At 42.8% G+C, this 72,089-nt stretch overlaps 1 protein-coding gene across 1 annotated transcript; it reads right to left on the bottom strand.

Annotated features, from left to right (window-relative positions):
• Positions 1-21,688: 21,688 nt before the first annotated feature.
• On the bottom strand, positions 21,689-59,356 carry C14H11orf44 (chromosome 14 C11orf44 homolog). Its single transcript, XM_025355553.1, is given in 5 exon segments — positions 21,689-21,740; positions 22,580-22,628; positions 22,631-22,682; positions 44,436-44,438; positions 59,147-59,356. Coding segments are annotated over 5 exon segments (366 nt in total).
• Between the last annotated feature and the right edge of the window lie 12,733 nt (positions 59,357-72,089).

Below are 72,089 nucleotides of genomic sequence, written 5' to 3'. Positions count from 1 at the left end.
TGGGATTACAGGCTTGAGCCACCGCGCCCGGCTGTCATTTGTTTTTTAATAAAGCTGAAAAAGAGAGGGAAAAAAGTGATCAGCCAAGAAAGCCTCTGAGTTTCTCCAAGTCTGTGAAAACTCCTGCACCATCCACCTTCTGGAGCAGCCCCAGCACAAGCCTGTTCCCCTCTTCACATGTGCTGGGATAGTGATCCCGTCTCCTCTTCATCTCTTACCCAGGATAAATACAGCTAGTTTCTATGATTATTCTTCCAAGGATGAGCTTCCACATTTTTTCACACATCTCGATTAAAAGAGGCACTCAGAACCGTTTGCATCTCAAGACTGGGACTGACCACAGAGACTTCAGTGGAAAGCACCCCTTTCTCAGATCTGGGTGCTCCACGAGGGGGCTTTGTAGCAACAATAACTCATCCTATTTGCTCTTCTAGAATCTTGCCATGTTCCTATTAACTGATGGAGTCTAACTCTTCTTCCTTTGAATCTGGATGGGCTTGTGCCTTACTTATAACCAACAGAATGCTCAGGAAGTGACACTGCATGGCTTCAGAGGCTAAGCCCTAGAGGACGATACAGCTTCTACCTTGAGTGCTGGGACACTGTGCTGGAGTGCTGAGCCACCACGCAGGTGGGCTGACTGCTCTGAGCCACCATGCAGTGAGGAAGCACAACCAGCCCTGCAGAAAGACCCCATGAAGAGGCCCAGATTCTGTATAGCCAGAGGGGAAGAGATGCCCGGCCAGTTCCTGCGGCTCCAGCCACTTCGCTGCTCTGCTCCAGTTTCACCTTCCATCTATTACCACCATGTGAGAATCCTCAAGCCAAAATCACATAGGCAAGTCCTGCTCAAAGTCCTGACCCACAAAAACCGTGACAGATAATAAAATGACTGCCGTTGGTTTCAGCCACTAAATTTCGGAACGATTTGTTATGTCGTACTAGATAATCATAATAAGGCCTTAGCATAAATCCAGGGAACAAAATAGGAAGGAAGTCAACTCCTCAGGAACAACGGCTTACCTCCTCTGACTTGGAGAGGTGGCCTCCCATGCCACCTGGTGACCTAGAGGGAGACTTGACAAGAAGTCGTAGAAAAACGCTTGAGACTGAAAACAAAATCAACTTGATGATTTATACTCAAAAAGATGTGCTTTAGTATTGTTCAACTATTATCCCAACAATACATTTTTATTGGAGATGCATACTGCTGTGGATTAAAACATGTTTCCCCCAAATTATACCTTGGAGCCCTAACTCCCAATGTGACTATCTTTGGAGAAAGAGTCTTTAGGAGGTGATTCAGGCTAAATGAAGTCCTAAACATGGAACCCTAATCCAATAGGACTATGGCCTTGTAAGATATGTCTATCTCTCCCCAACCCTCCCCACTCTGTCTCTTCAACTCTTTCTCTCCTTTGATTATGTCCTCATATAACACCTCATTGACACAGTGAGAAGGTGGCCACCTGTAAGCGAGGAACAGAATCCTCACCAGAGCTCATGCATGCTGGCACCCTGATCTTGGACTCCTAGCCTCCAGAACTGTGAGAAATAAATTTCTATTGTTTAAACCACCCAGTTTATGGTATTTTGCTATGGCAGCCCAAGCAAATATATCACCTATATATATTTTAGATATATACATACACACACATATATACCTAAACAGTAAAAATAATTTGCATCTTGAAACAATTAACTGTAAGCATGCCCACTTTAGCCTTCAAAATATTCTGAAAACCAAAAGATTATACCAATGTCTACCATATGAACTAATTCAGGTGTTTTCTGCATATTTTTGTAATATTTTACGGAAAACAATTGCTGTGTTATTAAAACAATCATAGTATAACTAGCTGTGTCATAATTAAAATTTGGTTGCAAATATAATCATAGAAGGTTGGCTGGGACCTTAAAGTTCACCCAAGCTAAGCCTACTGATCAGGGCCTGTTTCAGAACATTCTGCAAAGTTGGCGTGGTAATATCCAGCCTGGATCTGCATGCCCTACTCAAACTTGACATGTTCAATATATTACCGTCACTCTGTGCCAGTAAGGCTGCAGTGAAATGGACACTCAGAGACTTTTTAAAATAGGTTTGTAAACTGATACAATCTTTTAGGAAGGGGATTTTATGCTGTTGCTCAAGGGTATTAAAAAGGTTTATACCCCTCGATCTGTGCTTAAGTAATAACCCAACATACAGAGAAGGCTTTCCATGCCTTGTTAGTTATTGTGGCAATACCTGTCATATGAAGAAATTGGAAACATCGTAAATGTGAAATAGCAGGGAAATGGTATTATTCACAAATTATTATTCTACAAAGTCAACTCTGTCAATGTGTGAAAAAGAGATCAGAAGTAAACATATAAATATACACATTTGTTGAATGAGCTAAATAATACATTCTTGAATATTCTTTATCTCTGGGTATCATATTTTTATTTGGCAAAAGAAAATGACCCAAACTCACCTTGGAAAATCTGGTCACTAGAAAGTCATGTGGTCATGAAGTCAAGAAATATGGAACCTTCTAGCAATAAGCCATTTAATTATTACACAGCTCTAATGGTTAAAGAAATCTGCATCATCCATTCTTACAGGTCTGGTGAGTGAGATATTAGTGGTTGAATCTAAGTAGCAAAGCACAAAAGCTTCATCAGCTATGACATATGGGCAAGGTATCAGAATCTTAGCAGCTCTCAAATAATAAAAGACAAACCTATGTCCCAATTACTGCCATGGTTAATATCTCAAATATATGAAATTGTTTTTAAAAATGTTTTCTAGTTTGGCCCATCAGGTGAGAGATTTGTATTTGCTCTTCTCCAAACCTGCCTTCTTCATCTGGAACATGGTTTTGTGGTTGAGAACTGAAACACTGTCCAATATTTCTCACCACTTGAGCCTAAAATATGCTTCCCCATAACTGAAGGCAAATGATTGCTTTCTCCTTTTTCTTGGTGAATATTTTCCTGGATTTTGTTTTCCAGCGTTGCCTGATATTTTTCCTTGACTTATGGCAGGTGGAAGCCAAATGCATATATTGCCAAGTGAGGTGTGGTCAGAATCAGCCAGGGCAGGAGGTTGGAAAGACTTGTTCTTTGGGATGACAACTGTGTCATGGGATTATTATCAGAATGATTCACACGTACTTTGTGTGGGAGCTGGAGCTGCAGGGAATCAGAAGCGATGGATGTGAGGCTGCTTGTACGTCCCCTTGTTTCCTGGGGACTGAGGGTTTGGTCTGTGTTTAATGTCTGTGATGTTTTCTTGGCATGACTCAACATGGGTGTACACTTTGGGTACTGAAGCTTTCAGCCTATTATGGTGCATCTACTTTCAAATTTATGTATTAGCAAATTTCTGATCATTCATCCTGGTGAGTGCAAAACTGAACAATTATAAAGACATGCATTTAGGGTAGAATGATCATTTGGTCAAGTATAATGAAGGAGGCCTTGTTTAGTAACAGTCCCAAAAAGCTGAAAATTTTAGTTGGCCAAGCTTTAAAGGAAATTTCTGGAGTAATGGTATTCTGTATCTTGATAGGGGCTGGATTACACAGGTGTATGGATTTGTCAAAACTCAGTGAATGCACAATGAAGACTAAGGTTTCGTTTCACATCAAAACAAACAGTAAAACATTAATTACTAAAAAACAAGTTAGTGAAAAACAAATAGTGAACTCTAGTTAATGTTTAAGAAGAAAGAATTCTGCCTATATCTGCAATTTACATTGAAATACATTAAAAAAATAAGACGGATTGACAGTGGATAGAGGGCAAGACACACACATGACTCAACAAGCACCCTAAGATGTTGGTGATGGATTCTAAGTGATGGTTCCATGCAGTGGTGGGCCTGAGCTGGCTTACATAGGCTCCCCAGAGTTGATACTGCACAAATCTCCCCCCAGTCACATTGGTAACTTGAAATTAGCAATGACAAAAACATTCCCACCACAGAAATCAGCCAACAATACAGATCAGATTTTTTGTTTTCCCTCCAGAGAGCCAGTTTACAGACACACTGCTATGTATGTGAGTTGTTGATTGTAAACTTCTTTCAACTTTGCTGTATGTTTGAAAATTTTCATAATAAAATATTGGCAAAAAGTATGACTTGGTGTGCTCTCACTGATGAAAAAATAAATTAACCGTCAGTTTTTCAACTTTCGCCTTTGAGTAAGATTTAGCAAGGCATTCCTCTGACTGCAACAGCTAGGGGGAAAAATGATATATCACAAAAATCATGTTTTTATAAACAGTATGGAGAATCATAGAGGCAAAGGAGACTAAAATAATGAAAATTCCAGAGGGGAATAGCTCCTGCAGAGTGAAATGAGTGTGCTGGTAGTTTTCTTTCCAAGGGGCATTTGCTGAGGCCGTCTGAAGAGTGGGTTTATTGTGAGCAGAAGAGAAGAGAGAGGAGACCCAGGCCCTGCAGGCTGGCATAAGAATGGAACATCCAGAAGTCCCTAAAGCATGGCTGACCTTCCCTGCAAGGCAGTTATTGCATCTGGGGTGGGACAGAACACTGAGGGGCTGAGCCAACCAGGAAGAGTGAAATCTCCCATAGCCTCAGAGTGCCTAGGAGTCAAAGTCACAGTAGAGGAAGAGGCTGGCAACCACACCCAATGGGACCCCAATGAGAACACTTGGCAGATTTTGAATCCATGTGATGCAGAGGTTAAAGAGCTCAGCTTTCAGGGAAGAGGTGACAGAGACACAACAGGAACTCAATCCAAAGCCTAGGAGAACTTGACTCAGCTTTATTGAGGGTTTGGGATGGTGGGTGGTTTATACAGGAAGGGGGCTGGACTGGGAGAGATGAGTCAAATCCCCCTCAGTATCATGTTCCTTAACAGTCAAAGTCCCCTGAGAGGAGGAGTGTCCAATCTTTTGGCTTTTCCGGGCCACTATAGAAGAAGAAGAATTGTCTTGGGCCACACATAAAATACACTAACACTAACAGTAGCTGATGAGCTAAAAAAAGAAATTTGCAAAAAAATCTCATAATGTTTTAAGAAAGGTTATGAATTTGTGTTGGGCTGCATTCAAAGCTGTCCCATGCTTCGCGCAGCCTGTGGGCCACAAGCTGGACCAGCCTGCACTAGAGAAAGAGGCCCATGCTACCTGTGCCCCATGTGTCCCCCAGGAGATGGTCAAAACCAGAGTGCGTTACACCCAGCTGCAGTCCCAACCGTGACCTAGTTCACTTCCTCACAGCATCCAGTGATACCCCTGTACTGTCTGCCTAGCTAAGGAAAGGGCAACCTTTTTATGGGGGAGAAGAACATCAACTTCAGTAGCCTCTTATACATAACAACAACAACATCTGACAAACAACCCTAAGTAATGAGATGCAAGAAGTAGGAAAATGTGACCCATGATAAATGGGAAGACATATGAGAAAGCAGATGCACAAAGCAGCCAACGGTTAGAGTTAGCAGAGAAGGATTTGAAGGCAATTATTATAAATATATTTTTAAAAATAGAGAAAAGGTTGAAAAAACAGATGGAAAGATAAGTAATTTTGACAGAGGAATGGAATTTATAAAAAAAGAAGAAGAAGAAGAAGAAGCAAATGGACATTCTAGAACTGCAATCTCTGAAAATAAGAACTCCCTAGATGAGTTTAACAGTGGATAGAACATAGCAGAAGTCAAGTCCCTGAACTTCAAGACATGCCAATAGAAAAAATATATATATTGAAAGGCATATGGAGGAAAGAAATGGGCAGATTATAAGAGATGTTCAAAACACAGAGAGAAGGTCCAACAAACATGCAATTGGTATCCCAGAAGGCAAGGAATAGAGAATGAGAAAGAAAAAGAAGGCAAAGCTCTTGCAAAGAAAGATGTATTACACTCAGAGTGGAAGGTCCAACGCTGGTCATTTCCCCTACTCACTGATTAGCATTGGGCAAATCCCTTATCTCCTCTGATCTTCCTTTTTCTCATCTGTAAACTTGAATTAGTAATATTTATTTCTCAGAACTTTTAATGACATCATCTACAGATAACAAAGCTACAAGGTGAATTTTTAAAAATTTATAGTCATTATTTTCATCATTATTATGTTTTCACTCAGTTACTCTAGTGAACCAGCATGCCATCATTATCCCTAGGACACTCCAGGATAAAATTACCTATGAGCCAAAATGAAAATTAAACTCTGCTTAGGTTGTGTCTCCTCTTCATTCTAAAGTTTTTTTTTATTTTTACTGCACATGTCCTCATATTTTTCCCATTTCTGTAACAGGCAAGTTCTATTCCAGAAATCACTGAATACTAAAGTTAGAAGGATGGCAAAGGATTTCCTTCCGGAGACCATTTCTTGGGACTTGAAAGTCCTGAGTGGAGGGCACAAGAGACAGAGTGGAAAATATGCCCCCAGCTTGAGTTAGGGAGTGCTGAATTCATTCACATTTCTTAATCATTTAGTTTCCAGTCACATTAGAACTGAGTGAAAGCCCAGAATTGTATCAGGAAGGGTGCACCCATCAGACTGACAAAAATTTCATGCAATTGTGAGCATATATGTATGTTTATATGCACAGAAAAAGTCCTAATGGAACTCATGCCTGGGAAACAAGATTTTAGCTGGAAGATTTGTAACTACAGAAACCCACGCGTCCAGTTTGCTGATTTTTATCTATCTAGTAGAATTCTAAACCACTGTCTCCAAATCAGTTTATACTCTTGTTGTTGTTGTTTTTACAAAGAAATAAATAATAAAAGATAGAGATTGAGCAGGTGGGAATAAAACAATAGGAAAAAGGATGGAGAAGAAAATGAAAGCAGGATGTCTGCTGGGGTTGCCAAAACAAAATCACTGGCCATGTAGCTAAAACAACAAAAAATTTTTCTGTCACAGTTCTGGAGTCTGGAAGTCTGCCAGCAGGCTTGGTTTCTTGGGGGCCTCCCTCTCTGGCTTGCAGATGGCTGCCCTCTGCCTGGGCTTCTTGTCCACTGGCATTACTGGTGTCTCTTTTTCTAGTAAGGACGGCAGTCATATTGCATTAGGGCCACACCCATGGGCCCTAATTGACCCTTCATTCCCTCTTTAAGGTTCTAATTGAAACTTCATTGTCTCTTCAAGGGTCATATTGGGAGTTAGGGCTTCAACATACACATTTTGAGGGACACAGTTCTGACCATAACAAGCAGAGTGAAATAAGGGTGAAGTGTGAGTGAATGGCCTCATAGCTGAAATGCTTGGCTGCATCCACACCAGCACCACATTGACCAACCCAGTAGATGAGAAAGCTGCAGACCTTGGCTGCTTCTCTTTCTTGAGGGTTTGGGATTTAGGTTAGTGACAGTCCGTTGGTTTTGCCAGCTGAGGTGCACGGGTTTGGGGTCCTGAGTCTTTTCTCTTCTCCCATTTATGATGCTCCACTCTCTGTTTTTTCCCCAAATCTTACCTTCTGAGAAATTGAGAATTCCGGCCATTCTAAGTATGCCTCCAAAATCAAGCTACCAAACTCTGCGTGAGCCATGTGTAGGACAGGGAGCCACAGGACACCTGCTGTAGGCATTGAATTCCTGAATGGTGGGACACTGTGTGTCTCTGGCCCTATTCCCTCTCCAGGACAAACCTCACCCTTTCCTGCAAATGTACTTGAAATAGTACATTTACCCAGGTCAATTCAGCAAAGGCTGCAGATCCTGGGACTACAGCAACTCAGACACTCTTCTTAGCAAGCTCATGGTCCAGTGGAGAGCACAGACAAACAGCAAGGCAGGAGAAAGCACGTCTGAAGAGCCCAAGGAGCAGCATGGGTGAAAACGCAGGGTGAGAGCAGGGCCTTAGGACTGGGGGAATCAGGGTACGCTTCAAGCAAAGAAGTTTCAGGTATGAGGCCATTCACTAACCCTCGGGGAGGATGTGGGATGATGAACAGGAATTTGGGGAATGGGTGGAGTGTGAGATGGAGGGGACTGAGTGCAAAAGAGGTAAGGGTGACCTATTCCACTCGGATGGAAAGTGTGAGTGAAGTCACAGAAGTAGGGCTGGCTGCAGCAGAGAAATGTCTTCTGAATCAGCTCATGAGCTACTCATGACCATCAGCCTTGCTGCTTTATCAACATGTTTTTGAACAAAACTGCAAATCTGAAATTGACACTTCACCCCCTTCACCAAGTTTGGCTCTGAGTTACCTTCAGATTCCTATGGAATTCCAAGCTACCCTCAAAGGACTAAGACTTGCCATGATTGAGGATATATATAAAAATATTATTTATGTGCCTGGAGCTCAGAAAGCAATTTCCAAAGAGAATTTCTAAAGCTGTTCTGAGCATTATATAGCCTCTGGAGATGATGGATTTTTTCCAAACATATAACAGAACTCTACACATCCTAATGAAAGTTCACAGCAGTAACATCACTCTTTTGTCTGCCTCTTACCTCCGAGCACTTCTGGAGTCTGCAGGGCACATGAAGGAGTATAAGGCCTGAGTTTTGCTCTCGTTAAGCTCACAGTCTCGCTGCAGAATCAATCCTGACAGAGGGAGAGCTTGGTAGTCCATCCATCCCATTATTAAAGTCTTTCCACAGCTGGTTCCCAATCTTACCTGGAGGGGTGGGTATAACAGAGTAGTAAGGTACATGGGAGCCAAATAGACCAAGGTCTGAGTCCCATCTCTGTTTCTTGCAGGCTGTGTGATCTTGGGCCAATTGTTTGACCTCTCTGAGGCTCAGTGTTCTTTTCTGTGATGATAATAGATGTAACAACTACTTTATAAGGTCCTGTGAAGATTAAATCAGCTGTGCACATGAAACATGCAGCACTTTACCTGGAACAAAGGTCGGGCTTCGTGACTATCCCAGCAGGACCAATTAAGGCCAATGCAAGATGCACAGAAGGGAGGCAGACACCGCCCACCCAGGTTAGGCCCCACCTGCTCCCTGCCACCAACCAAAAGAAGAGCGGGCCCCTGCACTTTCCAAACTGCCCTCTGCTCTGCACAGGACTCCTGCAGCAGCAGGATGCCTCCCAGGTTCCCAGCAGTCTGCTACATCACCGATACTGCTTGTGCTTGCCGTTGTACAAGGCAGTTGTGCAGCTGCAGGCTGCCCCAGGCCAGTCAATTGCTAGTGTAGAACTCGACTCTTGCTACTTTCCTGACAAGCACAGATTTTTGCTGCTTTACCTCAATCTGACCATCCCCTCAGACCTTTGCACACCCAGGAGTGTCAGGATCTAAGGTCAGCTCCTGGGGCTTCAAGAGCCACCTTTGTTTTCCTTCTACTTCCCCAGCAACTCTACAAGGGCTGAATGCATCATGTTTCAGGAAACCCTGGAGGAGGGAGACCCCGGGTGCCTATGGATACATTAAAAGGAAAGAAAGAAAGTGCAGAGCTGGTTGGGTCACTGCCGCCCAGACAGGGGCAGAAAGCAGTCACGCGGAGCTGTACAAGTGTTTCCATTCAGGATGAGTCACAAACCCTGGACCCTGAAACAACTTGGCAAATGGAAAGCCAAAGGGATTGTTCATGATGTCTGTGTGGGTCCCCACTGCCACGTTTCAAATACCATCTCCCTCCACGCCCCCCTTTTATGCTCAGGGAAGGACAGGCACATGCACTGACCTGATCCCACTTGCCCAGGAAGCTGACTGCAGGGCAGGGTGGGGGCCTCTCTGGGGTATCTGTAAAGGGTGAGCTTCTTTATAGAGCTGGGTCAGGCTGGCTGCAGCCCATGCACCAGTCCTCTGAGATGTCCTGAGCTTGGGGAAGGGGTGCCTGGGTGAGGGTAGGAAACTGCAGTTTCAGAGGAAGAGGTGACTTGCCAACAGTATGCAACGCTGCATTCAGTAGGCACGGCACCTGCCTTTCCGAAGCCTATGCTGAAGTGACCAGAAAATAACAGTCTTCCAGTATGTATGTCATACTCTCGCCAGGGTTTTCACGTAAGAAGACCTTTGTCCTCAAACCCTTTCTGCTGTTTCTCCTTAACATGTTCTGCTCTCACCTGCCCTCTGTACATCCTCTCCTACCCTCAGGCTCCAGCCCTTGCCAGCTCTGCCTGCAGGTGCAAGAGTCTCCTAAATACTGTTTCTGCTCCTGTCCTTACCTCACCCTATCTATTCTCTTCAAAACAGCCAAAAGGAACTTTTAGAAATGTCAATCGGATGAGGTCCCCTCATAGTTTAAAACCCCTTCCACAACCTGGTCAGGGCCTTCTCCACCCTCACTGCTCCACTCTGAGTTTCTGGAACAGAACCAAGTTTGCTCAGGGCCTTGCAGTTGCTGTACCCCGCACCTCTTCTCTCAACAGCTCCCTTTGTCACTCGAATCTCACTTCACCTGTGACCCTTTCAGAAAAGGCTTCCTCACCACCCCCACCCCAACTCCCAAAGCACCAACATTTTCTCTACAGGCAGAAACTATACAACTAAAAACACATAAACAGAATTTAATAAGTTTAGAATAAGATAGTAAGCTCTGCAAGAGTAGCTCCCATCTCTCCTGTTAATCTCACACAATTGGCACTCAGTATTTACAGAATACATCCTACCCCATGCAAATTAGGGTGCCTACATTTCTTGGTGAAAGAGCCAGGAAGTTTCCTGCCCAGGCAGAGGGGGCCAGGCAAGCTGGCCATAGGCACAAGAAGCCCAGCGAGGACGTGGAGCTGCACAGTCCCTGCCTAGAGTGCAGCCCCCACCTTGGAGGGATTCTCAGGGAACTAGAGGCCACTGATGCCCAGTCATTAGCTGAATCTGGTGAAAATGATTTTGTTCATAGTTGCTTGTTCTTCTCCCAAGTTCCTCTCTCCACGAAGCTCCTTGAATGTACATTCAGGAATTTATCATCATGGCACTTTTTCTTGTCTGTTTCTAACCTATAATTCCATATATATATACACATAAAAAACAAGGGCTCTGGAATGGATCTCTAAATTCCCTTCAGAGTCAGCATTTGATGGTTTACGTGAAAATATGTTCCACCTGGAATCAGGGTGCATTTGGGTCAAGCCTTTAAAAAAACAATTCAGGCTTAGCTGGGCCATTCAGAAGAGATTATAGACGCTCCTGCACAGCGGGTATCCCAGGTAATGGGGCTCTCACTCACCTGACCCGAGTGCAGTGTGAAACAGCATGAGATGATGATGAGGCCCGGATCCTGACCCCTCCAGGGCTCAGTATTTAGCTTCCCTGTGCTTAGTTTTCTCTTCCTGGAATGTCTCTACTCTAAGCGGAGACACCATTAAAAAGGGTTTTAAATTGAGCAATGAGAAACATTCTCCGCATGAGATTATGAAGTCCACACAGGAGACTGGCGGTTCTTCAGCTCAGAGGCACCTGGGGTGCTTGTTAAAAGTGCAGTCTCCGGCTCACTTCCAGAGTGCTGACTCGGTGCACTGGTGGCACCTAAGAATCTCTATTCATGAAGCTTCCAGTGATTCTGGTGCAGAGTTTGTAGTGGAAAACTACCCACACTCGGTGTGACAGAACCTGTGCCCTGCAGAGACACGGGTCAGACAGGCTCTAGGGCCCTTGCCTTGCCCGTCTCTTGTGTCTATAGGAGACACAGGAGGTTCTGAGCAGGCTCTTCGTGTGTGCCTCTAGCCACCGAGTTCCAGAACCCTCAGTCACCTGAAGGGCCTATCTACATGATGCCAGGTAGCTGGGCAGTTAGAGAAGACAAGGCCATTCGTTTCCAGAGCTACAGGATTAGTAAACCCAACTTCTAGTCCATGAAAATTCTTCATCTTTAGATCAGGGAACGCACCTTCAGGCTATCAACCCTCCAGAAAACAGGTGTGACTTCTGACCGTCCCCTCCTCTCCTGCTGAGCCAGCTGAAAGAATTTAAAGAACAGCAAGCTTGACTCTGCCCAAAGGGGTATTTTCCTCGTGTCTTCGGAGAATTTGGTTGCTCTACTCCCACTGTTTAGAGGTTATGGCAGGAATTTCAAAGCTCTTTTAACAAGTCTCTTATCCACCCTCATACATAAATCTACAAAACCAAATTCATGGTGCACCTGTCTCCAAGGTTAGAGAATTCGACACGTAGGTAAAGAGTCATTAGAGCACATTTCCCAAGAGCAGCCCCACTGTTTCTCACTGTCCACATAACCAAGAGCCTGCAAGAATACTGAAAACCTCCACCCCAAGGGTGGGGACAGGGATACGCCAGAACCCACGCAGCGTTATTCATTATGCACCCGAGAAACTGACCCACCCGCAGGAACAGCCGCACGGGCTCTTTCGGGCCTGACCCCTGAGAACCCTCTCCACAAGCAGACCCAGTACCTCCCCAGGGCTCACCCACCTTAAGGGATCCATCTGGGGCAGATGGGGAGCAGGCAGCCCTCAGAGAACTTCTACGAGTCTGTGGGTCCACAAAACAGACCTAGAGGAAGAAAATCCAAGGCTCAGGACTTCTTTTGTCTTCATGGTGAGACTTCTCCTCCTCTCTGCTCTTGCAGTTCCACATCCAGCCTATAAAAAATAAAAAGCTGAGAGAATGAGAGCAATCAAGGAGCGTTCTTCCCATCGTGGCCCTTCCCACACAGGCACCAGGAGTACCTCTGGGCCACAGCCAGTAGAATATGTCTAGCATTGCCATTGACGCAAGGAGCGAACTTCTTGGGCGCTAGGCCCAGGCAGCTCTGAAGACTCCAAAGAGCAAGAGTCCAGTGAAAGGGTAATGATGTTCATAAATCATCCAGATGTCAGCACCAGGACAGGAGGTGCACCTACCCAAACTGCAAGGCCAAGGTCATGAGCATCCTACACTTCAGGGAGAGAACAAAGAAGACACGCTGCTGATGCCTCCCATGGGCAGCAATGGGCGAGGGGCACTTTCTAGAACCAGCAGGTTCTGGTCCCCAGAGGTACCGCTGAGAGCAATAAATGCACCGGCTCTGTTGGATCTCAGAGAAGGACTACCAGATTTCTTTCATTTAAGCAGTAGAAGCATTGTTGGCAAGATAATCCTTGCATTTTCTTATTGAGTTCCAGAAGCCGTTACTACACACCAGTGAGCCAAAATAGCTAGAATTCTGGAGTCATACGGGACCCTATAGATGTGGGACCCAAGGACATACGTCCACAGGGAGAAGGTAACACAAAGGGAGGACTGGGCGATGGTGAACTGGAGGTGCAGATGCCATGGAAAGTTGCCAGCCCTGCTCAGCCCCTGTGCTAACTCACTGTTACCACGTAAGAAATTGGTGCCAGGTTTGTCAGAGCTAATGATTTTTCAATATAAGCCCCAAATTCAGATTTTTATGTGAAATTTCCCAATTTTAAAATGTTGGCAACCAACTCAATGTTATTTAAAACACCGTGCAGGCCAAATTAAACCCATCTGGGGAATGGCAGATGTGGCCTCTGGACCTGCAGCTCATGACTTCTGATACGCATCAATTATTTCATAACCAGTCATGATAATAGCTGACGTTAACTGAGTGCTTCACACATATTATTCCATTTAGTCTGTACAGTTGAGGAAATTAAGTTGATAGGATAACAGGTAACTTCTCCAAGTTTGCATGGCCGTATAAGTGGGAGAGCCAGGACAAATCCAGGTCTGACTAACGTCAAGTGCTCTTAGCCATTGGTGATATTGCAGTTTCAGGAACAAACGGTAGTTGCCCTTAAACCCATTCATTCCAGGGGATGGCACGCTGAAATTGACAATGGATATTTGAACTGCTTAGTGTTTCTGGGAGGGCAAGACCCGGAAAGACAGGCTAACAAAAAAGAAGCTACCGACTTGCCTGTGAGCAATGACAGGAAAGTTGTATTGAGAGTATCACCCACTCTCCACAGTGCAAAATTTCCCCCTGGCCCACTGGGTGAGTGTTCTAGCTCCGTGCTTTTTGGAGTGGCTAGTGGATCAGCTGTATTGACTTTACTCAGAGCTCATGAGAAAGGCAGAATCCCAGCCACACCACATTTCCCGAACAGGTCCGGGAAGCGTGGGAAGCCTGCGACTCACCCCTTTCTGACTTGTCCTCCAGTCTGAATTTGCCTTTCAGCTCCTACCATCTTCCCCATAAGATAGCCAACTCCCTAAAGACAGAGTCTTCATCATCCATTTCTTTTTTGCCTCTTCCTGGGTGTAGCCTACAGTCAATCGGGTCCCATCAACCCAGTGGCAAATAAGGAGCTCAAACTAGAAGAAGTGACGTGTTCCTAAACCCGCAGCCACACAGGTTAGCTCTGGCCAGCAGGTGCATGGAAGGCCCTTGGAAATACAAGAAAAACCACAACGATATTTTAAGTTCCCCAAATCTTCTTGTGCTGTAGGGATAAAAGTGGCACTTGTCAGCCGGCAGCTCACACCTGTAATCCCAGCACCTGGAGAGGCTGAGGTGGGAGTCTCGCCTAAGGCCAGGAGTTCAAGACCAGCCTGGGCAACATAGTGAGACTCTGTCTCTACAAAAAATAAAAAATAAATTAGTCAGGTGTGGTGGTGCATGCCTGTAGTCCTGCCTCCTTGGGATGCTGAGGCAGGAGGATTGCTTGAGTCCAAGAAGTCAAGGCTGCAGTGAACTATGATCCCACCACTGCACTCCTGCACTCCAGCCTGGGTGACAGAGTGAGACCTTTTTTCTAAAAAACGAAACAAACAAAAAAACTAAGGTGGCACCTGCACCCAAAAAGTGTATCTACTCCATAGGCAGAAAATGATGGCTGCTGTAGGCTCATTGATTCTAAAAATTGTTTGTCTGCTCTGAAGGGAAGACTTGGATTCTTGGCAGGGCAGAAGTTCTTGGCAGAAACCCTTGCAAAATGCTAAGGACATAGCTGTGAACCCGGAACTGGGTGCTGGGGTGAATCCCGCCTGCCTGGACTGCAGCTGGAGGATCAGACAGCCGCACACCCGGATTTCTCATCTCCTGCTCGTAGACCTTCCCGCAGAATCTCTTTGTACCATGGCACATGGTTGGTTTTTGTTACTGTTGTTCCAGAAAATGGGGCAAACTCCTGTCCTTGACTCTTCTGCCATCGCTGCTAAACTTCCAACCATCTCTATGTGTTGGGATACCGCGGCAGAGAAACATCATAGCTGTGCAAAGGATGGACAGGTCAGCGGGCTCACATCCCCGCCAAGTCTCCCAGGTCTCCTCAGCCATCATGGTTTGCAGGAAAATTCTCCCTGCCCCTCAGGCAGCCTGAATTCCTTAAGCACATATGTCACCTCCAGCTCCTGCCACAGCCCTCACCTGCCTGGGAGACTGTAATCGCTCAAGGAAAAATCAAGTCAAAGTTCCCAGCGCCCCTCTCCCCACAGACCCTCGTTGTGCACACATGCAGCTGGAAAGCCTCTCCTGGCTCCGAATCACCGTGGCTTTCCATTCCAGTGAGACTGTGATGTTGCTGTGGAAACAGCCAGTGAGGTGTTGCTCTGGCCACATCCCAGGCAGAGGGCCCGCAGCCCACACCACAGTCACGCTGGGCACTGGTAGCCAGGAACCCCTCGCCGCCCTCACCACCCAGGGCAGTCCCGAGCCCCAGCGGGGCTGTTAGTAGCCCAGTGTGTGCCTGTGCATCATAGCTCGGGGTGTGTGTGTGTGTGTGTGTGTGTATCATAGTCCAGTGTGTGTGTGCATCATAGTCTGGTGTGTGTGTGTGCATCATATTCCAGTGTGTGTGTGTGTGCATCATAGTCCGCTGTGTGTGTGTGCATCGTACTGTGGGGGGGTGTGTGTGTGTGTGCATCAGTCTGGTGTGTGCGTGTGTGCATTAGTCTGGTGTGTGTGTGTGCATCACAGTCTGGTGTGTGTGTGTGCGCGCATCAGTCTGGTGTGTGTGTGTGTGTGTGTGCATCATAGTCTGGTGTGTGTGTGTGCATCATAGTCTGGTGTGTGTGTGTGTGTGTGTGCATCACAGTCTGGTGTGTGTGTGTGCATCACAGTCTGGTGTGTGTGTGTGTGTGTGTGCATCATAGTCTGGTGTGTGTGTGCATCACAGTCTGGTGTGTGTGTGTGTGTGTGCATCAGTCTGGTGTGTGTGTGTGCATCAGTCTGGTGTGTGTGTGTGCATCACAGTCTGGTGTGTGTGTGTGTGCGCATCAGTCTGGTGTGTGTGTGTGCATCATAGTCTGGTGTGTGTGTGTGCATCATAGTCTGGTGTGTGTGTGTGTGTGTATCATAGTCTGGTGTGTGTGTGTGTGTGTATCATAGTCTGGTGTGTGTGTGTGTGCATCGCTGCACATGATTGTTTTCTTTTCGCCTTAGCCCAGCCCCTCCAAGCACACAAAAGGCACATTCTTGGGAGAAAAAATGTATTTTTTTCTGCATTCCAGCTGCCTGAGCTAAGCGTAGGAATGAATGGTTTGGGAAAAATCTCACACAGGAATAAATTTACAAGGGACAGCTGAGCGGATAAATTCAGTCCCTAAAGAGGGGCATTACGAGGGCTTTTGGCAGGAGACTTGCCCCTTGTGCAAAGCTGCCTAAAAAGAAAAACAGAGCAAGAGAGGGGAGCTTTCAAACCCACCCTAAAACAAACCTTTCAGAAATCCCTTTGACTCACTCTAGCTGCTAGCATTTAAAGACGGAGAAGGCCCATTACCAAAAGCAAATAAATCCTTTCTCGTGGACCTCATGTGCCCCGAGCTTCCCTGGAATGCCGGCTCTTGTCCTTCTCTGGCTAAGGAGGATCGTTCAAAGTTGCCCGGGTTTTCTGACTTGACCTGTTGTCTGCAGACTTCATGACAAAAGTGGCGTCTGACCTACAGGGTATTTGGCAAAAAGTGTTGATTCATTAGAAGTTCCCCTTTGTTAAAGAGTGAACCCAGGCCAGGCATGGTGGCTCACACCTGTAATCCCAGCACTTTGGGAGGCCGAGGTGGGCAGATCACCTGAGGTCAGGAGTTTGAGACCAGCCTGACCAACATGGAGAAACCCCGTCTCTGCTAAAAATATAAAAATTAGCTGGGTGTGGTGGCGGGTGCCTGTAATCCCAGCTACTAACAAGGCCGAGGCAGGAGAATCACTTGAACCCTTGAGGTGGAGGTTGCAGGGAGCCGAGATCGCGCCATTGCACTCCAGCCTGGGTGACAGAGCGAGACTCCATCTCAAAAAAAAAAAAAAAGAGTGAACCCAAGTGAACCCAATAGAAGACAGGCCAAGAGCAAACTGGGAGCTGGAGCTGGACTGAAGTTAGGCGAGCCCTGTAAAGACAGGAGACAGTTGTGCCAGGGAGGAAGCTGCCACCGATGCTGGAGGATGTCAGGTCCAAACATGCAGTGTTTGTTCCTTTGAGTCCCCATAGCTGTTTTCTACAATGATTGGGGCGGAGATTAGACTGGAATCATCTTTGGACACTCCCTCCCTAAAGGGACATCGAATGCTTTCTGCGTCTCTCCTGTGTCCCTGCCGCCTCCTTGACTCACTGCAATCCGTGGCTGGTTGCTGGAATTAAGAAAACCTTGTGGTTACTCTGAGATCTCAAAACTCAGCGAACCCAGATCCTCTCTCTTTTCTCTGGAAACCAAATCTTAGAATTTTTACAGCTGGAAATGACCCTTCTGCTCCTCGTCGCAGGTTTTCCCAGGCTCTTCCACTCCCTGGAGAGCCTTAGACTCTCAGCCCGGCCAGCTGGGTTCCCATGGGACTGCTGAGCTGCCAGTCATCACCAAACATGTTCACGTCGCATGCTGTGAGCTGTGCTGTGCTAGTACTGTCAACCCTTCTCCACGGATGCTATCACTTCTGAAGTCATCGTGGCCAGTGAGTATGAAGCATTGACAGCTCTGTCCTGCACTGTCCTCTTAGAGACATGGAAAGATGTATACAAAATGGTCAGTCCCTGCCCGCAGTGAGCTGAAATTCTGTTGATAAGATAATAATTACAAGTTATTGAGTGCTTGCTATATTTCAGTCCCCTAGTTTTTCACCTGGCGATTCACTGTGGTAAGAACTTTATTTGCATTTAGTGTAGTAATTAAATGCATGGGCGGAATCTGACTAATTTGCCAGGACACAAATCCTGGGTCTACCAAGAACCAGCTATGCATCCTTGAGCATTAACCTCTGAGAGCCTCAGTTTCCTCATTTGTAAAATAGAGAGTAATATCTGCCTTTCAAGAATGCTGTGAGAAATCAGTGAAACAGTGTTTGCAAAGCTCTTAACTCAAGTGACCAATCATATTGAGCTAGGGACTGTCCTGTTGAAGGGGGCATCTCTCTCTCCAACCCCTTCTAGCCAGCAAACTTCAAACCCCAGCTCAGAAAGAAGCCTGGAGAACGCAAGAGCCTGCAGAACCTTCCTACAGCAACCATTCAGCTGTGGTTCTAAAGTGTTTCCTAACATTCATATGGCCCAGATCTGTCCTCTTCTTGCTTCTACTTAGTTAGCTTCCTTCAGAGGCAAAAATATTATACCAGAATCAGGAATATGCATAGCGTCCCAAGTTTGCCTCTTTTAAAAGTTGCCTCCTATAAGCTTGTATCCTTGGAGAGGCCACTGTCTGAACCTCAATTTACCCATCTGTAAAACTGGTATATGATAGTCTCAGTAATACTTGATGTAAAATTTTGAGATTATGTACAAAAAATACTTAGTATATATATTCAATACATGGTTAGTATTATTCTTGCTATTTTTACTGACATATGAAAATGTTTTGTGAACCGCAAAACTCTGAACAAATGTCAAATATCATTAGCTATTCTTCAATTTTATCAGAAATCACACACAACACTCCTGGTGCCATGTGAAAAAAACACTCAGGGCATGGCCCTGCCTCCGTCTGGCAGCACATGCAGCCCATGGGCAGGATCCACAGCCTGCAGAAGACATGGGTCCAGCAGATACGTTCAAGTGGGTTCAAGCGGGTTCAAGCGATTACACGCCTTGCATCTTAGGGTCAAGTTCATTACTGGGATGGAGTTGGAAGAAGCAGTCTAGACAGGCTCCTTTCCTGCAATGATAACAGTTCCTGCAGTCCTCTTGGAGAAGCACGGACTTTGGCTGTTAGGTAGCCGGTGTAGGATAAGGTAAAGGGGAGGTTGGAGCTGTTCTTGGGGCTATGCCTGTACCGCAGGCCCCAGGCATGGTTTTCATAAGCAGTTATCAGTAAGTGGACAATAACCACTTACTAAGGTTAAATGACATGCATGCTTGACAGAACGAAGCAACATGGAAAAGGGAATTTACTGATACTTTCTGGTTGTAAGTTATTTCTTTAGAAACATGAGGGCTCTGTTCTGCCCTGACAGAATGGAGGTTTTGGCTTTTAGGGGAATTCAAAATTCAAGAAAGAGATTAATCTAGGAGAAAATGATGACTTTTCTGAAGGGTGTGGGTAATAGTCAAAAGAATGATGATACTAGAAATCGCGAGGAAAAGAGCATCCTCAGGGAGGCTATGCATCCAAAACAAATAGAGTTATCCTCAATATTTACTGCCGGCCCATGACCCCATACAAAAAGGGCACAAAGTACTCTACACACATCACTCATTTCGTTCTGTTTACAATTCTTGGAAGTCATTGTTATTGCTATTATTTACAGAAGAGAAAACTGAGGTTCAGGGAGATTAACCAATGTGCCCAGCATTGCCTAGCTAGCATCTGGTCAGAATAAGATTCCAATTGGCTCTTGCCACCTGGCTCTAGAGATTACACCCAAGGCTGACTGTGGCTATTCTTATGACATCAATCTGTAATGTCCACTCTTGTTTCCAAGGGTGGCAGAGACTGCTACTTGTCTTCTGATGCCTGTTCTTACCTTTTTTAAAAATAATAGAACCTTATAAAAATTAGCCGACTACACAGCCACTTGGAATAAAGACATATTTTCCAGTGTCTCTACAGCTAGATGTAGCCATGTGACTAAGTACTGGCCAGTGGGATATAAGTTAAAGCAATGTGTTCAATATCTGGGAAGTGTCCTTAAAGAGAAGGCATGTGCCCTTCCCTTCCCCTTTTCTTTCTTTTTCCAGCTGGCTAGAATGCAGATGTAATGACAAAAATTAGAGCCACTGTCTTGGACCACAAAATAGAAATATTGAAGATGGCAGAGGAGTAGTATAGAACAAGGGCGGTCACTGATGACTGCAGAGTCACAATTACGAGTCTCGTCTGCCTCCCTACAACTTAATGTGAGATACCAATAAATCTTAACTTTGATTAAACTACTATAATTTAGGGTTTTCTGTCACCCAGTTGGATAGAGGCCTATCTATTGCACAAGACACCTCTGTTCTTTGCCCATACTACTTAATGTCATTGTTCCTTTCTACATTCTCTTCTTTTCCTCCTCTACAATTTCATCCACATGGATTCAAATTACACATGTATCAGATTAATGACAGATCACCAAAGGGGCAGAAAGACAGCCTGCGACCTCAGGGGAAGGCAAGTATGGGTTGGGGCCAGGGTCCATACTCTCGGAGGCAACGTTCTTGGGCCTGACCAGCAGGGAGAGAGTGGCCCAAGAGCAGCTCTTCCTAGTCCATCAGTCTCCGGTCCATTTATGAGGCCAGGGATGAGTCTTGCCAACAAAATAGTCTTTCCAAGAAAATAAATTCAAGTCACCCTGCTCTTCTGGTTTCCCTCCTGCCATCATTCCCAGAAAGTCTGAAGTACACGATGTTGGCTGTCATGGAACATCTGTCTCCTGTCCCACCCAAAAGTACCAGATGCCAGGAGGGTCTGAGCCAGACTGAACTGGACTTTCCTCTCGTACATGTGTCATCTTTGTTTATCTTCCAGGACAATCCATTTGAGCATGGCTGCAAAGAGAAGTGATTCTTTCCTTTCCCATGGAAATGCTTCAAACACTTCCAGCATGGGGGAGATCTAAAAGTCCCCTGATCATTGAATCCTAGAGCTAGAGAGACTGCAGAGGTCATCTTGTCCCCCAAAAGATGGTAATCTTATAGCTAAAGGAAGCAGCCTAGTCAAATCATTTGTTATTGGAGAGCTGGGACCACTAGTAATATTAACAGCGACAACAACGGCAACAATTAGGGAGCTCTTTCTATGTATCAAACACTGAGCTGAGCGTTTAACACGGACTATTTAATCCTCACAGCAGCCTATAAAATAGGCTCAGGGAGGTTAAATAATTAGCCTGATTTTACAAGCTATTAGCTTGTTGAGTCAGGATTCAAATGAGGTTTATTTGTTGCTTGAGCCTAAACTAATCTCTTTTCACAGCATTATACTATGACCTGATTATGTGTCAAAACAAAAAAAGGTCACAATTTCCCCTCTGTTGATCCCAACAGGAAAGCCCAGAGGCTCATAGAGTTGTTGTCATTGGGCTTTTTTATACACACTGCTGTCCTCTGGACCACCCGGGCACCTTGATACAGACGGTCCCCTCTGTGGGAGTTTAAGATCTACATTTGGCAGAAAGTTGGGCATCACTTCTATTCCCAGGCACCAATCTGCACAAACACTTTCAAGGTTCAGGCAAAAGCTCAATGTCAGGATTTCCCCATCCTGCCACCCACTCTCCCCTCACTGGTTTATTCAGTCACTCAAGAAGTCTCACTGAGGCAAATAAAACGGTGCCCAGCATTAAGGATAAGGATAAAGAGTTGAACCAAACATGATACCTACTTTTCAGGACCATTTCACTGGAGAGATGGACAGTAAATAAATAATTGGCCAGGAATGGTTGTGCACACCTGTAGTCCCAGCTACTCAGGAGGCTGAGGTGGAAGGATCGCTTGAGCCCAGGAGGTCAAGGCTGCAGAGAGCTATGACGGCACCATTGCTCTCCAGCCTGGACAACAGAGCAAGACTCTGTCTCTGAAAAAAATTAAAGAACAAATAATTATCTAGTGGCAATTGTGACAAGTGCCACAAAGAAAAAGTTCATGGCACTTATGACTGTATTAAAGGACACACCTGGTGAGGAAATGGAATGTGAGATGGATAGAAACTTGGAAAATTCAAGAAACTGAAAGAAAGCCAAAGCACCCAAGCAATGAGTAGGAGTCAGATCATTCAGGGCCCATAAGGCTGTGTTAATAACATTAGACTTGGCCCTAAGAATGGTGCACAACTGTGGAGTTCTATACAGGTGAATGACAGAATCTGATTTGCATTGATAAACAATCGCTTCAGCATTTGAGTGCAGAAGACATCAGAGCAGAGGCAGGGAGGCGTCTTAGAGCTCATCACAGTTATCCAGGTGAGGGACAAAGGAGTAGGGCTGAGGAGGGAGAGAGGTGGATGGAACTGAGGGAGCTGACAGAGCCAACAGGAGCTGCATGTGAGAGTGTGGAACTCAGAGGACCAGGCTTATCTAGAGATGCACCACCGGGAGTCGTCATCTTCAGAGAGTATTTGAAGGCATGAAAGTGGTCGAGATCTCCCAGAGGGAAGTAGCATAGGAAGAAAAGGTGGTCTAGGATCAAAACCTAAGGAACTCTAACATTGAAGATTTGGCAGAAGAAAAAGATCCCTCAAAGGACACTGAGGGAATGAATGGCCAGAGATGTGGGAGGCAAACCAGGAGAGTGTGGAGTCCCAGAAGGCAGCAGAGCATTCCAAGAAAGAAAGAATGGTCAGTGGAGCTTAAAACCCCATCGTGGACAAGAGAGATGAAAGATGAGCGGCGTGGGCTTCCGGGTTGGCGAGCGCACCTTGGGGAGGCGGTGGGACAGGAGAGGGCGTGGAAGTCCTGCCTCCCCGCCGGCTCTCTCTGGGGATCTCTTCCATCTCATCTGGCTGCTCCTGAGTTGTAGTCTCCCGAGAATATGTTTAATTTATTTCATTAATAAGACATGTAATGGCACTTTAAAAATTTCAAAATTCAGGAAAAAATCAAAACATTGCAAGCTAAAATTTTACAATTGAAGATTTTTAGAGTATTGTTGTTAACTGAAGAATCTGAAAGAGATGGACTTAACAGAGAAGCAATCGCAATTAAGAGTTTATATTTTAAATATTACTTCCTGAATATGACTCCACTACTTGAGAAACTTCCCAGCTTAAAGATGTATATGACGGCATTGGCTGTCCTTATTTTTAAATCTGTTAACATCACCTGAGAGTGTTCTATAAAATTTAGAATGTGATTTTCCTAACATGTAGTCATGTGTATCTTACTGAGTGAGAGTTTTGTTTAAATATCATTCCTGAATAAGGATTAAAATATATCTACCATTATACATTTATGCTTCATGACCAAAGACAATGTCAAGTATTTTAATGTGGTTACATTTAGCCAAAATGGGAATTGCTGTTCAATGGGTATAAAGTTTCATTATGCAAGACGCATAAGTTCTACAGATTTGTTGTACAATATTGTCCTTAGTTAACAATACTGTATTGTGCACATAAATCTTTTCAAGTGGAAAGATCTCATGTTAAGTGTTCTTACCAAAATAAAATGAGTTAATTTAACCTCTTTATAACTTTAATACATTCTAGTGATTCTAGATTTCCAGAAAGTAAAATAATCTGTGAAACTGCCCATACTCACTGTTATTAACTATGCATTCTTTTTCTAGTGCTTGTATCAGCCACAAAGATTTTGAATAATTAGATATACCTTCTACTTTGAATAGATAGAAGTTGATATTAAAAATAGAACAGAAAAAAGACAAATAATATTCATAGGGGAAGGCAACATAATTATTGCCTGTAGCAAAAACTATTTCAGTAAAATGGTGACAGTGGAAGCCAAATTGGAGTGAAATACAGAGTGAATTAAAGGTAAGAATGTGGAGACAGCCATTTCTACAGACCCTGTTTCATTCCAGACTTATCCTGGGTTAGCTCTGGCTCACAACACATCCAGGGTCACCCTAATTCTCACCTCAGTTCCATGGGAAGAAAGTGTCAGAAGATTGGAAGCAAAGCATCCTGGCTCTAGTCCAACCCCAAGACTAAGAGAAATGATTGGAGAAGTAAAAGCACTAAGTCTAAGCTCATATGAATTGGGTCAATATTTTTTTAAACCTTGTGATATTAAATTATCTCATAAAGTTCTATGTAGGTAATTTTCTAATAAGCTGGGAGTCACCTACAAGCTCAGAAAAATAGAGGTAACTTGATGCCAACAGAATTGGGGCAAGGAGGTATGAAGGAAGCCAAGGGGAGCAAGGAGGGGGAATTAAAGAACCTGCCCAAAGACAGGATGTGATTAAGCAGAAGTAAAGCCATCACAACTGAACAACAGGAGAGCCAGTGACACCTGGTCAGGCAGAAGCACTCAAGGTGAACAGGGGCGTGAGAAACTTATACCATGTTGGGTGTAAGTTATAGTGACAGAAGTCACTGCTGGCTGGAGTCTGGGCTTTTAACCACATGCATACAGCCCCAAATATCTCTCGCCTCCCCTGTGAGCTATCATTACATATGAAGCTCATTTTACAAATGAAGACTTGCCTTGGACACACAGACAGTAAGTGGTAGAACCAAAATTCTGTCCCAGGCCACTTGACCCAGGGCCTGCAATGCCGTTCTGCAAGATGTGAGCTCAGCCAACCTCACTCCTTCCTGCTGTGACGAATCATTAATCAGAGGTGGAGACTGGACCTCTATAGACCCCGAAGTCAGAGCAATGTGCCGTTCTCCTAATCATATCATCTTCCACAGCTGGGGTCTCAGGGGGAGGCAACCCTCATGAGGTCACCAAATCACTCACTCAGCCCTGTTTCTACTCCTGATACAGCAGAAAATTCCTCAGCATAGCTTTCCTGCTGAAACATCTTTCCATCACCTTAAGATCATACCTTTTACAGGAACTGAGCACCTAAAGCATCTCCAGAAGCAAACCAGAAGTACCAGTTGGTGCAGAGAGAGAAAGTAGTTTCTTAACACCCACCCTACTTCCCCACTTGGTGTGGCATTTGGCCTTTAAGGGTTTTGAATCTTCCCACGTATTACAAAGTTTGCGCAGTGGAGAAGAACAAGGGAGGGGAGCGAGCATCCATCACATGTAATTGCATAACATCTCTGACAGAAGCCACTTTTGTCCTCATTCATTGATCAAACACTCACGATGACCCATGGGCTCTGACATGCAAACAGCAACCAGACTCCATGCAGACTGATGGAACAGGAAGTCAGCCCGAACTGGGTACTCATGTGCAGCTGGATTTGCACATCATTGTGTGTCTGTGTGTGAAGTTGTGTGTGTATCCCTAAGAGACAGCTTGCAGATTCTCCAGCCTTGACTGCTTGCTTCCTCTGATCTACCCTTCTGGGTACAGGTTGGTGCTGGAGAGAGCGGGACACAAGTATCTCATTCTGCTGAGTGTCAGGCAACATGAAGCATGATGTCTGGGAACCAGTTCAGTTTGTTTGCATCTTTATTTCAACTGAAGCTCTTCCGTTCCCACACGCCCCAGGGATGAGGTTCTCGAGCGTCCCATGGGGTCTGCTGGAGTTATTTTCACGGTTGCTAAGCAATGCCAGGCCTGCTTCAAGCCTGGTGAGCTCACAGCTATGCTGGGGCGGTGTCTGCTGGTGATCTGGGTTTAGCATTATAACAAATGTAAAGAGAAAGGAAAGGTGTGTGGGCAAACAGCACACGTGAGAAGTGACAATGTGATGAAGGATGAGTCGATGTGGGACCTAGAGCCGGGAGAAGCAGTAGCATCTACTCTTTCCAGGTATGAGCTAGGCACCATGGCACACACGAGTTCATCTAACAGGGATGGCACAAAGGCAGGAGAGGCAGCCGCACAAGAGCAGATGCTTGTCCTCTTGGTCACTGTTGTATGAGCTATGAGCTCATGCAGTGCCTGGCACATGGAAAGAACTGAGGAATTATCAATCAACTAGATGAATCACAGTGTTTAAAAGCAGGAAAGAGCTGTAGCTGTCATCTAACCCAACTTTCTCATTTACTATATGAGAGAACCACTTGGAGAAACTCCCCAGATAAACCCTTCAGTCTAGTCCTCGTACACACCTAACTCAAAAGGAGCCCACCAGAAGAACAGAAAAGTTGCAAAAAGAAGAGGATAGTGGTATTTCAACACAGCCCTTCCCAAGGCACAGGATCTGGGCATCCACTGGTGACCAGGAAGAAAAATGGGAATCATGCCTGTCTGCCAAGGCTTGCCAGGGCCTCCCATCCCCACTGCTACCACCCCCTGCCCTGACACCTCGGGCCTGGGCTGCTGCCACAGGTGCTAGCTATTCACCCAGCCTTCCTCCCTTGCTGTCTCTCTCCCAGACTGTTCTGATAACACAGTAGCACTGGTCCCTCTTCCAGCACCCAGCCCTTCCCACCGGCCTGTCTGGGCTCTGTCCCAGCCCCACCAGCCAGCCCTCCTCCTGCAGACTGTACACCACCGCCCCATGTTCACCCAGCTTCATTCGCCCAGAGCCCCAACACCTGCTGCCCTTGCCAGACAAGACCTCCCTGCGCTGTCCACACACAGCTGATGCAGAGTTGACTGTGAGCCTTTGACAAGCACCCCTAGGCCTTCCCTCTGCGGTCATGACTTCCCTGAAGACTCTGCTCCCCCAGGAAGCCATCCATTTCCATTTTCCTCAGGCTGATCACTTTTGTCATTTGGATTTCTCAGGAAATTTTTTTTAATTGTGGTAAAAGAAATGTAACATAAAATTTGACATTTTAAACCATTTTAAGTGTACAGATCAGTGGCATTAAATACATGTACATGGTTGTGCAAACGTCACCACCATCCACCTGCAGAACCATTTCATCCTCCCACACTGAACTCCATACTTATTAAACAACAGTTTTCCACACCTCCTTTCCTCCAGCCCCACATATAATGGAATCATGTAATGCTTGTTCATTTGTGTCTGGCTTATTTCACTTAGCATAACATCTTTAGGTTCATCCAGGAGGTAGCGTGTATCAGAATCTCACTGCAGTTTGAGGCTGAGTAATACCCCATGTATGTGCCCGCCACACTTCGTTTATCCATTCATCCGTCAATGGGCATTCGGGCTGTTTCTGCCTTTTGGCTATTGTGAATAAAACGCTGCTATGAACATTGATGTATGAATACCTGCTGGAGTTCCTGCTTTCAATTCTTTCAGAAGTAGATTTGCTGGATCATGTGATCATTCTGTTTAATTTTTTGAGGGTCTGCCATATGGTTTTCCATAGCACTGCACCATTTTACATTCTGAACAGCAATGCACAAGGGTTCTAATGTCTCCATGTCCTTGCCAATGCTTGTTTGTTTTGTTTTTATTTTTGATAATAACTCTTCTAATGACTTTGTGTAATTGTGGTTTTGACTTGCATTTCCCTAATGATGAGTGATGCTGAACATCTGTTGATGTGCTTATTAGCCATCTGTATAATCTTTGGAGAAACGTCTACTCAAATCCTTTGTCTGTTTTTTAATTGGGTTGTGTTTGTCATTGAGTTGTAAGAGTTTTTTTTTTTTAATATTTTCTGGATATTAATCCCCTATCAGATATATGATTTGCCTGTTTTCCTCTATTCCATGGGGGAAGAGTGCCTCTTCACTCTGTTGATCATGTTCTTTGATGCGCAAAATTTATTAATTTTAATAAATCCAACTTACCTGTTTTTTTCTTTTGTTGACTATGCTTGTAGTTTCATACCTTTAAAAATCATTGCCACATCCAATGTCATGAATCCTTTCCCCTATGTTCTCTTCTAAGAGTTTTCTATTTTTAGTTCTTAAATTTAGGTCTTTGATCTATTTTGAATTAATTTGTGTATGTAGCGTTAGGTAAGGGTCCAACTTCATTATTTTGCATGTATCCAGTGTTCCCGATATTATTTGTTGAGAAGACTTTTCTTTCCCCATTGAATGGTTTTGGTACCCTTGTTTAATGTCACTGATCATATATGCAAGAATTTATTTCTGAGCTCTCTATTCTATTCCATTGGTATATATGTCTGTCTTTCTGCCACTTTCAATCTGTTTTGATTCCTATAGCTTTGTAGAAAGTTTTAAAATCAGAAGTATAAGTCCTCCAACTTTATTCTTATTTTTCAAGATTGTTTTGGCTATTTGGGGTCCCTTGAGATTCTTTATGAATTTTAGGGTAGATTTTTCCATTTGTGCAGAAAACATCATTGGTATTTTGATAGGAATTGCACTAAATCTGTGAATCCTTTGGGGTAGTGCCTGGGAAGTTTTCAAAACCTTTTCCTGTAGCTGTTGTGTTTATGTATGAATGCCCTCTTTATCCAACTAGATGGTAAACTTCTGATCATAGGAACTGTGTCTTCTGTCTTTCCTGTCTCTCACTGTACAACACCAAAGGCACTAAGTCATAAACAAAATGAGGAATGATTATTCCTCTAACTAAATTTTTTCAAATGGGAAAAACTAGGAACTATCAGCTACTACCCACAAAATCTTCTAGTTTTAGATTTCTTCAAGCTTTCTAGTGAATGACTTAGAACTGATAAAGAAAATAAGAGGGATCACCAATCCCTGTCATATCTGGAAGGCACCGACTCCCTTCCTGGAGCACTACGTACAGCTGATTCCATGACTGCTGGCCACACCAGGGAAGCCAACACCTCTTCCTTCCCTGATAATTCCAACCAGTGCTGCAGTTTGGACCTGACTGTTCGTAAGAAACCCAAACAGAAGGTAATACCTAGACTGGGGGAGCCTTCGCTGATACAACAATTGGCACACTGTGGGGTTGGTTGTAATTGTTGTATTTATCTACCGTTTATTTGGAGCTCGCTAGATATCAAGGGCTGAGTAATAAGTGGGCTTTCCATGCATCTTCTCAATGCTGGGGAACAGTCAGAGCCAAAGGTCATTGTAAAAAGGAGACAGATGTGGCATCCCATTCTCAAGTGAGTGGAAGACCTTCGAGAAAGAAGCCCAGGTGGGGAGCACCCATGTATTTCAACATGCAATGAAGCATGCTAGTTACATACCAAATCAAAGTACTTACACATTAGACCAGTGTTGTCAGCTTGCATTGGCTTTGAGTATGGGTTCTCTCTGTGATACATCTATAGTAGCAGCCTTTAAAAAACCAACATAGATCCCTTCTAAGGAGAAGTCTGCAGAGTTGAAAGTACATAGAGAAGCAGTGGACCGGACTTGGTTCCAGCACACTCACCCACCACAACTGCCAGGCTTGGCTCCAGGAGTCAGGACCAGAAACTCTTCCTGCGCTGCGGCTCATACCCTGAGCTAGGCCCTCCAGGACCAGTGGAAATTCCTGGTGGGGAGTGTTGACAAGTTAATTACGAGTCTACACTGTCTGTGGTGACTGCGAAATTGCCCACAAGAATTGCATGGAGCCAGATGTTGCTGCAATGCTGAGTGATGTGTCAGATGTGCCAGACATCAGGACAGTGCCGACTTACTGCCACCGCAACCGGAGACTGAGGTTACACAGTAGTTTCCCTTGAACTAGTTGGCATCACATAGACCAAACAATTGATTGGTTGGATAGATTTTTACTTTTCCATGAGACACTTGTTCTTGTATAACCTAGGTGTTGAGATCCTAATGGAGCAAGGATAAACGCAGTGAGCTGCAGTCTTCTATAACCCTGAGCTTCCGGAGACCACTACTTGTGTTTTCTACCATCTCTCCATTCAGCAGACCACCTCTTCCTCTCTTAGAGCTCCCTATTCCTTGCCAGCACTTCCTGAAGAACACAGACAGCCAGACCTCTGTTGTTATCCTCCCTCCAGCTCTGAGAACACTGTGTGCTCTTAATTTGGACTGATCTCCATGTAAATCAGGTCACTTGGATCGCAGATAAGCTCTCATCTGATCAGAGACTGTACCTCTATGTTCCACCAGCCAAGAGGGCAAATATATGCTGAGAGAACCAGGGCGGATAGGGAATGAGTCCACTCAATCCAATCTCACTACTGTAAAGTAAGTCATAGTGAATGCACTAGTAATACGGCTCTCTCGTGTCATTTTCAATAACCAGAGAAAATATTTACATCTTCGGGTCTTAAGTGCTTATTTGTCTCAGTGGTACGCATCCTAATCCTTCACTGTCTTCCTTGTGCCAAGAGTCTGAAGTGCAAACTCCTTCCTTCATGAGTTAAAGGCTTCCAAAGTGTTCCCCGGCCCACACTCTCCAGTCCAGCCTGGCTGGCTTCCTCACTGCCCTTCAAACATGCCTACACATTTCTGCTTTTGTGTCCTTGCATGTCACATTCTCCTTGCTGTGCCCCCATGCCCACCACTACAAGCTCCTGCCAACTGCCCAGTCCTGGATTCAGCTCCAGGTGATCTAAGAAGGTTCCACTGACCGCCCTGGGTACTAAGGATTTGTTGCCATCTCTCCCACCTTTTCTAGATTTTTATTCTTTTACTACTGTTATGGGTTGACTTGTGTCTTCCAAAATTTATATGTCAAAATCATAACCCCAGTACCTCTAAATGTGACCTTGTTTGAAAATAGGGTCATTGCAGGTGTAATTAATGAAGTCATAATGAGGTCACACTGGAGTAGGGTGGGTCCCCTAATCCACTACTACTGTTCTTATAAAAGTAGGAAATCTGGACAAAGTCACACACACAAGACAGCACCATGCAAAGATGCAGGTGGAGATCAGAGTGATGCAGTAGAAGGCAAGGCAGAGAGCCTACAATTGCCAGCAAACCATCAGAAGCTAGGAGAGAGGCCTGGAGCAGGCTCCCCACACAGCCCTTGGTGGAAGCGAACCCTGCTGGCACTGAGACTTGGACTTTCAGCCTCCAGAGCTGTGAAGCAACAAGTTCTATAGCTTGAGCCACCTGGTTCATGGTGCTTGTAATGGCAGCCCTGGGAAACAAATCTAACCACTTATTAGTTATGTATTAAAATTAGATTTAATGGCCATTAAGGTCTCAATACATGCCTCATACAGACATAGGTGCTTTACATGGTTTTTTCCTCATTTAATTTTTTTTTCTTTTATTTTTGAGACAAGGTCTCACTCCATTGCCCAGGCTGGAGTGCAGTGGCGCAATCATGGCTCACTGCAACCTCGACCTCCCAGGGTCAGGTGATCCTCCCACCTCAGCCTCCTAAGTAGCTGGGACTACAGGCATGCACCACCATGTCTGGCTAATTTTTGTATTTGTTTATAGAGACTGTCTTGCCCTGTTGCCCAGGCTGGTCTTGAACTCTTGGGCTCAAGCAATCATACTGTCTCGGCCTCCCAAAGTGCTGGGATGACAGATGTGAGCCCCCGTACCTGACCCCTCATTTCATATTTAATATACTACAAGGTAATGGTAGCATTCCTGCTTTAAAGACAAAGCTAAGATCATAGGGCAAGTAAAAAGGTTGAAACAAAGCATGCCATGCTGGGTTTACTGCTTCATGCTGCCTCTCCCCTGTGCTGACCTGAAGGACTAGCTTTCCATGTGTGTCTTCTCTCACAAGGTAGACTCAAGTTTCTTGGGGAGAGAGATAATATCTAACCCATGTCTGAGCCTACAAAATGGCTAAAATCAGACATTTTCTGTAGTACTTGATAAATATTTCTGTGACAAAACACATTCCGTGCACCATATTATTTTCATCATCCTAAGCATCCATTTTTATGTTTACATTATCTTCATGCATGTCCTAGTAGATTGGAGTAGGGGACTAGACAGCTGAGCTGAATTGCTCGGGCCTGTCTCCACCCTAGTGGCTCCTCTGTGGTCCCCTAGCAGCTTGATATCACATGATAGACACTGCATATGTCTTTGTGGCTTTTTCTAATCTTCATTCCCTGGGATTTGAGGAGCTTGGGAATCCAAGGACGCTGCTCACCAGAGTTTCCAAGACCAGCAGCTTCTGTGGGCTCCAGGCCTCTGGCCTTGGGAATGAGTGAACATGGAGCCGTGGAGGCACCCAGCTGTGCTCTCAGGCAGCTTCCTTTCCTCGCCACAGCTGCCTTTGAAAGGTGCCTCCTTGCAGAAGCATCTGACAAGCCCCTGCACACAGTGTGGCCTTGTGTTCCTCCACTACAGTCAGACAGGGCCCCCCAGTCAGCCATGCTCCCTTCTATCTTCAAGGGTTGTCTTCTTATGTGTGTGGAAGCCAAGACTCTTCTGCCCAGAAGTCAGCTGGCACCAAAGCTGCAAAGAAAGGGGAGCCACTGCTCAGGAGAAGAGAATGTGGAGTTCCCAAGGGCATCCATGAGAGAAAAGAGGAAGGAAGAAAGACAGGGAGGCTGAGGAAGGGCAGGCAGGCCCATCCTCCAAGGTTTAACGCACTGACACGTCCTCCAAATCTTGGGTAAATTCTACTAACATCCACAGTGTGGTTGATTTCTTATGGAAACTTGTAAAGAAGCCAAACTTTGTACCTAGCAGATAAGAAGCAAAAGAGAGAGAGTGCCTACCATGGAATTGAGACAACAGCTATATCCAGGCAGCACTCTTTATTTAAAAGGTGAAATGAACTATTAAAAAAAGAGAGATATATATAAGGAAGTAGGAGAACATATGCCAAAGGAGTCTGTAGAGTCAGGAAAGGCCTGTCCAAAGAAGTGGATATGAAGCTGAGGACTAAAGGGTAAGTAGGAATTACTCAAAGCAAAGGGTAGGGAAGAGTGTTCCAGAGAAGGGGATCAGCAACATGAGAGGGCTCTGAGGCATGTGTTGGGGAAGGAGTCTCTAAAGGACTCAAATCCAAATGGGTGGCCAGAACTGCCTGTGTAAGCACCTACTACCCAGCAATATGGTATTTTTAGCAAAGATCACACTGATTTCAAAACAAAGCCAGGAATTACTCAGAGACAATAGGAAAAGGTATTTTTCTTTGAATTAAAGGAATATTATTTGAGGCTACGTAGAGGAAAATTAATAAAACTTACAGACTACACTGGAACAAGGACCCTTTTTATAGGTGTTTGCCTTCACACATGATTTCATCCCAGCAACTGATATTCCTCAGGTGAGTGCTAAATCTCAAGAACTTAAAAACACAGGCATGAAAGTCAAGAACTGAGAGGAATTGTCCTCCGGAGGAAATGGAGTCCCAGAGAGGAAAACTAACCTGCCCATGGTTACAGAGCTAACTAGTAGGAAGATTGGAATTGGAATAGGAATGCAAGTGTCTTGACCACTGGCCTAGTGTCATGCTCCAAGAGACCACACTGCCTCCTTTGGGAGTTGAGAACTTGTATTGCCTTGGATTTATTTCAGACGCCAAAGCCTTGGCCAGTTTTCTTCATTCTCAATTCTAGAATATGAACTTTCTATATTCTACCTATTCAATGCATGCAAGCTTTTCAGTACCAGTGTATTCAAAAGGGAGTTACTGCTGTTGTAAGTAACTTTTAGGAGAAGAATTAAAAGTCAGAAGAAGAAAAGGAGATAAAATAACTTTCAGTTCAATACGGCAGCTTGAACATCATCAATCTACATTCTCTTCTGAAACGCTATTAAAATGGAAGTAGGAATTTTGAACTCATGAGAAGACAAAGAGAATGAGAGAAGATGGCAACAGACTGGAGACACAACCAAACTTTGGAAGACAGAAAATGGATGAATGAATGGGAACTGACTTACCAGAGGGGTGAAACTGCAGCACAGGAGACAAGAAGCAAAGCAATCTGGGTCACAGAACCTCAAAAGGGCTCAGAAACGGGTGGCACCTGGTGAACTGAAGGTGGAGAATAAAGTTCGAGAATGTGTTGAGAATCTGTATTAGGAGGAGTGAGAGGCCTCCCCCAGCCTTTTCCCTAACCTGCAGATCTGTTTCTTCCCAATACTGGCAGGAAACAGGGGAACAGGGAGGTTGTGGGCTTGGAGATACCATGCATGACAGAGGGCAGCGGGGACCATGCTCTGTGAAAGTGCGGGTTGAAGAGAAAGTCTATGGGCTGAGAGTGAGCCGCCCAGCTCACACACCCCACCAAAACACTCAGGCCAGGAGAAGCCGGCTTGCACCCTAGTCAGGAGCTCCTCCCTGGATAAATGGACTGGTCTGAAAGAAAAGACCTACCATCAGTTGCAGATGCCTCCTGCTCCCCCACCAGAAGAATTTCACCGTGAAACTCCCCAGTCACCAAACTGAGACGCCACACCAGAGCTGCCAGTGAGTTTTTCAGTGCCTCTCTCTAAAATAATAGTGGCTAGTTGAGGTCACTAAATATTTTATGAAAGTCTCTAGCATGAGGACAGAAACTAAAATAAACAGAAAAATTAAACACACACACACACACACACACACACAAAACAGGGTCAGAAGGAGCAGAAAAATACTTTACAAGTAAACTTTCTGAACAGCCTCATACTGGTGAGAAGACCCAAGAACGGGATGTGATTAGAAGAAGGGCAGATTCGGAGAACAAGGGCTAGATCCTGGGGACTGAAAGTGCTAGAGAAAGTTAAAAATACAAAACCAAAAAGCCATTAAGGGATTGGAAGGTAAAGTGAAGAAAATTATCCGGGGCCAAAAGTTAAAGAATAAAAAACAGTAAAGGTAAGAAATTAGAAGGCAAATCTAGACAATGTTATGTCTAATTTACAGTAAGAGGTAACATAGAAAATTGAAGGAAATAAATAATTAAAGAAAGAATACAAGAATTTTCCCTAAAAGTAAAGTGAATTTCTAGAATGCAAGAGGCCTTGAAGGATGAAAAAGATCCACATAAAGACATGGAGCTATCAAATTTCACAATGGGCAGGATAAAAAGATGGTCCGAAAGCTTCCAGAGAAAGATTTTAAAAATTAACATAGAATGACTTAGGAAACAGAATTGCATCGAACCTCCCAAGAGCAACAATAGAAGCTAAAACACAATGGAGCAATGCCTTCAAAATTAAGTGCAGAATTTTTTTCCAACCTAAAATTCTAAAGCCAGCCTAACTTTCAGTCAAGTGTGAGAATACAATAACGACCTCTTTGAAAATTTACCTCCCATCTACCCTTTCTCAAGAAGCTACTTCTTCACCAAAAAAGAGTCAGGGAGGGAAAGAATAAAATGAGAGAAAGAAAGGTACTATTGTCTTAGTCATTCAGGCTGCTATGATGAAATAACTTACTGAGTGGCTTATAAACAACAGTAATGTATTTCCCACACTTCTGGGGACTGGAGGACCAAAATCAAGGTGCTGGCAGATTCAGTGTCTGGTGAGAGCCCACTTCTTGGTTTCTAGACGTGCTTTTTCTCACATGCCAGAAAGAGTGAAGGAGCTCTTTGGGGTTCCTTTTAGAAGGGCACTAATCCCATTCATGAGGGCCCCACCTGCATGACCTCATCACCTCCCAGAGGCCTCAGCTCCTGATATTGTCACTATAAGGATATGTTTCAACATATTAATTTGGGGGAGACACAAACATTTAGTCTATATAGTAAGTGTTCAGGATTAAGGGGCTGGAATCAGAAGTTGGGAAAGGTAATCCCTAGGATAATGGTGTAGCAGGTGTGGCAGGTGTGGGGAGCCAGTGGTGCGGTTCACAGCAAGAAGAGTAAGGAAATACAGAGGCAAACACCCAGCAAAAATGCCGAGAGTTGGAATGACACCCTCGCAAGGGTAGGACTTAGGGAAGAGAAAAGGTGGAACGTGGAATGGTTTTTTTTGTCGTAAGTCTTGTAACACTGTTTGACACTTTATGCATTACTTTGGTTAATGTTTTTAAGTGGGGCGAGAACAGAAGGGAAATGAAAAGGCATAATGAGAGTGAATCTTCATATAGTGATACCCTGGGGATAAAGAAGTGAAGGGATGTTAGCTTGGAGCAGAAATGGAGCAGGGACAGGTGGGATAGTCAGGCAGGCAGGATGAGCTTTTGCACCAAGCGCAGAGTGAGCAAAATGAAGGCTATAAAGCCCCGGTCTAAGAAATACCTGCCCGGAAATCATGTGCAGCTTAACGTGGACAACTGACTCATGCTTTTTCCACCCAAGTCTCTGTATCACTGGGATCTGGCAAGAGGAAGGCAGGCGAAGTGAAATCTGAAAGGCACAAGACATCAGAAAGGAGGAAGAAATGCAACCAAGGCCTGTGGATGGTGCATTGCCTTCATACAAGCCTCATGACCTCACCACATCCCATCAGATCCACAACGAAGGTAGACCATCAAGTCTGACAGCACGGTGACTGCTATTCAGAATAGCCCAAGTCATAGCAAATGTCATTGGCCTTTAGCAGACTGTCCTTATTTTAGTAATCTTTTATTTTTGAAACAGGGTCTCACTTTGTCGCCCAGGCTGTAGTGCAGTGGTGTGATCCTAGCTCACTGCAGCCTCAATCTCCTAGGCCCAAGCGATCTTCCCACCTCAACCTCCTGAGCAGCTGGGACCACAGGTGCTTGCCACCATGCCTGGCTACTTTTTTAAAACTTTTTGTAGAGATGGAGTCTTACTAGCTGCCCAGGCTGGTCCTGAACTTCTGGACTCAAGCACTCCACCCGCCTCGGACCCCCAAAGTGCTGGGATTACCGGTGTGAGCCACCGTGCCCAGACTGAAATTTTGTACAAAGGGTTTTCATACGTTTACTGTGATCTAAGTCTCCAACCAAGTTTTGCCTTAAGATGTAACATTTTTCCACTGCAAATTTACTTACCAATGTTTTTGTTTTTGTTTTTCAAAACAGAGCCTTGAGTACTCCGTGTTGTTTACACCTTCCTGCTTTGCTCTTTTTCCTACTGTCTCAAATGCCTTCTTCCTGCCTACCTCCACTCTCATCTGACTAACCAGGACTCAGTATTAAGACTGCCCAAGCATCGCCTTCCTCCAGGAGGCCTTCCTGGACCTCTCACCCTTCTTCTACTCCCGGTCCAAGGTGGATAAGATGACTTGCCTCTGTGCTCCCATGCATTGCTCACAGTTCATGGTTATTCTTAACCCACGGAAACAGAGCTATCTGCGACCATCTGCCCCCCGTACAGAACTATACGTTTCAAAGATTAGCAGCTATATTTGATTACCTCTGTATCCCTAGCAGCTCACGTCACACCAGCACCAAAAGGAATAGCCTGGAGAGCAGTAACAGCAGGTGGCGGAAAGTCAAGAGCTAAAGAATTCATGTTGCTCCGTGAAAACAGGACAATTTAGACAAGGGGCTTCTCTCCGAGGCATACAGCTTGGCCAGCAGAGGCCTGGCTGGAGTTAAGTCCTCAGGCCTCCCGCTGCTGGGTGCCCTTGGGCAGGGTGTGAGCGGTGCAACCTTATGCACTGTCTTTGCTTCCCAGTTTTGTGACCTTGGTCAGGTTAGTTACATACTCGCAATCTCAGCTTCCTCATCCGTAAAGCGCGGAGAACAATAAACTGTGCCTGGCAGGGATGTTGGAAAGATTATCAGAGGGAGTGCATGGCAAGTGCCTTTGCTGAGTGCCTGGCATGGAGGGAGGGCTCCAAAACTGGTAGAAGATATTTTGATTATTGTTTCTAACAAGATACCAGGAAGCCACAGGAGGCTTTTAAGCCACATAATGACACTTTTGCCTTTGACAAAGGTGACTCTGGCAGCAGGGTGGAGTACGAATTGAATGGGAGCAAGAGTGGAGGCAGAGAAAGGGCTATTCCCACAGGCTAGATGAGAGATAAGAGGGCCCAAAGCAGAGCAGAAGCAGGGCCAGAAGCAAAACCTGTTTTCTGCACACCCCTTGGCCTTCTGTCTCCTGTTTGGCAAACCCACCTCCCCACAGAGCCTCCCTGCAGGAATCATCAGGAACCTGTGCTGAGAGCTGCTCTAAGGACCAGCGCCAAAGCAATTAAGCATGTAACAATGCATTAAAATGGAAGGCAGGCTGGAGGAGAGGATAAACACCATAGCCTTCCCCAGCAGACCCAGAAGGCCCTAACCTGCATCCATAATCTCCCAGAAATGGCTGCAACCCAAATGTCCAAAGGAGAAGGTTTAAGTGAACCCCCATATAATGCGCATGTACTCACAGACACACACATATATGTTTCTGAGATGGTGCCAGACTGAGGGAGCCCAGGCCCGCTGTGGGATGTTTTCCAAACTCCCAGTACCAGAGTTCCCATACGCTTGAGTGCAGGTGGGAGTGGAATGCAGGGTAGGAGAGGAGGGTCCTTCACCCAATAAGCCTCTCTGTAGATACTGAGCTCACGTGTTCATTCCCAATTGGAAACACATGCGCTGTCAGGCCAGGCAGGAACCAGAAATCAACAACATATAAAAATATTGCCTTGCACAGACACTTTCACTCCGTGATCTCGCCCCTCCTCCCCAGTCTCCCTTCACTTCTTTATTGGCAATGGGGCTTGCTGGGGAGAGACAGGCTCCTGTGCCCCATAAATAATAATATGAATGGAGACTGTACATATGGTTCGGGTCTCTATTTCTGAGTCATTCTGAATGCACCTGAAGTTGTAGCAGCCAAGGGAGAGATTTTCAGTGGCACACAAAGCCTACTTTGAGAAATGTGGAACGAAGGCTTCTCTTTCTTCTGGAAGGGAGATGACTCCGTGTTTTGTTTTTCTCATAGTGCCACAAGGTGATAGCACCATCTCAACACCTGTAGTCATAACTTGGAGGGAAATTCACCTCCAAAAGCACGTAGCTGCATATACAATCTCAAGCAAGGGCTTTCAATCTAGAACCCCAAGATGGTATCAAAAGGTTCATGAGCATCTTCAAACTTTTACATCGTAATAGGTTGCACCTGTGTGCACACATGTATTTTTGAGAAAGCCCACAGATTGTTGTCAAATTCCCAACAAAACCCATTACTAAAAATGTTTAGAGCTACTGACTTTGCTGTTAACTAGCCCTGTGACCTCCATCCTCATCTGAAGCTTGAATTCTCTCTGTATAGTTTCATTCATGCAATAATCCAATTTATGCTTGAACTCCTCCAGTGATGAAAACCGGACAGAATAGCTCAGTAATTGAGAACAGGGGTTCGGGAGGAGATGCTTCCATGCCCAGACCCTGGTGCCGACACTTTGTAACTTCATGACTTTGGGCCAATATTTCAGCCTCACTCATCCTTGGTTTCGTCGTCTATATAAATGCATTGTAATACCTCTTAGCTATTTTTGAGAAGATCAAATGAAATAATGCATGCAAACCTTTGAGCACACCCAGGGGAGGTAGTGAGTGTAGAGTAAAATGGTCACTGCTATTGCAGCATCGTTATTATTATTAGAGAGACAGCTCACTACTATTCTCAAAAAAAAAAAGAAAAGAAAAAACAACTCCTTTCTGTTTTTCCTTCATTGCAAAATTCTTCACCTTAATGTTGAACCAAAAACTACTTCCCTGCAGCTGGTAGTCAGTCATTGGTCTTCACTGACACCTGGCATGCAGAACAAGCGATAGAGCTCAAAGCGGTCTGTCCTATCATTCATTAGCAGCATGCCAGGAACACTTGCATCCACAAATCATGTGTTCAAAAGGAAAGGAAAAATTAAAGATGGAGAACTTTAGACTCAAGATAACAAAACGGGTTTTTTGTTTGTTTCATGAAGACATTTGGACAATAGAGATATAGAGTTTGAAGTGGACTGTTTTAAAATTTAAACATCACTGAGTAAATCCAGCATCTGTTCACATTTACCATTTATCAAAAGATCTTTCCCTGTGGCTCCTATGGGCACTGTCATTAACACAGTGTTTTCACTAATTCTTCTAGACCCTTCGCTTCCACTGTTATCATAAATGAAGCCACCCAGACAAAGTCAGTGTGTTACACACGACTCTTTATGTCCTCCCAGAGCACAGCCAGTTTCTGTTCCCGATCCGCTGTAAGCTCTGTGAGAGTGGGGGTAATGGCTGTCTTGTTCCCCTTCGAGTCTGTAACACCTCCCACAGTATCTGGCTCCTGTTAGGAACTTACTAGAGAGTTGTTGAATGAATGAATGAACCAACTTACAAGCAACAGTAACGGGTGCAAAGTAAAGCATGTCCTTTATTAATCCATATTGCTATATCCAATTTAGGTAAGAAAATGTGTATTATAATTAAAATGAATTTAAGGACAGGTTTTGTATTTTCTCACTCCTGAAATCATTTGTTTTATCAGCTAAATGCCCACAGATCTTTAAGTCATTCATTTCATCATCTGCTTTTATATCCTTTCAGTCATTCTTATTTTCTTCTGGGTATTGAAGACTGATAAGTCCTAGCCCCTAGAGATGTCAGGTCCACAGCTGAGAGCCATCAGCTATCCAATGTATTCCCATTGTCCTTCTCTGGGAAGAGCCAGGGTGTCCTGAACTGCAGGGTTTGTTACCACCTTTAGGGAGCCAGAGGTTTAAAGGAGAAGACAATATTGAAGAGATATTGTAGACCACTAAGTTCGGTTCTTTCTTATACTCAAAAGGTCTTTAAGATTAGGTACCTGGAGCTATATAGTGTTAGAAGCGAAAATAGTACATATGATTGAATCATGTGATCTAGAAAGAAAATATTAATTCTCTAATCTTGGCAATTGTCTAGGATAACAAGACTGAAGCGATCCTGATTCTGCACACTCATTCTGGTCAGGGAACTGGTGCTGCTCTAGAAACCAAATAACCTTCAAAAATATCCTTATTAGTACTTATTAGGCTTAAAGTAATACACTGGGCAAAAATAAGAGCCTCTGCCCTCAGTGATCTATTAAGAAACAAACACTTGGGCAGTTTCAAAATGATGATCTGAAACGACAATTTGAAAATAATACGGTGGTAAAATAGGCAGCTAGCAAAAGAAATTTGCACTGCCAAAAATGTATTTAAAAGTTCAGCCTCGATGGGAAGCAAAGACATGAAAACTAAAACTTCAGTAAGACACAATTTTGGGGGTAATTAAAATCTGTAAAGATTCCAAAGGAAGCAAGGATGCAGTGCTGGTGACCACCGCGAGAAGCAGGCATTCCCGGCTGTGGCTGATGGAAGGAAAAGCAGACCAGTGGAGCCTTTCCAGAAAGCAATTTGGCAGCCTATTGCAAAAACCTTAATATGCACACCCTTTGACATAGCACTCCCACTTGTAGAAATATATCCTTAGGAAATTATTGGAGACATACATAAAGACATACATATGTGCAAAAATATTCATTGCAGCATAATTCATAATAAAAAGTAGGAAACTTTTAAATATCTGATGTTAGGGGATTTATTAAACTTCAATATATCCATATGATTGAATATTATACCTAAAATACTTGTGTGTCACAAAAGAATTTTTACCAGGAAAATGTTTGCAATTTATTGCTAAGTGCAAATCCTAAAGGAAGAAAAGAAGCTTTCAATGCAGAAATCCAACAATACACCACCCTCCTGAGTTAGTTAACTCCTAGTTTCTTTTAAATCTTAATTTGTTCATCCTCATCTCCTACAAGGTCAGTTCTCTTTAAGTTATGTCCTCAGAGCTCCATGGCCTCACCTTCTTAGCATTTCTCAACTATGTAAATAAAGTTGTAACTTGCATTTATTTGTGTGACTCTTTGATTAATGTCTGACTCTCCAACTAGACTATAGTTGAATGAGGCTAGGGCCTGCTCCTGGCATATGATAAATGCTCAATATATTTTGAATGACACCACATTACTTAAAAATCTATATGTATGCGTACACACACAAAAGTGATGGAAATAATATTTCCACTGTTGATATTTTAATAATGAAGTTCCTAGGACTAGTAGGATGGTGAGTGATGTTTTTTCTTCCAGGTCTTCTGAACTGAGTATGCTATAGCACTTCAATCACTTTAAAAATTATAAATATTATAGGAAAAATAAGTTTGCTAAACCAGTATAATGAGTGGTGTATGTCTTCAGAGGATCTTCCTTGAGCATTTAGGAATACCTGATTCCCCTGAGCACATGCAAGCAGGGCTGGGCAGAGGGTGGGAATTCTAGCTGGTAGGATCTAGTATGTATGGAATCCCGAAGGAGGAACATGGACGCTTTTGTCAGAGTTGGGAGAGACAGAGAAGACAGGGGCTGGGGCTCCAGGGTGCGGGGCAGAATGAGTAGGGGAACATCTGTACTGCCATTGCTCATTGCTGGAGTGAGAGGGGTCTGCCTAGAAGTGATGGGAGGTGACACTGGAGAGGAAGGTGATGGAGAGACACGCGGGTCTGTATGGAGCCTGTAGTCAAAGGAGAAATCACTGGGGGTGGTGACATCCTTTGTTGAAGTTTAAAGAGGTCACTCTGACTGCCCTGCAGAAAGTGAACTGCAGGGGAACGGATCTGGGCACAGCAGGGCCCATTTTGAGGCTGTTTCTATTATCTGGGCAGAAAAAAAAGGAGGATCTGATATAAAACTTTGGCTGTAGGGATAGACAAGAAAAGACTGTTCAAGAGCTTCTGAGAAAAGAGAAACAGTAGAAAGAGTCAACAACTACATACGATTTCTATTTGGGTGACTATACGGACAGTTGTGCCATCAAATGAGATAGAGAATTTCAGGTGTATTTTAGAGGATGAGGAGATAGACTTCGGGCAGGTTGAATTTGAATCTCAGAAGAAACATGTGGGCTAGAAATTTAGACTTGAGCATCATCCACATATAAGTGATGGTTAAAACCCTGCAGGTGGATTAAATCACCCCAAAGGGGATAAGGATAAGAAGAGAAGTTGGTCATGAATGAGAACGTATGACATATCAACATTTAAGGGGCAGGCAAAGGCAAGGAACTGTATGAGGGAAAGAGAAGGCATGCCAGAGGTATGGAACAAAAGACAAGGGAATAGAAATTTTGCAAAGGAAGAGTGATGAGGATAAGCAAATGCTGCAGGATTTCAGTAAAAAAAATAGCACTGAAAAGAGTCCTGGAAAGAGTTGGAAGTTAGAAGGTGAGCATTGACAGAAATTTCCATAGATGTACCTAGAAGCCAAGCTGCAGTGGTTTCAAGAACTACTGGGTTCTTTCTTGGGTTCTCAGCTGGACAATAGACTTTGTTGAAAGAAGAAAGATTCTCTCTAAATTCTGAACGCTCCCTGTAAGTATCAAAAACCAAATGTGGTCAGCTCGGATCACAGAGGATTACAAAACACCTTAATGTGCAGACCACACAGGCATCTGGACAGTTTGCTCCATGGGTTTCTTCCATCAGGAGGCCATGTCTACCCAAGTCTTGGCCTCAGGGTGGGGCAGGCACATGGCAAAAGAATACAGGCCCTGGATGGACCGAGTGGGAAGCTAAAAGCAAAAAGGAGACTGAGCCCCATTTCCAACTGGGACTCTAGGATGTGAAGGCCTCGCTACCCCAAGACATACATAGTTAAACGGCAGCATGATGTGTGGGTTTAGAAAGGGGCAGATGGACTGAGATAGCCCCCTTTCCTTTTCCTCTACTGTTTCCTTTCTCTTTTCCTCATGATTCTCCACACCTATGCCTGCTGGCTAGGGAGATATTCAGAATTTCTGGTGAGCTCCAGGAGAAAATATGTAATTTATCTATCCTCAAGGCTTCTCTTATTCAGGCCCTGCTATAACTACTTCAGGTTTCCCGAATTATTCCTTATTTGACATGATTTTCTCAAAGTCACCATCCCTCTCCCTTTGACCAGAATCTGGTTGTCAATGCCTCCTTTATATAGACTCGAACATGATCTTTAGATGGGGTACTAGCACCATGTACAATGGGTCTGCCATTTTGCCTGCTCTGGTCACTGCTGCTTGCAATGCAACCTAAGAATTCAAGCTCTATTTTATTCATTGTTTCACAATGTGGGCTTATCTTAAGTGTGCAGTCAACTAAATTTCAAACTAGGTCTTTACCACCTGATACTTATGTAAACTGATTTTTTCTTTACACCAAGTCAGGACTTGACATTTTACCAGTTGAATTTCATCGTATTGGTTTTGGCCCTTAATTCCAGTCTTTTGAGGTTATATTGAAATACCACTCAGTTCTAGCCATCTCTTATTCAACATTTTTATCAGTTAATTATATGAAGACATAAAAGATATACATAGGAAGACATAAAAGATATACATATCAAGCTTGTGGGTAACACAGGAAGTCCTATATCCCTGGAGGCCTCCCTTTGGAATGACTCTAAAGCATTAATCAGCACATAAAAGAACAAGAGAATACCTCCCTTACTAAAGCACAACACAAAACTTGCCAAGCTTTTTGGAGAAAAGCTCCAGAAATATGTCTGGCTAAGGACTCAGACTGCCTTAACTCTTCAGTTCAGTGCACTGGGGTCAAGTCAGACAGATCTGTACTGGGGTGGCAGTTGTGTGAGAGTTACTTCATTTTTCTAAGGCTCAATTTTCTTATTTGAAAGTGAAAATCATGAAAGTAAGCACCTAGTAATTCACCTATGACTATATAATAACTCCTGCATATCCAAGACGTTCTCATATCCCCACACCCAAAACACACTGAGATTCATTCCATCTGGGGAGATCCCCCACACACACACAGGGAGGCACCTTCACCTACTACTGGCCTGAAGTCCAACAGTGCTTCCACTGTTCCGTGATCAAAATATACCCATAAGAATTAGCCTACTCACGGTAATAGGAAGTTTTTTCTTCTTGGCTGTGGTGTTTGACCATTATAAATTCATTACACTCTAAACTTTTTATCTTATTGCCAAAGATACAATAAGGCATACTCAGACTAACTCCTTGCTAAATTCTACTTGTAATACCTCTAACGTATTTCCAGATTGACACTGACTTCCTATATTAGTGTTCACTTGTCTCAAGATCCCCAAGCAGCAGTCCCTTTGAAGCCAATGTGTTGGACTTGGTCAATGAATAGTCAGTGTCTTGTACATAATTTCAATGATCATTTGCTGGTAGTTTTAAGCATCCAGTAACTACATATTTCCTTTCTTTTTCTTTTTCCATTTTTATTTTAATGACTTCTACCAAAAGCAGGTAGAGCTAGTAGTAGTCAGAGGGTGAACTCTAGACAGACTACCTGGGTTCAAATCACAGTTCTGCCACTTACCAGCTGTGAAACCTTGTAGGGATTATTCATTCTGTGTCTGAATTTCTTCATCTGTAAAGTGGGGTTAATAATAATATCCACCTTATACTCTTGTTAGGAGGGTTATGGATAAGCATCTATAAAGATCTTAATGCTGATTGACATTATTTCCTGACACAAGTATAGAAATACTCTCTACTTAATCTATTCGCTTTATTTAAAAGGTAAACACTCCTTTCTTCTAATTTGTGCCACTTTCTAGGCAGCCCCAGAAGTTAGCACCAAGAAATCTTCCTTACCTGTTTTCTTAATTGGTTCCTTTCTATTAGTCCTTTATGACCTTCCCATATCTTTCATATTTTGGGGTCACAACTATATCTTTTTAATTTACATATATCACTAATTATAAGATGAATCCTCAATTTAGTTTTTCAGAGGGAGTAATTTTAAAAATTGCTGCTGCATTATATATATGTACTGTTTGTCCACATCCCAATTTGCAAAACCTAAATATATATATGTATGTTTTAAAGCAAATATCAGTATGTTAGACTCATATATATGACAGGTGGGGAGTTGAAGGAATGACAGAACTGCCCCACATATGGGACTGACTGTCCCACAACGCTCAGCTGGCCATCTTGCAAAGGCCACGGATGCTACTGATCATAAAGGAGAACAGGTGAAAGAATTTGGATGATTTAGTATGATCTATTGTTCTTCAGAAAATACAAATTAAAATATTACTCGTAACATTATAGCTGTCTTTTAAGTGAGAGTTAATCTTTCTGAGATTTTTAACTACGGTAAAGTAAACATAACATTTACCATTTTAACTACTTTTAAGTGTACAATTTTACAATTTAGTGGCATTAAGCACATCCCAAAATGATGTGAAATCATCACCACTATCCATTTCCAGAAATTTTTTATCATTTCAAACAGAATCTCTATATTCATTAAACAATAACTCCCAAGATTTTTTTTAACCCTTACCCCCAGCCCCTAGTAACCTCAATTCTACTTTGTCTCTATGAATTTGCCTTTTCTAGATACTCATATAAGTGGAATCATACAGTATTTGTCCTTTTGTGTCTAACTTATTTCACTTAGCGTACTATTTCTAAGGTTTATGCATATGAATCCACATGTGATTTTACATATGGACCACAAAGCTCAGCCGGCCATCTTGCCAAGACTCTGGATGCTATTGACCACAGAGGAGAATGAGAAAAAAGACTTTGGATGAGGCTGGGAGTGGTGGCTCATGCCCGTAATCCCAATACTTTGGGAAGCTAAGACAGGCAGATCACTTGAGGTCAGGAGTTTGAGACCAGCCTGGGCAACATGCCAAAACCCAGTCTCTAAAAATAATAATAATAATAATTAGCCAGGAGTGGTAGCACATGCCTGTAATCCCAGCTACTCAGGAGGCTGAGGCACAAGAATCGCTTAAACCTGGGAGGCAGAGTTTGCAGTGAGCCAAGATCATGCCACTACACTCCAGCCTGGGTGACAGAGTAAGACTCTGTCAAAAAAGAAAGAAAGAAAGAAAGAAAGAAAGAAAGAAAGAAAGAAAGAAAGAAAGAAAGAAAGAAAGAAAGAAGGAAGGAAGGAAGGAAGGAAGGAAGGAAGGAAGGAAGGAAGGAAGGAAGGAAGGAAGGAAGGAAAGAAAGAAAGAAAGAAAAGAAAAAAAGAATTTGGATGAGTTAGTATGACCCGTTTCTTCTTGGCTGAATTTCATTTTTTATTAAGGCTGAATAATATTCAGAGTCTCTTGAGATTACATATGAATTTTAGGATGGGGTTTTCTATTTTTTAGAAACCTGCCATTGGTATTTTATAAGAATTATATTATGTCTGCAGATTTCTTTGGGTAGTATTGTCATCTTAACAATAGTAAGTCTTCCAATTCATGGGCATGAAATGTCTTTCCACTTGTTTACGTCTTCTTTAATTTCTTTCAGCAATGTTTTCTAGTTTTCATCATACAAGTCTTTTGCCTCCTTGTTTAAATGTATCCCTAAATATTTCATTCTTTTTGATACTATTAGAAATGAAATTGTTTTCTTAGTTTCGTTTTGGATTATTCATTGCCAGTAAATAAAAATGCAATTGATTTTTATGCATTGGTTTTGTATTCTGCACGTTTAATGAATTCATTTATTAGCTCTGTTTCGTGTTTGGAATTTTTAGGGTTTTCTACATATAAGATCATATCAGCTGCAAACAGAGAGAATGTTACTTCTTCATTTCCAATTTGAATGCATTTTATTTCTTCTTCTTGCCTAATTGCTTATCTAGAACTTCTGATACTAAGTTCAATAGAAATAACAAAAGCAGGCATCCATATCTTCTTCCTGCAACCTTAAAGTAAAAGCTTACAGTCTTTCACAATTGAGTATGACATTACTTATGGGTTTTTCATATATGGCCTTTACTAATAGTTTCCTTCTATTCCTAGTCTTTGAGTCTTTTCTTATCACGAGAGGGTCCTGAATTTTGTCAAATTATTCTTCTACAATAAGATGATTATGTGTATTTTTTTCATTCTATTAATGTGGTATATTACATTTATTGATGTTCAGATGTTGAAACATCCTTCCATTGTAGGAATAAAACCCACTTGATCAAGGAGTGTAATCCTTTTACTATGCTCTTGAGATGCAATAAACCATACAAAAGATCAACAAATTCAGGGGTTTGTCCTTTGAAAGAATAGTTAAGGTTGATGGACCACTAGCTAGACTAATAAAGAGAAAAAGAGAGAAGATCCAAATAAGTGCAATCAGAAATGACAAAGGAGTATTACCACTGAACCTACAGAAATACAAAAAATCCCTCAGAGACTATTAAGAACACTTCTATGCATGCAAACCAGAAAATCTACAAGCAATGGATAAATTCCTGGAAACATACAACCTCCCAAGATTAATCCAGGAAGAAATTGAAACCCTGAACAGACCAATCATGAGTTCCAAAATTGAATAGTAATAAAATGCCTATCAACCAGAAAAAGCCCAGGGCCAGGTAGATTCACAACTGAATTATACCAGATATAGAAAGAATAGCTGATACCATTCCTGCTGAAACTATTTCCAAAAAAATTGAGGATGAAGGGCTCCTCCCTAACTCATTCTAAGAGGCTAGCATCATTTTGATACCAAAACTAGGCAGAGACAAAACAAAAAAGGAAAACTTCAGGCCAACATCCTTAATGAACATATATGCAAAAATCCTGAGCAAATTACCAGCAAACTGAATCCAGCAACACATCACAAAGCTAATCCACTATGATCAAGTAGGCTTTATCCCTGGAATGCAAGGTTGATTTAACATATGCAAATCAATAAATGTGATTTATCACACAAACAGAACTAAAAACAAAAAACCACATGATCATTTCAATAGATGCAGATAAAATGCAACATCCCTTCATGTTAAAACCCTCAAAAAACTAAGCACTGAAGGAACGTATCTCAAAATAATAAGAGCCATCTATGACAAAACCATAGTCAACATTATACTGAATGGGCAAAAGCTGAAAGCATTAGCCTTGAGAATTGGAACAAGATAAGGATGCCCACTCTCATCACTATCACTCCTAATCAACATAGTACTGGAAATCGTAGCCAGAGCAATCAGGCAAGAGAATGAAATAAAAGGCATCCAAACAGGAAGACAGGAAGTCAAACTACCTCTGTTTGCAGATATGATTCTGCAACTAAAAAACCCAGTGGTCTCTGTCCAAAGCTCCTAGATCCTATAAACAACTCCAGCAATTTCAGGATACAAAATCAATGTATAAAAAGCAGCAACATTTCCATGCACAAACAACATCCAAGCTGAGAGCCAAATCAAGACACAATCCCATTCATAGTAGCCAAAAAAGATTAAAATATCTAGGAATATGGCTAACGAGGGAGGTAAAAAAAAAAATCTGTGTAATGAGAATTACAAACCATTGCTCAAAGAAATCAGAGATGACACAAACAAATGGAAAAACATTCTATGCTCATAGATTGGAAGAATCAATATTGTTATAATTGCCATACTGCCCAAAGCAATTTACAGATTCAATGCTATTCCTATCAAACTACCAATGACATTCTTCACAGAATCATTTTAAAAACTATTATTTTAAAATTCATACGGAACCAAAAAAGAGCCTGAATAGCAATTCTAAACAAAAAGAACAAGCTGAAGGCATCATATTACCTGGCTTCAAACTATATTACAAGGCCATAGTAACCAAAGCAACACAGTATTGATACCAAAATAGACACATAGACCAATGGAACACAATAGAGAACCAGAAATAAAGCCACACGTCTACAACCATCTGATCTTCAACAAAGTTGACAAAAACAAGCAATGGAGAAAGAACTCCCTATTCAATAAATGGTGCTGGGATAACTGGCTAAGATTGAAACTGGACACCTTCCTTACATCACATACAAAATCAACTCAAGATGAATTAAAGACTTACACGTAAAACCTAAAACTATAAAAATCCTAGAAGAAAACCTACGAAGTAACACTCTGGGCAAAGGCCCTGGCAAAGATTTTATGACGAAGATGACAAAAGCAATTGCAACAAAAACAAAAATTGACAAATGGGACTTAATTAAACTAAAGAGCCTCTGCACAGCAAAAGTAACTATCAACAGAAGAAACAGACAACCTACAGAATGAGAGAAAACATTTACAAATTATATATCCAACAGAGGTCTAATATCCAGAATCTATAAGGAACTTAAACAAAATTTATAACACAAGCAAAAGACAAACAACCTCATTAAAAAGTGGGCAAAAGACATGAACAGACACTTTGCAAAAAAAGACATACATGCAGCCAACCAGCATATGAAAAAACACTCATCACTGATCATTAGGGAAATGCAAATCAAAACCACAATGAGATACCATCTCACACCAGTCAGAATGGTTATTAATAAAAAGTCAAAAAATAACAGATGCTGGTGAGGTTGTGAAGAAAAGGGAAGGCTTACACACTACTGGTGAGAGTGTAAATTACTTCAGCCACTGTGGGAAGCCATTTGGCAATTTCTCAAAGAACTTAGAACTATCATTCAATCCAGCAATCCCATTATTGGATATATGTCCAAAGGAATATAAATCATTCTACCATAAAAACACGTGCGTGTGTATGTTTATTGTAGCACTATTGACAATAGCAAAGACATGGAATCGACCTAAGTGCTCAACAGTAGACTGGATAAAGAAAATGTGGTACATATGTATCACAGAATACTATGTAGCCATAAAAAAGAACAAGATTATGCCCTTTGCAGCAGCATGGATGAAGCTGGAGGCCATTATGCTAAGTGAACTAACATAGGAACAGAAAACCAAATACTGCACGTTCGCACATATAAGTAGAAGCTAAACATTGAGTACACGTGGGCACAAAGAAGGAAACAACAGATACCAGGTCCTACTTTAGAGTAGAGGGTGGTAGAAGGGTAAGGATTGAAAAACTTCTATTGGGTACTATATTTATTACCTGGGTGACAAAACAGTCTGTACACCAAACCCCTGTGACACACAATTTACCTATATAGTGAACCTGCATGGTACAGTGGTACATGTGCAAGTTTGTTATACACATAAATTGCATGTCACTGGGGGGTTTGGTGTACATGTTTAAAATAAAAGTTTAAAAAATGCTCCTGAACTTAGTTTACTAGTATTTGGTATTTGCTTGTATTTAGTGTTTGCCAGTATTGATGAATAGTCATTAATGGCTATTTAATGATTTGCATTCAGTAACATCCTTCAATCATAATTGTACCTCTCATGGACATCTAACAAATGTGTCCATCATTGATCTGGGAGGATCCCTCATGCTCCATCTCATTTATATCCACCTTCACTGCCACTGGCACCCACTGTTCTGGTTTTTCTCCACCATAGATTAGTCTGACCTGTCCTTGAGCATTGTGTAAATAGATTTACCCAGGAGGTAGCCTTGTGTGTCTGGCTTTTTTCACTCGGCATGCCATTTTTTTCATATTCATCAATGTTGTTTTCTGTCTGTATTTGTTCCTTTTTATTGTCCAAACAAGTCCATCGTATGGATGGACTGCAATTCACCTGTTGATGAAAATTTATTTGGATTTTTACCTGTTTTTGGCTACTGTGAATAAAGCTGTGATGAACTCTTGGGTTAGAAAAAAAAAGGTGTGTTGTTTAAATATTTCCTTCTGTTTTCCAGTCTTCCTTCTCTTTCTAGTTTCCATTGTGATCAGAAAAGATGCTTTGTATGATTTGAATCTTTCTCAATATATTAAGACTTATTTTGGGGCCTAACATATGATCTATCCTGGAGAACGTTCCAGGTATACTTGAGAAAAATGTGTATTTTGCTATTGTTGGGTGGTATTCTTTGTATGTAAGTCTGTTAAATCTACCTGGTTTACAGTGTTGTTCAAGTCTTTTATGTCCTTACTGATTATCTGATTATTCTACCCATTATTAAAAGTGGAATATTGAGCTCTCCCTTCAATTTTGCCAGTGTTTGCTTCACGTACTTTGGAACACTGATGCTTGATGTGTGTATATTTACAATTGTTACGTTTTTCTGACAATTGACTCTTTTTTCAATATACAACATACTTCTTTGTCTCTTGGAACAATTTTTGATTTAATGTCTGTTTTGCCTGGAATTAATACAACCACCCCGCTCTCTTTTGGTGACTATTGGTATAGAATATATTTTTCCATTCTTTCACTTCCAATCTATTTGTCGCCTCAGATCTAAAGTGAATCTCTTGCACATAGCATATAATTGAATCTTTTTTTGTAGCCCATTCTGCCAATCTATGCCTTTTTATTGGAGAATTTAATCTATTTACATTTAAAGTAATTACTGATAAGAAAGAACTTACTCTTGCCATTTTGCATTTGTTTTCTGTCTTTTATTTTTTCCATTACTGCCTTGTATGGGTTTAGTCGATATTTTGTAGTGACACATTTTGACTCCTTTCTGATTTCCTTCTTTGTATAGTCTACAGATACTTTTTTTGTGGTTACCATGGGGGTCATATATAATATCCTAAATTTGCAGCTATTTATTTTGAATTAATACCAGCTTAACCTTAATCACATACCATAACTAATCTTATGTAGCTCTGCCCTCTTCTTTTATGTTACTGATGTCACATATTACATCTTATGCATTGTCTAATTAAGAAATTTGCAATTATTTTATTCCTTTGTCTTTTAAATTCTATAGAAAATAAGAAGTAAACATATCAGTCAAAATGATAATAATATCAGCTTTTATATTTGCCCATATTTTCAACTTTAGTGGAGATCTTTATTTCTTCATACAGCTTTGAGTTACTATTTAGCATTCCTTCATTTCATTCTGAAGAACTCCTATTAGCATTTCTTGTTGAGCAGTGCTAGTTTAAATGAGCTCCTTCATCTTTTGTTTACTAGAATGCTTAATTTCCCTTTTATTTTTAAAGGACAGTTTTGCCAGTACACAATTTTTGGTTTTCAGGATTTTTCCTTCAGCATTTTAAGGTCACTGCCATCTGGCCTCCAAATTATCTAATAAAAAATTAGCTAATAATTCTATTGAGGACTCGATGTGCATAACTGATATGGTTTGGTTCTGTATACCCACCCAAATCTCATCTTGTAGCTACAATAATTCCCATGTGTTGTGGGAGGGACCCAGTGGGAGATGATTGAATCTTCGGGGCGGGTCTTTCCTGTGCTGTTTTCGTGACAGTGAATGGGTCTTATGAGATCTGATGGTTTCAAAACAGGAGCTTCTCTACACAAGCTCTCTTTTTGCCTGTGGCCATCCATGTAAGATGCGACTTGCTCCTCCTTGCCTTCTGCCATGATTGTGAGGCCTCCCCAGCCATGTGGACGTGTAAGTCCAATAAACCTTTCTTTTGTAAATTACCCAGTCTCAGCTATGTCTTTATCAGCAGCAATGAAATGGACTAATACAACAATGAATCACAATCTCTTACTTATTTCAAGAATCTAGAGCTTGATGATAACATGTCAGTGTGATTTTCTTTGAGTTTATTATACTTGAAGTTGTTGAGATTCTTGGATTTGTAGACTCATATCTTTCATCAAAGTGGGGAAATTTTCAGCCATTGTGTCATCAAATAACCTTTCTATTAATTTCTCTCTTTTCTCCTTCTGGGACTCATGCAGTGCATATGTTGGTCCACCTGATGGTGTGCACAGGACCCTTAGGCTCTTTTTACTTTTTAAAATTCTTTTTCTTTCTGTTCCTTAGACTTGATCATTCCAATTGTCCTATCTTCACATCCACTTATTCTTCTTTCTGCCTGCTCAAATCTGCTGTTAAATCCCTCTATTAAAATTTTTACTTCAGTTACAATATTTTTGGCTCCAGAGTTTCTGTTTTGTTCCTTTATATAATTTCCATCTTCTCACTTCAGTTTTGCATTGTTTTCCAGATTTTCTTTAGTTTTTTGTTTATGCTTTCCTTTAGCTCTTTGAGCATATTTGGTTGTTAATTTCTTATCATGGGTGTATTTTTATCCTTTCAGTTCAAGTGTTAAGTTTCCTAAAAATAGTAACTATGTCCACACTTAATGCAATTCTGTGTCCATAACATCATATAGTGGAAAGATGATATACCCTGCTATGAATAAACATGAGTTCAAATCTCACCTCTTGCTATATGATTCTATACAAGTCACTTAACCTCAATCTCTGTTTCTCAGCTTCCTCAAAATGTTGGTCATGATAATAACTGAGGTGGTGAATGTGAAAATGTCTGCTATAAATAGAAACCCAGGAACATGGTATTTATTTTATATAAATTGTGGCAGTGAACACATTCTTTTAAATGACACATACCTATTTATCTTTCTAATTAATTATTTCCTGTGTGCCAAGGTATGGGGTCACCAAATCTAGGCTAACCAAAGCTCGTATTTGTTTTTGACCCAAGCCCAGCATTGTTTTGGCACTACCACTGCTCTTTTCCTATTTCTGCAATCTATTCTGCCTACTTGAAAAGACAGCTTTAAAAGACAACTTAGACCCACACACAATAGATAATTTACTTTGGAACACTCAGTCTTCTCAGATTTTAGCTTGCAAACACAGTAGACTCAACTGATAGAAGTAATGAAACCACCACATACAACCTTCCTTGAAATGCTTGCGATTATTGGTTTTTAGCTCTCTACATATATTTGTGCAAATGTACCTATGTATTTTTGAACTATATCTCATGACCAATTCAGCCAACTCCAGTGATAGGAAAGGAAATGGTTAGGAATGAGGGGTGAACAATAATTATCTGCTCTTTTCTGTGTCTGTGTTTAGAACCAACTGAGGCTGGAAGATCCAAATATCAACTTAATTACTGACATAATTGTTGGAAAATACAACCTAAATTTGCAGCAATAACAGGCTTCCTAACACTGAACTCTGAAATCCAACGTACTTAACCTCTCAGCCATAGCAGTTCTATCCCATCAGCAAAAGCAGAACCTATGCTCTAAAATCTCTGCTGCAGAAGCAGAGGAGACTGTTAGTGCCTTGGGTAGATACAAGGAGCATGAGGAGAGGGGAGGGTCTGAGCTGCACTTGCCCAGTTCCTGATCCCTGATTTACCAATCAGAATTATCACTTCCCCTTCAAGCACACCTCGATTTACAAATCTTCTGGGAACCAAGTTCTTTTGAAAAGAGACAATCTGAGCAAAGAGAGGGCCTCCCCACTCTGTCCTCCTCAGTGCTGCCACTGAGGAGAGACAGCAGGCTGCAGCCTAACTTTCCAAGTGAAGAGAGAAAGGAGGTGCCCTGATGCAACAGGGAAAGAAACCACAGCCTGGCACATACCATCATGCCTCACATTCCATTGCTGCCCCTGGTAACGGTTTCTGACAACAAAATGTGGCTGGAATGCACACTCGTATTAAATTACTGCTTTTGCCTGAGATAAGATAAAAGACATTTCTCTTGTGTGGGCTACTGAGCAGAAAGTGGATCATAGGTGGTATTGCATAATGGCTCAGGAGCCAGGTTGCCAGCATTGTTATCCTTGCTCTGTGTCCTAGGACCAATTACTTAAGCTCTTGGTGCTTTGGTTTCTTCATCCGAAATAAAGTGAATTTTGATAGTGCCTACCTCACAAGGTTGTTTTGAGGCTTACATAGATTAATATATGTAAACTACTTAGAACAGGATCTCTGAGTGCTTCATAATTGTTGGCCATCATTACCTGAGTCTCAGTTATCTTTACTAAAGAGAAAGCGAGGAGGGATGAACTATTCAGAAATTGGCTTCTTGTACAGAAACATACTCCCTTAAATATATATTGCTCATTTTCCAGTCCCAATATCTTCTGCTTTGGAGAGCCTGGGGATTGAATGGGGATTGGAGACTCCAATATATTAGGAAAAATTCGTAAGAACACCATTGAGATTTGGCAGTGAGAGGAAAGGCATGTGATTGCAGCATTCCGCTATGTGTACATGGGTCATTCAAATTTCCATTTCCTCTCCTTTCTGAAAGTTGCCACAACACCCATCAACCCAAGTCATGGCTCACCCTGCTTCATATATGAGGGGAGGGTGGAAAGAGTACAGAGTGGGTGGTTCCTAGAAGTCAAGGGCGTCTCTCCCTAGATGTGAGTCTTGTTACTTCAGAATGGACCCTGGACTTCAACATGGTTGAGACCAAGGCAGGGTATAACTGCTTCCAGCTCTAAGGCCTTTTGCTGGACTACCAATAGGAATTGCATCATTGGCAGCTCAAGAGGTGCCAGGCAGGGCTGGGGCTGGACAGGAGAGAGAAAGCCAACCCCACATGAGGGGTCAGGAGCCAAATGGCAGGCCAGAGCCGGGATCTAATGGCTGTGGCTCAGAGGCCAGGGGAGCACAAGGGAGCTAAGCAGGCCATTGGGATGATCCAAGCTGCAGGACACAGTGGGCTGTCAGGTGGTCTCCAGTCCCAGCAAGACCACCTTTCAGGCTCTCCAAAGGAGTCCCAGCTGAGAAGCAAAGGTAGCATACAGGTCAGTCAATAGGATGTCAGATGAATTCAGAAGCAAGAACTAAGGGTTTGACGGTAGGTTAGGGCAGGATTCTGAGCACCGAAGATTGCCAGGGCTTCCTGGGGGTCCTATATACTGGGGTGCTGGTGAGGAAACTGAGACAGAACCCTTATATCCCAGGAGTTGGCCTTCTTTGTGGAGACTGACATTTGGAACATAAAGTAATAATTATAATTGCTGTTACCATTTACTAGATACCTACTCTGCCAGGAACTGGGCTTACATTCACATTTTTTGTCTCTTTGAATCCTTACAATAACCTCAGAAGCACTGGTATTATCCTTCACACACTGGGATGTAAGTTCTATGCCTTGGGCCAAGGGACTTGGTTCTTTTCATTTCCAGCTATGTACTCAGAACCAAAAATAGCATGTGCCAGTCCAGAAAAGGAACTTAATATCTGCCGCATATTTATCTCTGTTTTCCAATGAGGACACTAAAGCTTAGAAAGCTAAAGTGCCTTTCGCAAAGTAACACAGATTGTGAACAAAAAGTCAGAATCCAAACCTAGATCTGTCTGAGCCCTAAGTTTGTGCTTTTTTCCATTTTTCTACTCCGTCTATCATAGAAAGAATGTTGGCCTCACGTCAGGATAACCCAGCATCTAGTTTCAGTTCTACCTCTAACTGTGTGACCTTGGGCAACCGGCCTTATTTCTCTGGGCTTCAATTTTCTTCTCTGAAAATGAAAGGGCTCAGAGCAGCTCATGTCCAAGATTCCGTCCAGCTCTCTGGTTCTGCGCCTTCCATGGCTCAAGGGAGCCCCATGGGATTGGTCTGAGTCACACTGGAGGGCTCTCAGGAAGCGGTGACTTGGAAGGGTCGGCTGATGGGCGGCCTGACCAGAAACGTGGAAAATGTAGGGCAAGCAGCTGCTAGAGTGAAAGAACAGCCGGTGGGAGTCTGGCTCTGTCTCCCCTCAGGAAGATATTGAATTTCCTCACCCTCATGGGGAAGTGGCTGCTGCTGCTCTAGCCCAGGGAAACGGACATTTTGCAGCTCCGGGAGTTAGGCGGCTCATGTTTTCAGAGCCTTGTGGCCAATCCAGTAGAGTGAGGGGGCCAATGATCTCTGGTGATTAGACCTAGTTGACATTTGGGGACTATAAGATCCTGAATGCAGAATACTCATTCTAGCCATATTCACAAAATCCCCTTAATTAAAATTTCATTTTCAACTTAGATTTTAAACTCTCTTGCTCAGTAAGGTTCATCTATTTAAAACACAGCGGCCCAGAAGAATGAACTTAAAACAACCATGCAGTTGCTTTGAATTATGTGCTATGTTAAAGATGCCTAGTATCAGATTTAACAAAGTTTTACTGCCTTGGCTTTAATGCTATTATTAAGAATAATTTGTGTATGTTTTTACAGGCTTACTCCCCAAAGTTCATATTATTTTCTTCCCAGGAACTCGAAAGCAGCTCACACGCAGTCTTTGACATCCCTTTCTCTCTTCTGTAGCTCCCTTTGTTCAGTGAGGTGAAGAAAAAGGCCTTGCTTGTTACACTACAGTGGAGATGTTTAAGCTTCTGGGAGATAAGCATCTTCCAGAATCTGGTGAAAGCTGTTAGTCATCTCCACTTCCACCACCCTTCCATCCCCAAATCACACGAGCACATACACACAAAAAGTTCCAAGCAACTTGAAGTGTTCCGAAACTCCCTAAGCAAATCCACAGAGGTCTCTAATGCTAGGTTAAACTCTGGGTGATTTTAATACATGGTGCTGGAATCACTGCAAAAACAAAAATAAAATGGGAGGTTGAGGCTGCAGTGAGCCGTGATTGCACCACTGCACTCCAGCCTGGGCAACAAAGCGATACTCTGTCTCAAAAATAATAATAATAACAATACATTAAGAAAAAAAATTGAACCTTGATGCTTACCACACACCATATCTAAACATGAACTCAAAATGATCACAGGCCTATGACTAAGTGCTAAAACTACAAAAACCCTAGAAGAAAATCTTTGTTACTATGGGTCAGGAAGAGTCTTCTCAGATATGACACAGAAAACATGACCTAGAAGAGAGAAAAGCGATAAACTGGAAGTCATCAAAATGAAAGACTTTTAGTCTTTGGAAAAGAAAATAAGACAAGCCACACATTGGGAGAAAATATTTGTAACACATCCATCTCTGTCCACGTTTGCTCACATTTCAATGTTAACTCTTAGCTTTATAATAAAATGGAAAGGATACCTTTTAACTGGGCATCGCACTAACTGAAATAAAATTGGGTTCTGTGACCAAGGCAGAGAAGGGAAATGCACACTGGGTAAGCAACCAAGAGTGTGCTACATCTACCATATAAAATTATAAAAGAAAATAGAATCTCAGCAGGTGGTAACCAAGCAGGTCCCACAAGTCTGATCCTATCTCCAGCAATGAAGTAAAGGCAGAATATCATCTCTGCCTTGAATTCCCATCTGTGCCTAACACAAAGGAAGCCAGGAGAGGGACCGGGCACTGGCTGCCTTGCCATGCCTGTGTGCTGGCACCTTGGACATTCCCAGGAGTCACTGTGTGCACACACACACACAAAAGCTCATGTGCCGATCTGGAATGCACAGACTACAGAGAAAAGGGCAGAAGAGGAGAGACCACCACGGGTGGTGCTGTCTACAAGGTGTGTGGAGGGCATGGTCCTGAACTTGGCCTTCAACGTGAGGGATTTCAGGAAGCCAGAGGAAGGAGAGCGGGCCTTGGACTAGAGCATGGAAACAGGTGTTGGGGGCTACCTTCAAGGACTAAGAAGGCCACGTGCCCGACCACAGCAGGAGGGGTGTGCTGAGAACAGGAGTTGAAATTGCTCTGAGCCAGGTCAAATTGGAGGCTGAAAGTCAGCCAGCCAGGGAATGTGGGGCTTGATGACAAAGTGGGCTGGCTCTCCTAGAGCCATGGTGTGACTTGATGAAAGTTGATTCATTCAGATCTGCTGCTTCTCCTCCAAACAGGACCCTGGTGATGGACTTTCTCCACACCCACCTTCAGGGAAGATGCACTCACTCATTTCAGGGGAGGAACATCCCTCTTGCTGCACCAGTCACAGGTATTGGTCATGGAGCACCAGGGCTTTCTACTGCAGAACCTCACGCAGCCTCGCACACTTTCTCAGCACAGCACCCAAAAAACATTACCAAGTAATCAGAACGGGCATTCGGGACACACCCAGCATGGTGGGGGCTGACAAATAAACCCTGCCGCTGTTCCCCCAACCCCACCCCCGCCTCCAGGGCCCCCCACTGAACATCTACCCCACCTCCATCGCCACCATCATTTCTCTTCTGCTGTGTGTGTTCTTTCTTTAGGCAGCAGCTGTTTTTCCTGTCACTGCGTAATATTCATTTAAGCCTGATTTCACCTGGGAAAAATGCTGGAAATGCACCAGAATCCAGAGTGATGTGGTCATGACCAGATCTCTCCAGGATGACCTGGAAAGCTGAGTCCACTTGAGCTCACAGGACGGCTGGAGCTGGGCCAGAATGGAGAGGCCGCTGGTGGGCCATGCCCCAGTGACCCCAGCCTGAGGGGTGGCAGCCAAGCTGGCGAGGAAGAGACAGAGGAGGACCATGTCAGAAACTCACAAGGACAAGTGAGGGGTCCTGCTGGGAGGGTAATGAGTTTAATCACCAGGGACAGCCCTGATCATCCAGTGGTGTCCCCAGCTGATGACTGGCAACACATTCTGAGGGTGGGTTTAAGGGTGTGAGGCTCTTTCATCCTGGAGCCTCTTCCGGTCTCCCAGAGCTGCAGTCACCTCAGCAAGCAAAGCAGAAGAAAAGAGGCCACTGCGTTTATGGTTGGGGTAGCTGCTCTCGTGTGAAAATCAGGAGGTGAAACAAGGTGCTTTTGAAACCTGTTCAAGGCCTCCTTCCCTCCCAGCACATCATCAGAGGAGAGATTTTGCCTCACGCTTTTCTCCCAAGCATGTGTCTGTCTCAGAGTCGCCATGGCAACGCTGTGTATGTTTGCATGGCTGGAAGGATCCAGAGATGGAAAACGAGGCCAGGGTGGACCAGAGCAGGCAGTCCAGCAGAAATTCCTCCCTGATCCTCTGTAGGCGATCAGTTAACAGAAAGCTCCCTTGCCCTTCTGACGTTAGTCTTAGAGCCTGCTTCTGCCAACGGCTCACAGGAAAAAAAACACAACCCTCAACAGTGACTCCTGGGAACGTGCATCAAAACCTGTTTTCCCCCAGCAGAGTTTTATCAGGTAGGGATTTGCCATGAGAATTCCCCAGTCTCTGAAGTCCAAGGTGCCAGCACACAGGCATGGCAAGGCAGCCAGTGCCCGGTCGCAGGGTGGGTCCGGGGAACCACCCATCACTTGGTGGGAGAGAGCAGGTATGTCAGGAAGTGCTTTGCCACGTCTCACCTGTTTCCCTCATGCCTGACACTTCTCTATGCCACGTGGACTTGGAGAACAAAGCTCTGAAAATCTGTATGAGACCCCTTTTCTAGATAGACCCGCACCTCATGCTGATTCTCCCTCAGGAGACAGCCGCGGTGGGTGTTCTTAGCAATTCCTCAACAGACACAGCCAGCCTCTTAACCACTCATTTGTCTCTGAATCACTTCCCAACCTTTTCTCAAATTGTGGGAGCCACAAACCAGATGACAGGGACGATTCAGCCCAGCATGGAGCCCAAGGTGGGGCCAAGAACCCTATAAATGAAACTGATTTTTTGGCAAATCACATGAACATAGGCATAATGACCAGCATTTAAACCAGTGTCTGCCACATATTAGGTGCCCAAAAATATTTATTAAACAAATAAGTAAAGGTCCCATAGATAGCAGAGACATGGAAAGGGGTTCCCACCTAGAAGTTTGGTGAGTTTACTTTCAAGGGATGTAGAAAGACTGTTAAATAGAATGGGATGTTAAGCTAACTGTACTTCAAACCCATGCCTCCTCACTCCACAGCCCCGCCTCCTTACATAAACTGATTCTCACAAAAACTTCAGGAGCAGAGAGTTCAACATTTACTTGGCCATGATCCACTTGGTAGATTTCAGTTGGCTGGTAGGGTGTATTTTTCCCACTCTGAGGGCCAAAGATTTTGGCAGGTGGCAAATTGGGGTGAAGGGGAGACAGAGTAAGTTATATAAAACACCACTAACACTCTTCTTCTGTAGGTAGTAAAAACAGCTTCCTAGGTTAGCAGCACTGAGCCAAATTAAAAATGCACTGAAATGTATTTTACAGGATGGAGATACTGTTCTAAAAAGAACGTGAGCACTTTCCTGAATTTATATGCTGCTTTATTGCTGATCAGTTCTGCAGCAATCCAAGAACTAAGGTCATTCAGTCATTCAATGAACATCTGTAATCTATAGCAATCATTCTCAACCAGAGCAATCTTGTTCCCTAAGGAGACGTTGATAATATCTGAAGACATGTTTGAGTGTTGCAACTGGGGGAAGGATGCTAGTGGCATCTTGGGGAGATCAGCTGCTAAACAACTTATAAGGCACAGAACACACCCAACCAAAAGGCATCATCTGCCCCAAAATGTTGGGAAAACCTAGAGAGCAACAGAAACACACAGTAGCACAAAGTGAGGCATGCAAGTGCCGGAGCCTTAGGGAAGGCTTATCAGATGGAGTGATGAGTGCACTGAGACATGAAGAAGAATGAGTAGGAAACATAATTAGGAAAGAGGTTCTCAAGCGGAAGGACCTACATAAGCCAAACCTGGAGATGAACATTTAAAGAACTGCAAATAGAGCAGACATTCTCTTAACCACCCTTCCCTTATGTTAACTCATTTCCAAAAAAGGCCAGGTGCAGTGGCTCACACGTGTAATCCCAGCACTTGGGAGGCTGAGGCGGGTGGATTACTTGAGGTCAGCAGTTTGAGACCAGCCTGGCTAACGTGGTGAAACCCCATCTCTACTAAAAATACAAAAAAGTAGCTGGGCATGGTGGTGGGCGCCTGTAATCCCAGCTACTCTGGAGGCTGAGGCAGGAGAATCGCTTGTACCTGGGAGGCAGAGGTTGCAGTGAGCCGAGATCTCTCCATTGCACTCCAGCCTGGGCAACAGAGCAAGACTCTGCCTTAAAAAAAAAAAAAAAAAATACTGACGAGTGTGCACACACAGCACAGGAGCGTGCGAGGCCGGGGAGCCTGTGTACTTCCACTCCACCGGATGAGTTATATGCTTAGCAAGGGTCAGCTGTATTTGTTCCCAAAACTGTTTATGCCAGGCTTAACGTTATTTTAATTATAGGACTTAAATAGGTATTATATAAACTCATGAAACATGATTACAAAAGAAAGTTACTATTTTTATCCTAGGTAGAACGTTTTGAAAAGACTTCATGAGTCTAAGTCCTAAAAAGAAAATGCTATCAAACTAGATATGGGAAAAACAACTGTAATAGTTTTGGGGAGAAAAGTTTTTCAAATGTAGAATAATTACGCACTTACATCGCTTCATAAGTGTTCTTAAGTCTTGATCCATTTGTAATTAGAAATCATAAATAATCCATTATTGGTGTGGTTTGTGCAAAAAAGATGATTCCAAACACCAAACGAGTTACACTCTAAGAAAAGGTCTTGGCCCTATTTCAAGACATTGCTGAATAAATAGACATTTCTGTGCTTTGAGTTGAAATAAAATACATATCATATGTATATGTCATTTTTGTACGATTCCCTGTTTTACCCAAGTTTTTTTTTTTATCCATTTTTATTTTATTGTGGCAAAGTATACACAACATGACTTTTACCATTTTAACGATTCTTTATTTTATTTTATTTATTTCTTGAGACAGATTCTGGCTCTGTCACCCAGGCTGGAATGCAGTAGTGCAATCTCGGTTCACTTCAACCTCAGCCTTCTGGGTTCAAGTAATTCTCCTGCCTCAGTCTCCTGAGTAGCTAAGATTACAGACATGCACCATCACATCTGGCTAATTTTGGCATTTTTAGTAGAGGCGGGATTTCTCCACGTTGGTCAGGCTGGTCTCGAGCTCCTGACCTCAGGTGATCCATCCACCTTGGCCCCCCAAAGTGCTGAGATTATAGTTGTGAGCATCGCACCCAACCAAATTTCTTTTTTAATTTTAGGTTTGGGGGTGCACTTTCCAGGTGTGTTATGTAGATAGATTGCGTGAGGCTGAGGTTTGGGAGCACAGTGCACAGCAGGTCGTTTTTCAACTCCTGCCCCTCTTCCTCCCTTCTTTTGGACTCCCCTGGTGTCTATTGTTCCCATCTTGATTTCCACTGTACCTAATGTTTAGCGCTCTCTTATAAGTGAGAACAGGTGGTATGTGGTTTTTTCACTCGACATTTCTTTATTAATCTTCTCAGGTAGGACAGCTTCTGCCACATCTGCAGCTTCTGCCATATCTGGGTCCGACTGGTGCACAAAGCATGCAGAGGACGTGACAGTGGATGAGGAATGAGAGATGACCTAGAGTCAGACTATGAAGGGTCTTTTAAGCCATGATGTGTCTGGGCCTTGGTAAGTAATGGGAACCACTAAAACTTTTTTTTTTTTTTTTTTTTTTTTGAGATGGAGTGCTCTGTTGCCCAGGCTGGAATGCAGTGGTGCAATCTCAAGTCACTGCAATCTCTGCTTCCTGGAGAACCATTAAAACTTTTTAAACAAGGCAGTGGCTTGACCACGTAGCCTGTTTTAAAAAGCTATCCCCACGGCTCCAGTATGCTGACTGCAGACCAGAAGTCCAACTAGGAGGACCCTGAAGCAATTTGGGGTGCCTGTGATTGTTGAATAAAGGAATGGCATTGGGGATTCAGAGACAGGAATAGACTCAAGGGATGTTTAGAAATTAGTATCCATAAAACCTGGTTATTGAGTGGACATCACACATAAAGGAGAGGCTAGAGTCAAAAACCACACTTAAGTTTGTAGCTTGGATACCTGAGTTTTTGGTTGTGATACCTCTAAGATAGAAGACAAAACAGAGGAATTCAGCCTGGGTGGGAAGATGTTGAACTCAGTTTTGGACATACTGAGTCTCATAATCTTGTGAGACATCCACGTAAAGGTGTTGAGTAAGTGTCTGGTTGGATTCGTGGGTGTGATGCTCAGAAGAACATCTTGGACTGAATACTTAGATTTGTGAGTAATCAATACATAGAAAGAAATTCAAGCCATAAGAATAAATAAAATGGCCTGCCTGAGAAACAGAATGAAACGTTGGCCTAAGAGAAGATATATAAAATATTGTCATGAATCAATAAGAAAATGACAATAAACCCAATAAAATGTACAAAATACATTTTTAAAATACTTCGCAGAAAAAGAAAACTATAAAAAAAACATGAAAAGATTCTTCACTGCCCTACTAGTCAAGGATATGCAACTGCGTTTCCACAATGAGATGGGTTTTATGTCACTAGATCGACAAAAATTAATATCTGACAATGTCAAATAAGGATTTGAGAAGGTTTGTACTTTACTGGTGAGATTGTACAATTGCTTTGGAAAACGTTTCAGCATTATCTTGTGAAGCATAACACATAATTCTACTCCTAGGTGTCCAGCCTAGAGAAACTCTTGAATATGTGCACCAGGAGACATATTCAAAAGTGGTTTCAGGATCATTGTTCATAATAGTACAATACTAAAAGCAACTTAAAGAGTGAACAGCAGAGAATGGATAAAGGGCAGCATATCCATGAAAAGTATCATAATAAAGCAGTAGAAAAAAAATGAATTGCACACATGTGTGACAACATTAAGGAATCTTAGAAACATGATGTTGAATGGAAAAGGAAAGAACCCAGGAGACTTTGATTTATTCAGTTGGTGCAAATGTAATTGCAAAAACCTTAGTATGTTTGCACCAACCTAATAGATATTATTTTAATAAACCTAAAAATAAGCAAAACTGGGCAAAATATTATTTACATATGCACACATTTGGGATAAAACAAAACAAAAAATCAAAAGAATAATTTTAAAATTCAGGATAGTTGTTCTCTCTGTGGGGAAAAGAAAAGCAGGACACAGAAGAAAGTTAGGAGCAGAAGTGAGTGTGGATATGAGTTACTGGGAATGGACTTGTCCTTTGCTTGACTGCTGGGTTCAGAAATGTTCCTCATACTACTATATTTTGAAACCTACCCATATCATAAATAGTCTTTTGTATGAATCAAATAGCATACTAAAATTAATACAAAAAATGAAAAAATCGCTCTTAGAGTTACAATTTTTTTTCATCCTACTTAAGACAGACTTCTGAATTTAAGGACTGCATGGGTTTACTGTCTTGTTAAAATTGCTTTCACCAAAATGTGTTTTAGGACTTTAACTTCCTCCACCATAGGTGCAAGTATATGGCCCAACCACAGGACACATCGAGGACGATGGAGTATGCATTTTGGGGTGATAAAATTACACATGGCTTCCTTTCATTCACTGTATTTTCCCATCACTCTGACTCATTCAATTATTTATTTCCACTCATTTGTATTGTGTGCATTTGTATAAGCCACTTCAGATTCTTTGTGGAATGAGGCAGGGTGCAAATATTCAAAATTAAAATATTCTACCCCATGAGGGCAGAAAAAAAACCTCAAAATTCTGTCATCCTTTTTCCCATTTATGGCAGGGAATGCAGAAAAGTGGGCAATTCCTTTCCTCCAGATGGCAGGCTGCGGCTAAAAGTCTACCAGCACTCCCTGACAGCCTGGAGGTGGCCTGAAAAGCCACACACAGGCTGCGAGAGAGGATGTGTGGCCCACCAAGCCCTGGCGCTCTGGATTCCCAGCCAGAGTCTTGAATAAAATCAGATATCATTTTGAGAAGGCTTCCAGAGGCCCTGCACCATGAGCTGGCCTGAGCTCCTGAGCTCATGCCCTCTATAGTCCTGCAGACCTCCAGACCAGGGAGACAAGAGATCTCTTTGGCCGACACCCTCCCTCATTACCCACAGATGCCCAGTTGTGCCTGTCCCACACAATAATAGGCCACTCTATCCAAAGATGCCATATCCAATGAGATACAATCCAATTGCCAGGGAAGCTGCTCCTGCCTGCGTTGAACCCCATTTTTTGGCCACAGGAAGGGTTTTCTGCATCCCAGAGAGGGTCAGGATCATTGGTTTCTGACTCTATATCAATGTAGTAAAATTTAAAGAAGTCATAGTTCCAGTCCTGATCTAGCTTGACTGGATCCCCACCCACCCAGTCCAAGGGGGCACCAGAAAATACACTAGGCATTTATACCCACTGTTGAGGAAGAATCTGCTTCAAGTCACAAGGTGAGGGCTGGAGAAGCTTCCATTAGCCATTATTCACCAGCCATGGTATCCCTAATCACACAGATGGTTATGACCCATACGTCTCCTTAATAACTCTGTCCACTGTTTCCCATGAGATGTTTACTATCAGATTGCCTATAAAAATAGTTTCAGATGAATAAGGAGGAGGAAGAGGAGAAAGAGAAAGAAGAATAGGAAAAGGAAGAGGAGGAGGAGGGGGAGGAAAAGGAAGATGAGGAGGGAGAGGAAGAGGAGGAGGCAATATATATCCTCACATGAGGAGTGTGGCTGTGAGATCGACGCATTCCACAGGCTCTGCACCTACACCAATATATTAAAATTAAACTGGAGCGGGGGCCTCTACAGACTCTCCTCCTCACTGTATAAGCCCCAGCGAGCTTCGTAATTTTTTTTGAGCTGGAGGGACAGAAGAAGTTGCCTCTTCCAGGCATATTCAGATCTCAAGATAGTCATCATTCTTTACCACCACCTCTTCCTACAATCTCTTGAACCAGCTCTGTGTGGGATAAGCCTTTACGAAATTCATGCACAGAGGCACCTACAACTTTGTCTCTAGAAAAATGATGAGTGGAGGACGGGCTTCTAAATGTGCTCAACTCATTTTGAATGCACAAGAAAGCCATTTGGCCCGTGCGACATCTCAACTATCTTCCAGAACTTACTGAATGGCAGCTTTGAAGAGCCCCTATTCTGAGGGCTTGGGATCTAATTAGATGATATCCCTACCTGATGCCATAGGCGGAAAAAAAAAACACTGTTTTGAGAAGGACTTAACCAGCAAACACGGCATGTGCTGTGGACAGAGTCAAAAATATTCCTATTTAAGCCATGAGGTAGAGTTCTTGCATCTTGTCTTGTCGATTTGATAGCCTAAGCATTGGAGGATAGGCTATTAGAATCTACAGGCAAAGGGCTGGGCGAGGTGGCTCACATCTGTAATCCCAGCACTTTGGGAGGCCAAGGTGGACGGATCACTTGAGTCAGGAGTTAGAGACCAGCCTGGCCAACATGGCAAAACCCCATCTCTACTCAAAATACAAAAATTAGCTGGGCGTGTTGCCACGTGCCTTTTGGCACGCACCTATAATCCCAGCTACTTGGGAGACTGAGGCAGAAGAATGGCTTGAACCCAGGAGACAGAGGTTGCATTGAGCCGAGATCATGCCACTGCACTCCAGTCTGGGTGACAGAGTGAGACTCTGTCTCAAAAAAAAAAAATCTACAGGGAAAGAAATGCTGGACCCCTAAAAAATCCCATCAAACCATAGCATATGGTTTATTGAGAGAACAGTGGCCAGAAACAGAACAGACTCTGCTTTCTACTTGAGAAGTGTCTCAGAGCCAAGCAAGGCCTTCTTCTGGGTAAGTCCAGGGGAGAGCACAGCCTCCTCCAGTCAGGAAAAGGGGTCCAAAATGAAGGAAAGGGCATGTTCACATAGGGCCACCTTTCATAGTCGCCCCCGCTCTCATCTCCATAAAGAGCTGCAAACCTCGGCACTCGCTGACCGAGGGGGCTCCTCTAAGTTTTTCCTCTCACCTTTGCTCCTACTGATGTAGAACAATTGCAATTTCTAAATCAAATAGTAGAAAGGTAAGAGCAGCTTTGAAACATGTCGTTGAGAAATGCAGTTTCCTCCCACAGGCACACACATTCAGCTCCTTGCTCTCCGCCTGAGGCTTTCTCCTGGGCAGCCTGCCTGGCTTCCTCAGTTGGCTTTCCTCCAAGACACCCCCTCTCAGATCACATAGCGCGGTTTCCATGCCTGACCCTGACTGCTGACAAAACAGCCGAGACCCCTGCTCTTCAAGCTGATTAATAAAGTTAAGAAATAACATGAAAAGGTAAGCATTTTTATCATTATTCTCCCGAGTAGAGAATCCTGCTTAACCATTCCCTGACAGCTGATTGATTTATGGTCTCCGTTTTAAATTGCATTTGCAGAATACAAATTGCATTTAGGTTGGCATCACTAAAGATTATTTCATGGAACACTAGTCTGAGAAAATGCCTCTAAAAACAGAGAGAGCCCATGGTTAGAATATTTATATTTTCTTGCATAATACGTGCTTCCCCTAGGTTTTCTCATGATTATTTACATTCAAACTTCTCATCAAGCCAGTTTTACTAGATTTCACCTTTTTTTCATAACACCTACGAGCAGAAGAATTGTGGAGAATGCACTTTGGACAATGCTGTTCTAACCATATCTTGGAACTGAGATTGCAAGGTAGAAAAATTCAAGTCCCCATTTATTTTAGAAAATGATTATGATGCATAAAATCTCTAATTTATATACATATCTGTGATCTTTAAAAGCAGAGTTTACTTTTTAGACTTCTGTGTACATTGCAATTGTGTTGTTAAAACACAACCTAGTAGGCAAATATTTTTTCGGCTCTATCCCATAGAACATCCTTTCAACTTATCCTTGGAGGATTTTTACAAGATCCATACTCAACTTAGGGGAAGAGGATGGCCAAATGATTTTTTTAAATTTATTTTTATTATACTTTAAGTTCTAGGGTACATGGGCACAACGTGCAGGTTTGTTACATATGTATACACGTGCCATGTTGGTGTGCTGCACCCTTTAACTAGTCATTTACATTAGGCATTTCTCCTGTTATCCGCCCCCCTAGCTCCCCAACCCCCAACAGGCTCCGGTGTGTGATTGAATATCTATTACTCCTTTCTTTTATTTTTTTCTTCCAGTAGTTGAATTTTTTTTCACTTCACAAATGACTATAAATTAAAGCTATAATGAGATATCATTAGATAGCTATGACTGTGTCATATGATACCTGTATGATTCACTTTTTTCTTTTTTCTTTTTTTCCTTTCTTTCTTTCTTTTTCTTTTTCTTTTTTTTTTTTTTTTTTTTTTTTTTTTTTTTTTTTTTTTTTTTTTTTTTTTTTTTTTTTAAGACGGAATTTCGCTTGTTGCCCAGGCTGGAGTGCAATGGCGCGATCTTGGCTCACTGCAACCTCCGCCTCCTGGGTTCAAGCGATTCTCCTACCTCAGCCTCCCAAGTAGCTGGGATTACAGGTGCGTGACACCACACCCGGCTAATTTTTGTATTTTTAGTAGAAAAAGGGTTTCACCATGTTGGCCAGGCTGGTCTCAAACTACTGATCTCAGGTGATCCGCCTGCCTTGGCCTCCCACAGTGCTGGGATTACAGGCATGAGCCACAGCACCCGGCCATGTTTCACTTTTTAAGAAACTGACAAACTGTTTCCAAAGGGGCTGCATATTTTACATTTTCACCAATACTGTGTGGGAGATAGTTCCTCCACATCCTTAGATATGCTGGGTAGGGGTCAGAGTTTTTAATGTCAGACATTCTAATAGGGGTATAGTTGTATCTCGTTATGGTTTTAATTGTATTTTCATTTCTCTAATAAAAATGATTCAAACATCTTTTCATATGTTTATTTGCCATCTGTGTATCTCTTTGGTAAAACATCTGTTCAAATCTTTTGCCCGTTTTTCAATTGAGTTATCTGTTTCCTTATTATAGAGATTTCATATTTAGAGTACAAATCTTTTGTGTAATTTGCAAGTATTTTTTCCCTGATGGTGGCCTGTCTTTTCATTCTCTAGCAGTGTCTTTAAAGATCAGACGTTCTTAATTTTGATGAAGTCCAACTTGATGATTTTTATTTCCTGGATCATGCTTTTGGTGTTGTATCTAAGAAATCTGTGCCTAACCTAAGTTTGTAAAGATCTGTCTCCTAACTTTTTCCCTAGATGTTTTATGGCATTGGGCTTTATGCTTGTTAGGATCCATTTGATTCATTTTGAGTTAATTTTGCATGTGGTACAAGGTATGGATCAAAATTCTTCATTTTATTTAATATGTGTGTCCCGTTGTTCCAGCACCATTTGTCAAAAGACCATTCGTTCTTCACTGGATGGACTGGCTTTGCATCATCGTTCAAAAGCAGTTGACAACTTCCAACTTCCACTTGTAAAGAGCTTGCCATCACTTCCAGTCTCACAACAAGGAAAATACTGAACAAACCGAAAATCAACAACTCTGATCAATCAGAGAATTGAGGTCACAGGCCATAGTACTACCCCGAAAACTGAGAGAAAGGTAGATGCAGAGAATCAGAGTTCACAGGAGCAGAAGCCCCAGCTGTGGTAGGAGCAACTAAACGATAATTGACTCATTGCTGGAGACTAAGCTATGGACTAGCTTGGGAAATAAAAAGTCCTAGCAGCCCAGTCTTAGGGGAGCCCCTACACTTTCATAAGTTTTACCTCCAGGAGCCCCACCTGGCTCTCAGAGTGAAAATCAGAGAAAAGCTCCTCTTGCTTCCAGCAGTGGGAGAGGAGTAATCATTTTGAAGTATGTCCAGGGTGATCTCTTCCCCTTAACAAAGGCCTGCCCCCAAAGGAAACTGTTCTACTGGGGCATAACTGGGAGTTTTATCAGATCCTGACGGGTCTGTGGGAAGGGATATTCCCAATACCAGCTCCCTGTGGCTGTCCATGTGGGGTAAGGGAAATAGCTCCAGCCTCCTCTAGCCTTCTTGTTTCTCCAAACAGGAAAGGGAAAGTTGAGAAGCACCTGTGAATGTCACACCCAAGCAGCATAGACTCTAAATGACTGACATCTAGTCACGGGATAACAGAAAGTTTCCTTTCCCCCCAACATATTACCACCATATCAATAGCACTCCTGCACACCAATGTTTATCACAGCTTCATTTCTAATTGCCAAAAACAGGAACATGCCCTTCAGTAGGTGGGTGGATAAACAAATCATGGAACATCTATTCGTGCTAAAAAGAAATGAACTGTCAAGCTAGGAAAAGACATGGATGAAACCTTAAATGTGTATTTCTAAGGGAAAGCATCATTCTGAGAGGGCTATCTGTTGTATGACTCCAATTATATAACATTCTGGGAAAAGCAAAACTGTAAAGGCAGTAAAAAAAAAAAAAATATATATATATATATATATATCAGTAATTGCCAGGGGAGGGGAGGTTGTCAGGGGGAGGGAGAGTGAGATGAATAGGTGGGACACAAGGGATGTTTAGGTTAGTGAAAGTATTCTGTATGATATTGTAATTGTGGATACATAATATTATGTATTTGTCAAAATCCATAAAACATACAACACCAAGAGTGAAACCTAGTATAAACTATGGGCTTCAGTTAATAATAATGTATCAATGTAGGTTCACCAAGGATAGCAAATAAACCACACTGATGCAAGATGTTAATACCAGGGGAAACTGGTAGGGTGGTGAGTGACAAGTAGTGCAGAGGTTTATGGGAACTCTGCACTATCTGCTCAATGTTTCTGTAAGCCTAAAAATTCTCTTTAAAAAAAAGATATATTAATGAATAAAATCTAGGCTGGGTGCGGTGGCTCACGCCTGTAATCCCAGCACTTTGAGAGGCTGAGGCTGGCAGATCACCTGCGGTCAGGAATTTGAGACCAGCCTGGCCAACGTGGTGAAACCCTGTCTCTACTAAAAACACAAAAATTAGATGGGTGAGGTGGCATGCACCTGTAATCCCAGCTACTCAGGAGGCCGAGGCAGGAGAATCACTTGAACCTGGGAGGCGAAGGTTGCAGTGAGCCAGGATCACACCATTTTACTCCAGCCTGGGCAACAGAGTGAGACTCAATCTCAAAAAATGATAATAATAAAATAAAATTTAGAAATCAACTGACTGCATATGCTATATATGTGTGGATATATTTCTAGACTCTATTACATTCCTTTAGCCTATTTCTCCACCTTGAGTTCAATGCTACATTTTAACTTTACAATAATCTTTAATGTGTCTTCAAGGCTTATTTCAAAGTTGTTCTTCTTCAAAGTTTTTTGACTATTCTACGTCCTTTATATTCCCAGATGAATTTTTAAATCAGTTTGAAATTTTCTATACAAAAGCCTGCTGGAATTTTGATTGGGTTGCATTGAATTTATAGACCAATATGGGGAGAATTAACATCTTAACAATGCTGACTCTCCCAACCTATAAACAAGACACATTGCTCATTTGAGTATTCTTTAATTT

The sequence above is a fragment of the Theropithecus gelada genome, chromosome 14 (genome assembly GCF_003255815.1).
Source record: "Theropithecus gelada isolate Dixy chromosome 14, Tgel_1.0, whole genome shotgun sequence".
Lineage (NCBI taxonomy): Eukaryota > Metazoa > Chordata > Mammalia > Primates > Cercopithecidae > Theropithecus > Theropithecus gelada.
This window is presented reverse-complemented; position numbering and strand designations above follow the sequence as displayed.